General features: G+C 37.7%; 1 protein-coding gene across 1 annotated transcript; it reads right to left on the reverse strand.

Annotated features, from left to right (window-relative positions):
- Nucleotides 1-24,920: 24,920 nt before the first annotated feature.
- On the reverse strand, nt 24,921-57,998 carry dsc3.L (desmocollin 3 L homeolog). Its single transcript, XM_018267957.2, has 16 exons — nt 57,423-57,998; nt 51,801-51,885; nt 50,099-50,298; nt 48,266-48,382; nt 46,161-46,316; nt 42,756-42,900; nt 39,626-39,792; nt 37,651-37,785; nt 36,290-36,475; nt 34,616-34,875; nt 33,791-33,924; nt 33,465-33,692; nt 33,135-33,368; nt 31,712-31,833; nt 31,240-31,506; nt 24,921-29,091 (listed from the first exon to the last, which is right to left on the reverse strand). Exons 1-16 carry the CDS (start codon nt 57,483-57,485, stop codon nt 28,894-28,896), a joined length of 2,697 nt encoding a protein of 898 aa, XP_018123446.1. The 5' UTR covers nt 57,486-57,998; the 3' UTR covers nt 24,921-28,893.
- Between the last annotated feature and the right edge of the window lie 14,091 nt (nt 57,999-72,089).

Raw genomic sequence — 72,089 nt, forward strand, 5'->3', positions numbered from 1 at the left:
AATACTGAATGGCAATATTCAAAATTGCCCAGGAGTGTGTCCTTGCGGCACAGAAGTGTTTAGCATTGGAGTTTGCTTGTATTTTTGAAATTCTATAACTACGCTTCATCCATTTTGTTCCTGACAATAATGTCAACTGAGTTTTCATGCACAGTGGAAAGAAATAGCGTGTCTTGATGAAAAATAAGGTTGCTTTAGTGTTTTTTGAAAGTCCTGGCTCTCGTAGCAAGACCCATGAAAACCATGTTTTTTTTTTTAAAAAAAGCTCATATTCTACTGAATTCAAAAATGGGAAGTGATGTCTTTTTACTCCCTGAAAATCAAATGAAAATTTTATTCATCTCACAAGTGTCCTTAGGTAGAAATATACCAAACTGTATTTTGCCTTTTATTAAATATTAAATAGTGGATAACAGATAACACCATTATGTTCTACAGAGCTTATCTGCTGTCTGCTGTGTAACCTGAGACTTTTCTCCTTTGAATGGCTGACCCCATTGCTACACAGCAGCTTGTTTATATGAACTATAGTAGTGTTTCTGAAGCAAACACAGCAGTTTTACCAGTGCAGGGCAACACTGCATTATATTTGTACTACTTTAAAACACTTTAATTTTTTGATGTTTCTGTTCCATTAACTACATATTATCTGCCACATATCTTTAGGGGCAAAATTACAAAGCCATGTACAGACTTCAAAATATAATTGGGCATACAATATTTTCAGAACAGACACAAAATGGGTAAATCTATATTTTCTACTTCAAACCACCTAACTGCAAAAGTTTGGAACTATTGCGAAAATGAACATTTAATATAAGAAACTTCCTAAAAACAATCAATTAAAAAATCAGCATTATTTCTAAAAATAATCAAGGTTATATTCACTATTCCTCTCTCAGCATCTGTTTCTCTTGATTCTCTCTTCACGCAGCAGTTGGTTGCTCCAATATATCTTATAGGGGGGCTCCCTTTCCCAGCAGATGTATTAGAGCTCACTTAAATAACTGATTCCAGTACAAACAAAATCTAATGAAATAACTGCCTTTTGCACAAATTCTGCATGTAGAGAGACAGGATTTCTGCCTGAGTGAGCTCTAATACATCTTCAAGGCAAAAGGAGCCACCCCTATAAGATATATTGGAACATCCATCTGACACCCAACTGCCGAATGAAGACAGAATGAGGAGAAACAGATGCTCAGAGAGGGATAGTGAATATAAACTTAATTATTTCCAAAACAATGCAGAATATTTAATTGATTGTATTTAGAAAGTTTCTTATTTCAGTATGATGAAGATAATATGCAATTTTCACGATAGTTCCCCTTTAACGATTTTCATAAAACTACTGCAAATCGCCTTAGTTCTTTTATTACTTTTACCCAATCCCACAGGGCATAGGTTACATTTGAGCCTTCTTTAACCGTAGGAGAACTTAACAATTTCACATCTTGTACATTTATAACAAACCTTTGTGGGTTACAAGATATAAGATATTTGGCCAGATTCAATTCAGTGAGAGAAAGGATTGTCACCTGAAAATTCATAGACGGGATTCAATTTGAAATGCTATTCAATTCAGAAAAACTTCTCACTATTTATCACGTGAAAACTCTTTTGAAGTCTATGGGGAAAAATGGGAACTGAATTTGGAGAAAAGTTTTTTCCCCTTTGAATTGAATCTTGTCCATGTGTTTTCACGTGATAAAACAAGAGATAACTTTTTCTCACTGAATTGAATCTGGGCCATTGTCTGAAACTCAATAATTACATCACTACAGATTTTTGAGACTTTAACAAAATCATGTAGCAGAGCGACCAAGACAAGAAAGCTTAGTAAGGATCAGGACTCAACTCCACAGGTCTAAAAACATGTAATTTTCTGAAACAAAATATATATTGCCATATATTATAGGTCTGCACATGTCTAATTATATGGACAATCACCCTACACATAACCACAACCTGTAGGTTACCTTCTAGATGGATCCCCTCCAAACCACTACTCACCACCAGGTCCAGACTGAGAATTAAAATAGGCCCTGGCATTTCAGATAAATAGAGGCCCAATCAGCCCACACAGAGGCCCAAACCAGCCCCACCAGCCCAATAAATAGTGACTTTCATGGCACCTTATAGCAGTCCCTCTGGCATTTGCCAGAACCCACAGATTGCCAGTCCAATCCTGCTCACCACCAGCCAAAGACCAGAAACAAACATTATGGGGCTTAAGAATGGAAGGAGCAGTACTGCATTTAAGAAAACACAGCACAATATTGTGAAAGACAAAATCAGTACCCATAATTAATGTCCAGTACATGTATCCTACTTGCGACAACTGTCAGCCACGTACCCGAAACGTATTCTGCACGGATTTTCCCTTGGGGGCAGATTCACTAACTTCGAGTGAAGGATTCGAATGAAAAAAATTCGAATTTCGAAGTATTTTTTGGGTACTTCGACCATCGAATTGGTTAAATTCGTTCGAAATCGAACGATTCGAAGTAAAAATCGTTCGACTATTCGACCATTCGATAGTCGAAGTACTTTCCCTTTAAAAAAAACTTCGACCCCCTACTTCGGCAGATAAAACCTACCGAAGTCAATGTTAGCCTATGGGGAAGGTCCCCATAGGTTTGCTAACCTTTTTTTGATCGAAGGATTTTCCTTCGATCGTTGGATTAAAATCGTTCGAATCGTTCGATTCGAAGGATTTTAAAAATCCTTCGATCGATCGATCGCAGGATTAGCGCTAAATCCTTCGACTTCGATATTCGAAGTCGAAGGATTTCAATTCGAGGGTCGAATTTCGAAGTATTTTTAACTTCGAAATTCGACCCTTAGTGAATCTGCCCCTAGTGTCATCCATGAGTATCCACCCCTGCACAATGATTATCATATAAAACTGTCCAGGATTTTAAAGTAAATAAATGAATAAAGCTGTAATATTGTGAAAGGGACATTTTGGGATGATAATATACTGCCGGTTTCATTTGGTTGTGGTTTTTTTACATCTTGTAATTTATGTTAAAATTTATTAGTATATACTGCAATACACTATTCAATCGGAAAAGCAGTCGCCAATTAAAATGACTACAATTCTTTAAGGCTTTTTTGCCTTCAGATTTACAATGTAAAATGGACGCTCTTAAAAATAAATACATTTTACAATCGTTATTTAGCTGTCTGGAACAATATTTTCAGAGGCTGTGAGTTCATCATTTAATAAGCGTTGTTTTGCCAGACTATTTCTTCCCAAAGCTTAACCAAACGAACGTACGTTTCTCGATCCTTTGCACCCGACCCAGTTTCCTGGCAATATCCTGTGAACAGAATGTGGCTTTAATAAATAACCTTAGCTTAGAGGAGAAGGGGAAGCTAGACCTTTCTACTGTACATTTCTAATAAAAAAAGTAGAAAATTATCAGTCTAAATCTCAGACTGCCTGCTTTGAGAAATTAAAGGGTTTTACTTTTTTTTTTTTGGTCCATTAAAAATATATTGCAATGAATAATATAGCAGAGCTGTGTATAAAACCAACCCTTTCTGCCGACTTTTTAAATGTTTGTTCTCGAGCAGGGAATCCTCAGTGGAAAACTTATTGAAAGGATGAACAGTAATTTAATTTTTTATCATAAGCATTAACAAAAAAATAAAGAACAAAAGTGCTTTGCTAGGCTGAAGAAATGATAAGAGTTATTCATCAAGGGAGCATATTACATCCAGATTGAGTCTCTGGCAGCCGGTATTCTTTCTGTATTCAGAGCTAAGAGAAGGAGGAGATTAATAAGAAGGTACTAAGAAAATCCCCACTGATGCCATAAGTAGCACACATTGAAATAACTCACAGTGACAAGGTGCTTGCGGAGAGCCGCAGTATTACAGCACACTGATAGTTTATACGGCTACACGAGGAGAATCCTTTTAAAAAACCAACACCTGAGAATATTCAGATAGCAAGAGCTGAAAAGAGATGTTAGTGACACTCACAATTGTTAAACTGTTCTTTATAGAAATATAAAATTAGGAGATAAAATCTGTCAAAGCAAAATGCATGTAAGGGGTTTGGGAATCCTGTATACTAGCACTTGCTATCATTTTGGTGTCATCATCAAACATAGGGAGAATACTATGAAATTTTGGCATTGGAGGACCTGCTTGCAGTAAGGTGGCTTCCGGTCCTGATGCTGCTCCATCCCTGATGTTCTTGGCTTATGGATCCCAGCTTCATAGAAGAAGGAAAATCAAATTTCCTGGTGAGAGCTAATTTGTTAATCACCCCAGTGGGTAACTCAAATGCAAACAGCACTTCTTCTGTAAAAAAAGATGCACCAGCTGTCCATCAGGTAGTCATGCTACCATGTTCCCTTCTATCATTCTCCCATGGATAACTTTGAGTTTATTTCTCTTTTAACAGTAATAATAATGTTTGAAGTATGCTTGGAGTTGTATTGAAAAACATTTTGTTGGAACTATGCCTTTATAGAAGGCTTACTTCCCAGGTAAAACCAAGTACTGACGTACAAGTAGAAAGTAGATTGACGGGAGGCTTTACAACCACGGGTGAAAATCAATGGAAAAACTTTATTACCAAGTAATAATTAAAAAACAAAAACAGGTATCACTCTAGAGACCTTTAACTAAACCATGCTGTGTCTAGTCACCTGACGCGTTTCATGCCTCACTTTGGCACTTCATCAGAGGTGGAGTCTTGTCAAGGTTTACATCCTTTTATAGTATCCTCAATTAAAAACCTGTGTCAATTAAAAGAATAGCAATTTTACACTTATGGTTCATGACAGGTTAACATATATCAATTATAAATATTTTTAAATGTTTTAATAAAGGGATTTTTTATATAAAGGGATTTTTTATACATATAAATGTTTCTGCAGTTCTACACTGTCTCAGCTAACACCTTTATTTTCATTTATTTTTTGCAGTCTTTGTTGCCATGGAATTTTAATACACATTTGGTTAAAAGAAACAGGAGACCTCCCAATTGCTATTTAACCCTTGTGGATATCGGGTTTTTAAAGTATATATCCAATATACCCCTCTCTGGTCGACTGCAAGTCAACAAGTTCCCTCCCCTCACTTCCAATTTGACATGCTCAATACCTTGGAATTTAATTTTGCTAAAGTCACCATTATGTTTTGACATGATGTGTTTACCTATAGCTGAAACTTTTCTATGAATTTGACCTTGTTCAAGGCTATCAATATCTATGGGTATGAGATGGTTTAGTTAAAGGTCTCTAGAGTGATACCTGTTCTTGTTTTTTAATTATTACTTGGTAATAAAGTTTTTTCATTGATTTTCACCCGTGGTTGTAAAGGCTCCCGTCAATCTACTTTTGGGACACGGCAGACTTTGGCTGAAATGGAGTCCAGCCGACGGGTAGCCACCACGAGGGTGGCTCGTCCAGACGCTGCTGTCGCGAGATGTCGGCCACTCCACACTGATACTGAACCATTAACACAAAGAATTCCCGCATACACCAGCATTGTTCCAGACCTTCTTTGAGAACCAATATTACTTAATAAAAGCTGCTTTATTACAACACACTAAGTGGTACAAATATTTTGCAGTGGGTGCGCAGGACTTATGTGTTTCTTGCCTAAATACTCTGCACTTCCTCGGTGTCAGAGTTATTGATTGGGTGCGGTGGGTAACTGCACTGGTGCAATTTAGCATCTGTGTAAGTAAATCAGCCACGTTATCTGTATGCAGCCCTATCTAATGAGCAGGGTAAAGGCAGAAGCGTCTCTCAGCAGAGAAAGAAGTCAGGTATTATTATCTAAGCAAACAAAACATATACATAAATCTCAGCTGGCAAACCTGCAAACCTCTAGCTATTTTCAACTGCATCACTCCCCACTTCTGCATTTCAACCAAAGCCTTCAGCTGTCAGTGAGAGGCTGGAGTTGCAGTTTAACAAGAGCTTCAGGGCAGGAGGTTGGACATGGCTGACATACAGATAGAGCACACTTCCATGGTGCAATCTCACTCTGTGTTAGAGAGGAACATAGTTGACTAACATAAAATCCATAATACTTGTACTCTATGTTCTGAAATCATCTATGAAGTCTTAAACTATATAATTGAATCCTTTGTTCTTTGCTGCTGTCTTCTTTGCCTGCCCCAGGACCCCTCATACGTTTGAAGTTCGGGGCAAATTAATTTTTTGCCTTTCCTAAAATCCGCCTCTGATCTACCTTTGCTATCCTCATGAATATTCTCCCTGCTGTAAAAGGTTTAGCTGTATAAAATTCATGGTCGTAGCCTCGTAATAGTTATGTTCCCACATATTCATTTCAGATATTTTCATGAGTGCTATGGAGCAACGTGTTTATGCCACAAACTCATAAGAATTTACTAGCACTTTTTGGAAGCAGCTGCACGTGTAAAATATGCTCTTTAATTAATGCAATATTTCCAGGGCCATCCTTTATATGATGTGCCACTCCATAAAACATGGCTTCATAAAAACTAGGAATCGCAGTCCAGTCAATTAAAAGGGTAATATGATATTTTCCTTCATGAAAGATATATCACTGGGAGCAGAAGCATTTCATAGCATGTTAGGTGCAAGGTTTGGGCTGTTTCCAAGCTCTTTTATTGCCATGTAGAATGTTTAGATAACATGTTCTCACTAGATAGCCACATCCCAAATTAATTGTATAATAAAAAAATGCTGTATATGTTACTGAAATCCTCAGACAAAGATAAATTAGCAGAGCAGCATTCTTGATCCAAAACAACAGAATTATTTGCTGCTACTGGAGAGCTGCATTATTTTTCAATTACACTACCACAATGGATGAATCTAATATTAAACACCGAAAAAAGATAGTAAATTGATAGAAAAGAGAAAAATCACAGGCATTCATCTTCCCGTTCAGTCTTATCAATTAAGATAGCAACAGCACCCCCTGGGGGAACATAGTAAAATAGTTTCAAGTTTCCCTGCTTAAATGATACAAAACACTAAAGTTCAACTCATGGATTATTAGGTCATTAAGGAGGGCTTATATCACATGGAATAAGGCGCAGATCTTAGCAGAAGTATACAATAAATAAGGCATTAGGAATCCTTTAGACTGCTAATCAGAGGATATTTTCTTGCTTACAGTGAGTTATAGTATATAGTAGTCACTATTTAAGTTCAACCTGTGCTCAAGTAGCATCTGCTTAACTTCTATCTGATGAAAAGGAAGGTAATAAAATATCCAATCTGTCACCTGACATGGGAAGAAAAGTGATGGATGGGTACAAAACACTATTTATAAATGCACCATTCTTCTTCATTGCACCAAAGCGTAGTTGCATGCAATTGCTAAGTACAGGGGTGTCAATAAGAGTAAGTCATGGACACATTTCTTGTGTCCCTAATTGTTGCACCTACACACACAACTGACTTTCACCTAGTGAATCGCATGCTAACACCATGTGCAGAATGTGACACTATGGGGCCCATTTACTTAGTTCGAGTGAAGGAATAGAATAAAAAAAACTTGATGCATTTTTTTGGCTACTTCGACCATTGAATTGGCTACTTTGACCTTCGACTACGACTTCGAATCTAACGATTCGAACTAAAAATCGTTCGACTATTCAACCATTTCATAGTCGAAGTACTGTCTCTTTAAAAAAAAAACTTCGACCCCCTAGTTTGCCACCTAAAAACCTACCGAATTCAATGTTAACCTATGGGGAAGGTCCCCATAGGCTTTGCAATCTTTTTTAGGTCGAAGAAAAACCGTTTGATTGATGGATTAATACAGGCTCTTCTCGGGGCTGTATTTTGGGCACCAGACCTTAGGCCTCGCTCAGTGTATCCACAGAAGGACCTGCTGTACTTGCACATGCACCGGCCGTGGAAATTCAGTTAGCCCACACCCTTCTAGCTCAGGAGAGATTTTATTTCCCTGCAGATATTAATTTAACATACACAGTAGATACCTGAGGGCCACCCCTCTAAAGCCGTCATCCTATGCATGGGCCTTGAATTGCTACATGTAAAACACAGCCCTGGCCTTTGTGTCAGAGCTCAGCAGTTCCATGTTGCCCCATTGGCTGGCAACTTCCTCTTACCTTTATAGAGGGATCAGTGGCCTCTTGTAAAAAGTGTTCTGTGGCTGGTGCTTGTAAATAGTTTCTTATTAGGGATGAGCAAAATATTTTGCCATGTTTTGCCAAGAAAAAAACACCCACAGACTCATAGAAAATACACAGTACAAAAATACAAAAAAAATGATGCACAATTTAAAAAAAGTTGAGCGAAAAAAACGCCCATTGACCTTAATGCGTTTAATTTTCTGCAGTTTCGTGGATTTTTGGTGAAGCAGAACGGGTCAGATTTGCCCATCACTATTTATTTTACTTTATTCCATAGATATAGATTTAGGCAGGGTTGGGACCATGGGAAACACAAACACTGATTCTGGAAGGACTGGGATTAGGATTGCCCCCTCACCCCTTCAAAACCGTACACATATGGAATAAACAGCCTGCATGGCTTTGTAGCAATTCCTTTAGCTGCATGCTGCAGACTGAACTGATTTCTGTGCAGCCATGCAGGCGAGAGCCCTTTAAGTATTTGAATTTCGCGCCAGTGTGCGATAACGTCATATACAGCCCCGCATCAAAAACCAGGAAAGGCCTGAGAGCGGCGCTGAAGATGAAACAACGCACGGAAGAGGATGGGCAGTCATTCCTGCAGGCCCCCTAGACCACCAGGTGTCCACACACCATAAAACTGACTATATCAAGATAAACAAATTCAGTGGGATTAATGCAGTGGCTACACCTCTGTAGCATGTAAAGGAGTAAAATAGTCCAGCAGTTTACTCCTGCCAGAGCATCTGAATGCCCCTCCCACATGACCTAAAATTGTCATGGGTGCATATTGTATAGAATCGAGCCAAAACTGTCCAGTGTAAAATTTTGGCCCAGTTATGCAGCAGTTGCAATTACGCCAAATTTCCTGGGAGAAATTTGCACTTTAGTAAATGAGACTATATAGGGGGTTGTTTAAGATATCGAAATAAAGATTTCCATTGAGTTAAGCTATTTTGCATTCGCCTTGCCTACTTTGCTGTATTTGCGCACTTCATAATTAGTGATGGGCGAATTGCGAATGTCACAAAAATTGGCGAAACGGCGAAAATTTTTCGAAAAGTCGTGAAATTGGAAAGTTCACGGAAAAATCGTGAAATGCAGACATTTTCATGAAAAAATCGTGAAATTCTGATGTTTTCACGAAAAAAATTGCGCAATTGAACCCTCGAGATTTTTTGGCCTCCTGAACCACGCCGCTGTAGCCTTAGAACGCGCGATCCTCAAGCTGTCAGTGGAAGTGAGGCGGACATTCTGTGTAGGAGACGGAGATCTTCCCCAGAGACACTTTTTTCTTTCTTGTAATCTTGCGGACCCTGTGTGGACTTGCACAAAACCTTGGTGCAGCTAAAAGACTATGTGCGGTTTGGACCGAGCGCAGCGCTCACACCTATCTGACAACTCCCTGTGTGCTGTAGTAATGTTGGAATTTTGGATAAATGTTGCATTGTGGGCAAAAAAAAAATATGGCAATTTTGATCTAAATAAAAATCTACATTGTACTGCCTTTGTTTATGACCCTTTATATCTGCAGAATAATACTACAAATAACATCTGTGATTTTCTATCAATAGTAATGCTCCTCGCATCACACTTGTAAGTAGATCAAGTCAAGCATTATAATATTTTCCAAATGAATGAATCTTTAAAGTTCAACCAAGAATAGTGAAGTGATAATGCATTGATCACAAGTTTATTGCACAAATGTAAACACCAATCTGTGTCCTTATCCAACAGCACCACCTACTGCCTTCAGAGAAGTATGATGCTCAACATCCTAACTAAAACTATAAAAGTACTGCAGTATAGACTACATATAAGTGATATTATATATTTAACTAGGGAAGGAAAGGCCCCAGAAAATTAAATTCCAACCACAAATAGTAGATCAAATGATGAAGATAAGGCTTCATTTTAGTATCCTTGGGAACCCCCTGCTAGAAAATCATGTAAACATTAATTACACCCAATAGGATTGTTTTGCTTCCACTAAGGATCAAGTATAAGGTACTGTTTTATTATTACAGAGAAAAAGGAAAAAAAAATTAGAAATTTGGATTATTTGGATAAAATAAAGTCTATGGGAGACAGCCTTTCCGTAATTCGGAGCTTTTTGGATAATGGGTTTCCGGATAACGCATCCCATACCTGTATATGGCTTTAATTATTGAATTGGGAAAGAAGCATTATAAAAAAAGGCTATTTATTGTGCACCGACTTTTAAACCAGCTCAGTATGAAAGGGTAATGAGAACATTCTACTTAAAGGTGAACTCCACAAAAACATAACTTAAGCTTTTTGAAAAGTAAACATAATTTCAAGCAACTTTGCAATATACATCAATTAAAACATAAGGAGACTTTTCATGATTTTTAATGGTTTTTGACAGTTTCCTAAGCCTAGCCCCCTGCTCTCCTGCTGATTTCTCTGACTTTGCTGAGCTGGCTGACTACTGTTACTTTCTATCAACTGTATCCTCCAAATCCCACAATTCCCTGCACATGTGATTTCAATAAGAAACCGAACATCACAGTGCAATGCATTGTGGGATGTGTAGTTACTGCATGCTGTCTGTAAACTGTGGATCTCAGCATAGAAAATGGCATTTATTCATACTTTTTTGGTATCTGGGATGATATATTCAGGCTAGACAATCTGTGAGTTCTGGCAAATGCCAGAGGGGCTGCTATAAGATGCCATAGACAGTCACTGTGGAGTGGGCTGGTGGGAGACTGGTTGGGCCTCTGTGTACTTGAAATGGCAGGGCTTATTTTTAGGAATGGGCGAATTTTTTTCGCCTTGTTTCACCAAAAAAATGACGCCCATAGACTTGAATGTTGTCGTGCGTCAAAACAAAAAGACGCGTGTCAAAAAAATTTCGCCTTGCGACAAAATCTTTTGGACGCCCATAGACTTTAATGGGCGTCGGCGACATTTCGCCGGCGGCGAATTTTCGGCAAAACGAAACGGGTCAAATTTGCCCATCCCTACTTATTTTGTCTTAGTCCAGGCCTGGGTATATTAGGGGTTCCTATGTTAATGTGGGTCTCTTTATCAAATTTTGGTTTGGAAGCTGGAGTTTTTTTTAAATTTACAAATAAACAAACACAACACTGAATTTTGTCTAAGGTGTCAATTTTCTATCTAGTAAGGTCAATCTTGTGAGTACTTATCATAAGTTGCACAACTTGTGGCTAGAACAACGAGACATGATTTTTGACTATAGGGCAAAGCGTTTCACCTACACTATAAATCCAAGAAAAGAATCAATGCCTTGAATGTAGATTACTTATGAACTTGCAGTGAAAATGCATTTTGGAAATGAGTTGAAGCAAAGTCTAAGGAAGACAGTGTAGTTCTCCTACCAAACAGCCAGTGGCCAGAGATTGCCCATTGTGTCCATTTGCATGTTGACATTTCAGCTAAAATTACAAATGAGGAGGTTTGAATTAAAAGTACAGCAAAATGCTGCAAAAAATTAATATATGACCTATAAGTCACAAGCTGCAAAATATATATTGCCATTTTGGGCACTTACCTGTGGCTTTGCTCCCACAAGGCACTTTATTTAGTGTAAGGCCGGTGCTTGTTCTTCAGAGCTATACTTGGGTTGTAGCTGACCATTAGCATTGTACATTAAAGTCAATTGGAATCAATGTGATGGCATATAGAACACATTTCAATTGCCCTAAGTTGTGCAGCAATATATTATGGCTGTAAATTTGCCCTTTAATAAGAATGCCCCTAATTACTGTACAATCTGTTCAGTGTTGTTCTCTATGTAGAATTTTAATCATCTCCACTGCTCATTAGATAACCATCTTTTATTCACTTCTCTATTGCAAGATCAATATATTTACTAAATAAACAAGCTACAAAGTAAAACAAGAGGAAATCCTGCCAGCTCCTTCAATTAGCTATGAATAATTAAAGAGCATCTGCAAACTTTAAAGTCAACTTGTTTCCTTATGTAAATAAGGCGTGAAAATACATTCGAACGATATAAGCTTTCTACATCAGGCAGCAGAAGTCCATCTTTTTCCAGTCTATGGATGAAATCTGCTATGAATCTCAATAAGCTTATTTTGTAAATACTTTAGAAATCAAGCAAACAATGATCTAAAGAGAGAGTTGCATTCTGTTCTGAATTCAGTTGTAGGTTTCAAGTTGAAACGAGGCCTGCACCCCTTATTGTAAAATATAAGAATATTATAAGTAACTGGTGATGATTTTCATGACCAAATAAAAGTACAAGGTCAAAGGGCAAGTGCTTTTATGCAGGTGATGGAACTCCGAGGTCTGACTTGTTACTATGACCCGCTTTTGATTTGGAAAGGAGATGTGGAATCTCTCGCAGCCTTTCATAATTACCTCAATCATCTTGACAACAAATGGACTTAGGGGTCCATTTATTAAACCTCGATTTTTTTTGGGGTGTTGTTTTTTTCAGGGTGTTGTTTTTTTCATGGAAAAATAAAAACTTACATTTTAGAGCTTTATCATACCCCAATCAAGAAGTCAAGGCAGATGTCCCTGAAGTTGTTTCTTCTTGATCTACTCTAGATAATATGATAAAGTTGGGATTTTCTTCCAATCATCCGATAAAGTCGAGTTTTTGATTTTGTTGCAGCATTTTTTTGCTCCAACTTTTTCTAGAAAAATGATTGATAAACAAATTCAATTCGTGAAAGGTCAACTTTGTTTTAAGACTATTGGAGGCCTATTTACTAAAACGTAAAGCTCAAAAGTTCAAAGCTCAGATTTTTAGAATCTTTGGTGTATAATAAATCTCTAATATACAAGGCAATTACAATGCTAAAAAATCATATTGGGAACAAGTGACCAGCGATCAGTAAGGCTCAGAGGGAAAGAATGGCAGAGCAACCTGTTGCCAGGCACTTTTTATCTGCCTCATTCTAAATGCATGGGCCTCAACAACAAAACCTTCACACAAGTTGATCCCATGCCAGATATTTCAGCATTTCAATCATATTAGCAATATACATATGTACATACTGTAATATACATTAGTTACAAAGAATATTACTGGTCCCAAAATATTTATTTATAAAAGTAGCGCTGTACTGTATCCTCAGATCCTCTCCCTTCTAAACCAGTGTCAGCCAGTAACGCTTACATTATATCACATGCATCTTTACTGCACATGCTCATTCCATACCAGGTAAATAATGGGGGGGGGTTGCAGGTGAAATGCACCACACCCACGATTTTGCGAGTGGGACCCCAAAACACAATTTTTTGGGGGGGTTGACTTGATAATGCTACTGTTAATAATGATTCTGTCCAAAAGTATGCACAGAATGGGAATAAAGAACAGGCACTATTTACCCTAGCAATGGTTATGACCGACAATATAATCTACAGCAAACTGACCAATGAAATACATTATTACATTAGTTATGCCCAATCAGAAAAAAGGGCAGAAACAAAGGAGTCAGCTTGTTTGCTTGAGCTCTGTTTTTAGGTTCCATCCACATCTGGACTTTCGGATCTGAAACTCAGGGAATATGAAAAGAGGTAGGATTGTGCAATTTTTATTAACAAGTGCTATAGGAAGTGTCAGGAACAATAAGGAGACTGCATGTTGTACATTTATGATCTAAAGCACCCCTTAATGTATCCAGCTTGATCAGCCAGTTATAGCAAACCTCCATACAAAATCATATTTAAATCATATTTAAAGTGGTTGTTCACCTTCAAACAACTAGTTGTTTTCAGATAGATCTGCAGAAATAACACATTTTTCCAATTACTTTCTATTTTCTATGTGTCACTGTTTTTCTAATATTAAAGTGGAAAGTATAATTTTTCACCTTCTAAAGCAGATCTGGGAGGGGGGGTAGTCGACCCTGTAAACGTCTCTAAATTGATACATTTAGATGATACATTTCTTATCTTTGTCCCTGCTCAGCAGAATCTCTGGGTTTCATTACAGGCAGTTGTTAGAATTGATACAATAGTTGCTAATACTCCAGAGATGCTGCTGAGAAATGTATCAACTAAATGTTGCAGAATTGTAACAGTTTAGACTGCACCTGAATTACTGAGCTGTCTGACTCAAACACCAGAGACAGGGACATTCAACTTTAAACTTAGATTTCGGAAAAACAATAAAAAAATAAATAATGAAAAGTAATTGAAAAAAGTATTTATTTCTGGGGCACAATCTGAAAACAATCGAACTAAAAAAAGTGTTTGGAAGGTGAACAACCCCTTTAAGGACATAGCAGAGAACAGAACGTATTACATTATTACAAGGAAAGGCTTTTATTTATCTCCCTTCATTTCAACATACGGTGATTCATCTGTAGAGAAACACACGTTATTAAACTATACAAAAAAAAAAATAAGGACAATATAGAAATACAAGGTGTAAATGAAATAAACATAACATGTCTCACAGATATTAAGTCATTGCTACCATGAAGCTGCATGTTTATGTATATTTATGGAGGCATATATTTCATGGCTAGAAAGAGAGCATCAATAATACATCAGTATGCTCCTGTATCAACCAAACCACACCAATAGCATTGATCTGCCAGTCATTTTATTTCATTAAAATGTTAATTTCTTGGCCTTTTCGGTAATCAAGGAAATACAGAACAGTATAAAACTAGGGAGTAACCCAGGCAACCAATCAAATGTTTTGCTTTTATAGTTCTTCGTGCAGCTGGCTGAAAAAAAAGCAAACCACTAAAATAAGTTACTGACCCATTGGACCAGTATTTACAAATGCATGCTAAACAGTGTTTACAAAAAAGCTGATATTTCATACAATAGTTGTTATGTACACATACAGATATCCTTCATAGATTTTACTAAATAGTTCTCTTGATAAATAGACATCAAGATGAGAAACAAAAGGAAGACAATTATGAAGATAAGTACAGAGCTTTACATAATGCTTTTGAGCTGGGTTAGTCAGTTGTGCTCATTTAATAACAATCGTATTCAGACATAACAACCAATTGGGTATATTGAAATGTATACACCCGTGGTATTGATTTTCTTCAGTTAAACAAGAGTAGTGTCATGTCTGAGAGATATCAAGTTCAATAGGTATTGATAAACCGAGCAATCATTTCCTTCATGTCATGATGAAATAGACGACAGCTGAATCTTGATACTGAATGAAAAACAACACCATTTTTATTTTGGATTAAAATAATCCCTGTTGTAAATCATAAACATATTAGAAGTCACAGAAGAGTTTGCCGACTTTATAAAGGCCAGAAGAACAGGGTGACTGCTTTTATACAGGTCAAAGAACTCCATGATTCCAAGCACTTATCCTAACTGAGGACTAAGTACCCTTTGTATAATGAATAAAGTACCCCCCTTGTAAGTTACCGAGGAGTTCCTTGACCATATAAAAGCACAAGTGTTTTTATACAGGTCATGGAACTCCGAGGTGACCTATTTTACAACAGGGGGTACCTTATTAATTATAATACACAAGTTTCAGTGAGTCATGTGAGAAAAATGACATCACTAAGCACTGATTATAACCAATGACATCACTAAGCACCGTTTATAAGGATATACTGTAATTTACAGGATATTCATGGTAAATATCCTGTAAATAATATCTTTATAATACACAAAAGCCATGAATATCTTGTAAATGATATCCTTATAAACGGTGAGTACTGAGTACAGTTATAAAGGTGAGTAGTGATGTCATTTCTGTCACATGACTCACAGAAACTTGTGTATTATAATAAATAAAGAACCCCTGTTGCAAAATATGAGGATATTAGAAGTCACCTCGGAGTTCCATGACCTGTATATGGTCATGAATCTCCTCAGTAACTTATAATATCCTTATAATTTACAAGAGGGGGTACTTTATTCACTATATAAACAGTGCTTAGTGATGTATTTTCTGTGACATGACTCCCCGAAATTGGTGAATTTTAATAAAAAATATACCCCTGTTTTAAAATATAAGTTTATTGAAATCACCTCCATGGCTTGTATAAAAGCATGAGACCTATGGCTTGTTCTTTTACATGGTTATGGAACTCTGAAGTGACTTATAATAGCTAGTGATGGGCGAATTTGTCCAGTTTTGCCGAAAAATTCACGAACCGCATTGAAGTCAATGGGCGTTAAAATTATTTTTACGTGCGTCAATTACGACACTCGTGACAATTGTTATCCGTGCCTATTTTGGCCAAATGCATTATTCTGATGCGCACCCAAATATTTTCGATGCACCAGATTTTTCACCTGTAGATTTTTGCTGCAGTTTTATTCACCGGCAACAGGAATTTCTCTGTGAATTTGCGCCCGCCAAATTAATTTGCCCATCATTTATAATAGCCTTATATTGTATTTTACAGTATGGGATACATTATTCAGTATATATTTTAAAGGCTATTTGTGGTTGTTGATGTACAGGTATTGAAATTCTTATCTGGATCCAAATGAATGGAAATCCATCTCCCATAGAGAACATTTCAAGCAAATGATTCTAATTTTTAACTTGATGGTAACTAAGCTGCATAAATCCATATTGGTGGTAAAACAATCCTTTTGTTTTTAACTAATGTATAAATGATTTTTAGAAGGCTTAAGGTACGGTGATGAAAATTACAGAAAGTCCCCTTATCTGGGAATCCCCAGCTCCTGATAATAGATCCCATACTTATACTTTGAACAGAAAACACACCCATTACAGTATCACATTCACCACTAAAATAAACATTCTAGCAAAACTAAAAAGAACATAGCCTCAGAATATACATAAGAATTAATAGCTTTACATATCAAAGGATTTCCTTTTGTATTTTCCAAGCTGAGAGTTGGTACACAGCCAGACAGATACTGCTTGGACTTTTTGGCATTGGCTGTGCTTTTTATGGCCACAGAACTCCTTTTCTGACTTCTAGTATCCTTATATGTTACAGCAGGGGGGGAATTATACCAGGGGCTTTCAAGCTGTGAGGTGTGGCTCACATGTGAGACATCTTTAAATATTTGTTGTGAGCCAGTTGGAATTCTTGAACAAGCAGGGATTTCATCTGGCATCCAGATCATCCCTATTCACTGAAATGGAAACCAATGCTTGGTCTGTATCCCCTCCCCCTTCTTAAAGGAACAGTTCAGTGTAAAAACAAAAACTGGGTAAATAGATGGGCTGTGCAAAATAAAAAATGTTTCTAATATAGTTAGTTAGCCAGAAATGTAATGTATAAAGGCTGGAGTGAGCAGATGGCTGAACAGAACAGAACACAACTTCCTGCTTTTCAGCTCTCTAACTCTGAGTTAGTCAGCGACTTTAAGGGGGGCCATATGGGACATAACTGTTCAGTTTGCAATTGATCCTTAGCATGCAGGTCAGACTCAAAAGCAAACAACTATGACCCATATGTCCCCCCCTAAAGTCATTGATTGGTTACTGCCTGGTAACCAATAAGGGCTCTTACTGACGAGCGGTTGAAGCTGCGCTCCCCTGCGTTCCGTTTTTTTGCGTTCAGCCGCAGGGGAGCACAGGAATAGACGCATTTAGCTTTTTTCAATTGGGCGTACTCACACAGGCGCGTGTAGGCGCCGAACGCAGGTTGAGACGCAACATGCTGCATTTTTCCTGCGTTCGGCGCAGGGGAGCACAGGAATAGACGCATTTAGCTTTTTTCAATGGGGCTGTACTCACACAGGCGTATGTAAGCGCCAAACGCAGGAAAAATGCAGCATGTTGCGTCTCAACCTGCGTTCGGCGCCTATACGCGCCTGTGTGAGTACAGCCCCATTGAAAAAAGCTAAATGCGTCTATTCCTGCGCCCCCTGCGGCTGAACGCATAAAAACGGAACGCAGGGGAGCGCAGCTTCAACCGATCATCAGTAAGAGCCCTAAGAGAGCTACAAAGCAGGATGTAGTCTTATGGCAATAATGTTAGACATTCAGTGACTCCAGCCTTTATTCATTACGTTTTTGGCTAACCAAATATATTATACACATTTTCTATTTTGCACATACTATCTATTTACCCAGTTTTCCACTGAACAGTCCTTTTAAAGGGGTTGTTCACCTTTCAATTAACTTTTAGTATAATGTAGAGAGTGATATTCTGAGACAATTTGCCATTGGTTTTCATTTTTTATTATTTGTGGTTTTTAAGTTATTTAGCTTTTTATTCAGCAGCTCTCCAATTTGCAATTTCAGCAATCTGGTTTGTAAGGTCTGAACTCTAGCAACCATGCACTGATTTGGACAAGAGACTGGAATATGAATAGAGGCCTGAATAGAAGTATTAAAAAGTAGCAATAGCAATACATTTGTGGCCTTACAGAGCATTTGGGGTCAGTGAACCGCATTTGAAAGCTGGAGTCAGAAGAAGAAGTAAAAATGATTTTAAAAAACTATAAAATAAAAAAGAGCAAACTAAAAGTTGCTTAGAACTGGCCATTTTATAACATATTAAAAGTGAACTTAAAGGTGAACCACCCCTTGAATATTATTTTATTTCTTTAGATGTAGGAGATCCTAATGGTTAACAGAGATGAAAATTCTCTTTTGGAGGCCTAGAGAGAGAAGCAATTAAGAGATGCAGTTAACAAGGTCAGATTTTAAAAAATACTTGGTCTAGAGAATGTCTGTACATGTTAAAAACATGTGTTTTCTTATAGTAGTGAGCAATTTAGCCCCCAGGTAAGGCTCATCAACCCAACGATCAGTTTACAAGCCCCAGACCCCTCTCTTCTAAACACTTGTCTCGGGTCAAATGTCAAGTTTGTTGCCCATTGGCTATTGCAGAGTGTAAATGATAATGACCTTAAAAGATATTACTGTGAGAAATGCTTGACCTTGAAAGTGGACATGCTTTAACTGGACAACGGTCACAAAATATACCATTTTAGACTGCCCCGTTCATAAAGACATATTAAGGGGCACATTTAATTAGCTCGAGTGAAGGAATAGAATAAAAAATACTTCAAATTTCGAAGTATTTTTTTGGCTACTTCGACCATCGAATTGGCTACCTCGACCTTCGACTATGACTTTGAATCGAACGATGCAAACTAAAAATCGTTCGACTATTCGACCATTCGATAGTCGGAGTACTGTCTCTTTAAAAAAAACTTCGACCACCTACTTCGCCACCTAAAACCTATCGAGCATCAATGTTAGCCTATGGGAAAGGTCCCCATAGGCTTTCCTAGCTTTTTTTGATCGAAGGAAAATCGTTCGATCGATGGATTCAAATCCTTCAAATCATTCGATTCGAAATGAGAAAAAAAAAAGAAAGTAGTAAATCCTAGATGCTATTATCAGCTCAGAGTCAGGAATGCCTATTTATCAAAGTTCAAATTTGTCTAATGTTATAGGTTTTTTTATACTTTGAACAAACCGTAATTTTTAAAAGCTTTGAAAGTTTGCTCATTTATTTAAAAAATCTGTATATAAATGTTGTAATTGAATAAAATCGTGAAAAATAACTTGAAGACCTCACATCTGTGCTCTATTATTCTTATTATTCATTTCAATGGTTCAAAAAATTTGAACAATTTGCATTGAAAAACCTGCATTAAATTTGCCCCAGACAGCTCTCTTTAACATTAACTTGGCAGCTTTTACATGCCAAAGTTTTACATTAGAATTCTTTGCCCTTAATAAATATCATTCAAGTATTGAAAGCATAATCTGAATTGCAGAAAAATCGCGCATTAGTGTTTCGCTACCCTCAACCCAATCAGAACCTGGTGCCTTTAGGGCTTCTCTTAAGTTGCTCTAACATACTGAACAAAGTGAGGAGAAAAGAGGAGGGAGAGGCTACACCTACCAAGCTACTGTTGGGAATATATATACTTAAAATACATTTTAAAATGTACAAAAAAATTAAATACCATCTTTAAAAAAATATATTTCTGGAATCACACACATAAATATACAGTATAGATTTATTATGCCCCAGTAATAATTCTAAAGTGACTATAAAGTGCAACAACTTCCCATCTAAAATCCAAAAAACACAAGGCTAAATAACAAATGTTTACCTTCATATGAAAGTGCACAAAGCTGCTGAACAAATTTCCTGTCAGGAAAGGTTTTGATAGATGGGGGAAAATTTTAACTTCTGGGAATCCTTCACAATTCCCCAGTTTGATAAATCTTCGTGTTAACTGAGGCGCTCTTGAGGAGGGCAATAGCGGGTTGATCTGATTGTGGGCCCTAGGGCCCAACGATCGAAACTCAACTAAGAGAATACAGGCGATCGGACCGAGGACCAAAACAAAGAATCGATGCAGTACTTAATCAGACAGGATTTTTAAGCCTGGCTGATCTGGGGAAGCCTGTTAAAGGGCCCCATACACTGCCCAGTAAGCTGTTGACTTAGTCTGTTGGCAGCTTATATCTGCCTGTGTATGGCTACTTTTAGGGTTGCTACCTGTCTGGCTTTGCGTCCGTCTGCCTGTTTTTTTAAGGGACTGTCTGGTATGGTATCAGCCCTGTGAAACCTGGACTAAAATCAGACCAATCACTGCTTCCCTGAACTCATATCTCCACCCTGACATTATGAGCCTGTCCCCAAATGTCATAGATTTCCTCCCTGGATGTCAAGACACCATCAACGGCCCACCCATGCCAGGTACAGTCTTTCAATGGTTAAAAGCAGTTTCAGTCTTGCTATGTATTTGTTCTGCTGGTTCTGACTCCTCAAAGTAACAATCAGCTGATTAAAGGGGATGTAAAGGCAAAAAAATAAAATCCCATTTTTACTTTCATTAATGAAAAAGAAATATATCTCCAATATACGTTAATTAAAAAATCGGTACCGTTTTTATAATAAACCTGACTGTATGCAGTGAAATTCCCCCTTTGTTTTACTTGCTCTGACAGCTACAGATAGAAAACTTTGGTCCCTAACCGCTCTGCAGGGAAATGATCATACTTTCAAACAGCAGGGGAGAGCCCTCCCATCTTACTTCCCAGAACTCGAACAGCTTTATTTGTTTCCCTGTAGAGCAGCCGCGACTGTCTCCAGATTTGTATCCATAGACCCAGTGCAGTCTGTATATTCCGATTATTAATCAGTCTTGCTGTATCAGCTTCTATGGCAGATAATATTTGACTTGTGCTGTTTTGATAAATTATGACGATCCCTAAGCTTAACCTCCCAACTGAAGCCCAGACCACACTGAGCATGTGCGTAGTCTTAGTCTTGCAAAGAAGGTGACTCCCTGCGGCCAACTTTGAAAATATAAATCACTTGTTTAATTAGGCTTCTGGTACAGTAAGTTCATGTTTAGTATACAAAATACAGCATTTCTAGCATTATTTTTATCATAGACTTTAGTTCCCTTTAACAGACCTGGAGCACTGACTTCTGCTACATGGTTTCGAGAGACAGAACCAGATAACAGAAAGCACTAAACATTTACTGTTTTCAACTATAATTATATGTTCTAATAACTTTAAAATTGCTGAAAAACTTTAATGTATGTTGCATGCATTTTGGAAAGTCACGTTAAATTCCATTTTTATTGATTGACAAAGTGTTCACAGAAGGGCATTGTGTTACATTTAGGGGCCTATTTACTAACATTCAAATTTCTATTTTTTTTCACAAATCAATTTTTTTTCTCTAGAAATATGTTTTTCAAATTTCTCTAAAATTTTCTAGATTTATAAAGTGTAAAAACCACAAAAACTCTAATACAAAACTTTGGCAAGTAAAAAGCAGTCAGTGTCCTCTAGAAGTCAATGGGAACTGGACGAATTTTAACTATTCCCTAGTCAAATTACACTAAAATAAACTCTAAAATTCTAATTTTTAAATTCAAAATTCTAATTCAAATTTTCACTTCAACCCTTGATAAATCTGTCCCTTAATGTTCATTCTTTTCCTGGAACTTAGTACATGACTGAACTAAAGGTAAAAATATCACATTGCATTGTTTGACAAACTGACACATTGATCGGCTTTGAGGAATATGTCTGTTTTTGTCATGTCTGTGTAAAATAGACACAGGTTGCTTTAAAGGGAAACTCCAAAGTTACTGGAATGATGAAGATACACTCATTGACTTGTATAGTAACTCAGCAGGTTTCAGGTGTTCTAGAGTTTTTAAGTAGAATATTTAAGATTTATATATATTTTCAAGATTGAGAGTCTGAATTTTCATAAAGCTTTATTATAAAAATAAAGGTTAGTGATTTGGATTGGAAAGCCTGTGCCTTTCAGTAAGTATATTTAAGTGACAGGTGGCTATATTTTCCTTTAAGATATGGAAAACTATATACAGCTAACCCTGTGGAGAAACACTGATTTTCTGCCTTGTATGTGTGTTCATTGACAGGCACGGAATCATCCTGTTAGCAAACACCCAGAGTGAATTTCATCTCTAAAGTACGAGTTTATGCACCCAGATTTATTGTGTGTGTCAGTGAACACACATATAAGGTGCAGAAACATTGGCTTTTCGCTGCTTCCATATATATATATATATATATATATATATATATATATATATATATATATATATATATATATATATATATATATATATATATATATAGTGTAGAAGGCTTTGGCACACACTTCAGGAGTTAGGGACCTGGGTGCAATCCAGAAATAGAATATCCACGACAAAAAAGCTGAAGCACACCAGGATTTTCTTCAAGAAATATATGATGGAATAAATACTTTTATATTTCTTGAAGAAAATCCTGGTGTGCTTCAGCTTTTTTGTCGTATATATATATATATATATATATATATATATATATATATATATATATATATATATATATATATATATACACCAGAGGGGTAAAAGACTTGAGTTCCAGTAATTTAATGCCACATGGGGTCAATTCTCTATGATTAACACAGGACGAGAATCAGCCCGTCCACTGGTATCAGCCTTCTCCTATGACTGCACCCAAAGCCACTATGTTGTGCCTGGTACAGGCACATTGAGTTTATTTTGGTGCTCAAATGCATATGTAGGGAATCAGACAAATCCTTCCCCTGTTTTTCTGTCTGTGACTCATCCAGCCCAGTTACAGGCTGGAGAGCCATCCTATTGGCCAGGTGCCCCAGTGCATCCTTGGGAGAGGGGGGTGCCTGACTTTGGAGCCAAATCTGCAGGGTTTCCCACAGAGCTTATAAAGGGATCCCTGCTACAGCAGCCAGAGAGATCCAGGTCTGTGGAATGTGACAGTGCTGCTTGAAAAGAATTTTCAGGGAGAAGGAAAAGGAAAGGGTTGTGGTTTGCTCTGCTTTGAGGAAGTACTTGAGCATCAGGAGGAGCCAGTTTCTATCTCCTGTCTGTGGATACTTTGGCCACTGTGTTTCCCCAGGGTGAGGACAGGTCTTGCTCGTGTACCTGCCACATGGGAGCGGCTACTACTTTCAAAGGGAAAGGTACCTTGGGGCAGGTAGCGCTACCTGGGGACATTGAACTGACCAGATTTATTCTACATTTATCCACTCAGTGTGGAGTGTGGGACTGTATCATTGAGAGACTATGTCAGGGGTTTATTGCCCACACAGGTCCTCCAGAGTAAAGTTATATTGTGTGATTTGTATTTACAGTTATTGCATTCAGTTTTACATAAAGTTTATATTTGTTTTACTGCAAACTGTTTTATTTTTCCTAGTGGAAATCCCCTGAGGTGTGCTCTTCAGTGTTCCCTAGGTGGAGGCACTGCGCTGTAAATCCCAGTTCCCAGTACTTTTCATATGCAAAAGGGACTCAGGGCCCTGGATTGCCATGGGTTAATTGCTATTTAAAGAGACAGCAACCAAATTAGGGATATACATACTTCAGCACTTTAATGCCAAAATCATCTGTGGGCGCGTGCACCCAGGCCAACGCTGTGGCTCCAGGTGCAGTCACAGGAGAAGGTGAATGCCAGTAGAGGGTCATTGCAGAGAATTAGCCCCATGTGGCAGTAGCCTTACCCCATTGATTTTAGGCAGACATACAAATTTCTAAGAATTACTGTATTCCTATAAAAAGTCTTTACTCTTTTTGATAGGGCTTTCTGGCTCTAGACATGAATAGTTTTTTATGTAACAATCCAATCACCAAAAAAGGGTGGACTTTTGCTTAAAGGGGTTGTTCACGTTCCAAAACTTTTTTCAGTTAAGTTGTTTTCAGATTATTCACCAGAAATACAGACTTTTCCAAATTGCTTTCCATCTTTTATTTTTTTAAATTTTTCCCAAAATTTAAGTATAAAGTAGAATGGTTTACAGAGTTGGTGATCCCCCTGCCAGAGCTGCTTTAGAAAGGCATAAAAAGGTGAAAAATGAAACTTCAGACATCAATATTAAAAAAACAGTGACAAACAGAAGGCAAGTGAGAAAAATCTATTTTTCTGGTGAACTGAAAACAACTGAACTTATAAAGCTTTGGAAGGTGAACAACCCCACAAAGGATAAAATAACTCTCCACACATCTGAACATATAGCAAAACCCTGCACTAAATAAAAAGCACTTCAACTTGTTTTTTTAAGCGTTGGATATAATTTTGTATAGTTTCAAATGAATTATTTTCAGAGGTTTTCCTTGATTGAACATAATCAGACTGTTTATATAATATAAACTGTAACCAGACACAATGTTGTTTGCTCCAAAGCCTTTAAAACCAGTCATTTAAGACACAATTACTGAAATGCTGAGCAAATAATCGGAATTTATAATGCTAGGCATCAGCTAAAATCCTGTTGGGTTCTGATCAAAAATGATTATTTGCAATTCAAAAATAATAAGAACGGCATCAATGAAAAGGAGAAGACAAAAAGGACAACCAGGATTACACAACCCTTGAGTCTTTATTATTTAAAAATACTGCAGTGCAATTCTACATAGAAACATTCATTTATTCTTTCATTATCAATTTTCTCTCTATCATGTTTGTCTTTGGCAACCTTTAAAATAAAAATAAAGACACCTACAGTTAACGATATATTCAGAACAGCTTCTATAAGTGTAAATGCACACAAGACTTATGATGGGTAAGAATGACCTGCTGCTTGGGCCAAAGTTTTAGATTGATTTGGTTTTAAAGAAAGTGATCACATTGGATAATGGAAGCCCAGATATGTTTTTTTTAAGAACTTGTCTTAATAAATGGATTAAAAACGGGGGCATTCATGTGTCTGGTCACTGATCCTTTACATGCGACATTGTGATCATCACCTGAATAGGTTTGCCAATGTTTTCAATACAAAATGTGGACGTTTTTACAACAAAGGCAAATATTGCACGCTATGGTTAAAACTGGCCCGACAATTTGCCCTTTAAAATGCTCTACAAAAAGATATGACATAAAAAAAAAGTAATTGAGATAATTAAAGCATTTTGCAATAAATAGGTCTTTATAAACCGACTTTTCAGGAGGAAATTCTTTCATGTTTAAACAGTTAATGAGACCTTTCAACATTTGTTGATGTTGAAGTGTGATTCCCAGCACCTAAATTCTAGCAGATGAATTTTCTCCCCTCCTCCAAAAACACCGGATTTTGAGTGAAACAGCTTCTTGTAATTACGCACCTGATTTGCAAAGGAGCTAATAGAAAGAGACAGCAAATTACAACAAGGTAGAAAATGTTAATATTGAGGTGCTTGCCTGCTGTATTTCATGCAATCTATGGCACTGGCTCTCAAGCACCTGAATGCTGGCGCCATAGATTTTAGGTTTCCATTGTGCTTGCAGTGTGGCAAGATCAGAGGGCAGGGAATTGGTATAGGCTGCTAAAGAACCACAATAAGATCTATATTTATAGCATATAGGGTAATTGCAGATCTAAAGGAAATTGGATCACTTCTAAATCTGACCCAATTTGCACTTGTGTCTTTAAGCTGTAGAAGCTACGTTTGTATATGTTAATAGGAAGGAGGTGGGGAAAGTTTTTGGTTCACTTGTTAGGAGACTATGGCAAATATAAATATTGTTTCTAGAAAAAAGTTTTTTTTTTATTTAAAATACTGTTAAAATGTTGCATATGTTGGCTTAGTATTTTTGCAGATGGAGAATTAATGCAGGTAATACAACTATTTCCACTTGCTAATGTTGTTCGAATTTGCCGTCATCACTGAACTTAGATGGCAATAGCTTTTTTAATTTAGAAAGCCTAGAAAAGAATGTGGTTTTGATGCTGTTTTAATTGTAGAATAATAATTAAATGTCTAATTAAACATGGTTAAATACAAATCCAGCATTTTATAAAACATGGCTGGAGATGTCACAAATTCAGTTTTAATAAGAACAAAATACAAGCTCACCCACCACCCAAAAGCGTTTACAGAAAAAACAATGGCATGGAGTTGTAGAACTATTCTTGGAGGGGGGTATCCTAAAAATTCATGATCACAAAGCAATCCTGTAACTGATCAGTCACCGGGGTATGTTTATTTGAGCATTACTGGAAAGGGATCAGAGTTAACTACACAAATATTTTAAGCTTTAGTAAATATTTTATTTCTAGACTCCCTGTCAACACTATGTGGGGTGTGGGTTTCAATCTGAAAGTGCACAGTATAGCTTATAGCAGCTGCAGGTCGTGTTGAGACAGCTTGGGCTACACTGGTCCTCCTCCATAATGTCCAGTTAAATCAGACTAACCTCCAGACTATAACAAACCTTACCCATGCCACATTTTGTCTTCCCGGTCTGCAAATGGGGACTGTTAGGCACCAAATGTTAGGCACCCCCAAGTGATCGTATTGACTTACCTGAAATCCCGGGCTAATGCTCCTATTAGCAGAAAACTGCACCAGCCTGGGGTTATACCAGTCAGCACCACGGATCGACCTTCTTCCGTCTTCTTCTTTCTTCAAATTTCCAGGGGCAGATGCATGTGCAGTTGAACAAAATAGGCGACTTTTTAGTTAAAGTTCGGCTCTTCGTTCTACTGCACATGCCCAGCCCCGAAGAAAGAGCAAGACGGAAGATGATCGATCCGTGGTGCTTGCTGGAATAACCACAAGCTGGAGCTTATAGGAGCACCGGCCCAGGGTTTCAGGTAAGTCAATACAATCAGTTTGGGTGCCTAACATATGCCATCCCAAAGTGCATGAAGCCTTTCCTTTGAATGGCTCTGACAAAGCACGAGCAGTATTGACACAAGAATAAACATTAAGAAGTTAGACCTTTAAGCATTTTAGAACATTGGGAAGAAAACAAAAGACAAGCAGATGCAAAGACAGATGAGACTCCGTAAATAAACTAAACTGAAGAACAAGCGAGCTGCGAAACATCAGTAAAGCACTGCAATATTTAAAACCTAAGACAATGTACATCAATACTCTATAACTTAACCAACTATGTAAAGCTCACCAACAGAAAAGGGCATGTACAGAAAAGAGTTACCTGAAATTCTTCCAAATATTTTACATTGAACAAATTTTAAACACTGCAAATCAGCACATCATGCCAACACGAGGAAGGATGGTTACAAAACGTTATTTACACTTTTACAAAGAAGACGTGCCGGTTTCAAGAAATAAAGAGAATACGCACCATAAAAGGACGTTCTTTTTAACCAGCCCCTGCTAACAATGTGCTCAGTGCCAGTTTAGCAGGGACATTGTGAAACATGCAAGCAGTGTAGAGTGATTTACTAACAGTATATACAGTTAGATGTGAGCTGTAAAGGTCTGAGTATGTACCATAGTACAGGAGCTAAGGTACAATAGGCACTTTGGTGGCTGCTACTAGCAGCTGCAGAGGACTAAAAGTAAAGTTTGCAGTAAATGTGATGAATGGTTTACTTAATGATAGTCTAGAACAATTTGCAATTGGTCATTTCTGTGGTTTCCAATTATCTTTGGCTTCTGCAGCTTGCGATTTCAAATGCTATCAGGATCGGATCACTGTCAGCAGAGCAGTAGTGGGTCAATAACACCAAAAACCGAAAATACTTTATGTACATTTAGAAAATGTAGCGCAGTAAATTCAAATAAAAATCTTAATGGCAGCAACAGTCTAATATAATATAACGATGTTTGTCACTATGCAAGTGTAGACAGCCATGAATGACACCTGATTGCCATTTATCAGTACTTAAATAACAAAAAACAACTGTATTCTAAACAAATTATGTGGAACGTGCTTATAGTAAAACCTGTACAGCAGATTTAACTGCTATAAAAAGAGAGGAAAGAGAGGGTCTAGGAGGGACACGTTTTAGGCACCCCCAAATGATTTGAGATGCTCATCTCTGGCACCGCACACCTCTACCTTTCCCTTTCATTTACATGATATCATTTTTACTAGAGCAGGTAACCCTATGTGTATTTTAATATTAATTATTTTTCATCTATATTAAACTGATACCATCATTGAAAAAGTGTTTGGTTTTGCCCGATTCTGTGAATGTGGGTAGCACTGGATAAAACTAACGTACATGTTGTGCTTGCCGTGGACAAGGAATAGCCTGAATAAAAAGGTGAATAAAAATCTAGCTGTGCATTCTGCTTCCTAACATCATTGTCACTTCCCTCCATAAACCAGATAACAGTTTTTTTTTTAGTTTCTTGTTAAGAGAAGTAGAAAAGGAAAGCAAAGGGTTTACTATGTGTTTGGTTAACTTCCCCTTTAATCTCTAAAATGCAGTTCTGGGAAATAAGATTGGTCAGACTTGATAAAATGCTGAATTCCCCTTTAATTCAGCTGAATCTTTTTTTCGTGGATGGTAAACTAAAGAAACCACATACTTTTTAGGTTACTGTATGTACAGGAATTAAATGATGTATAGTTGTTTCCTCAATATTTGGCAAAACGTTTACTTTTTTGCACAGACTTCTGCTAATGTCCTGAACTTTGGCTCTAAATGATTTAAAAAGTCCATTTTGTCCTCATCTCGAAAATCACTGCAGCAGCCAACAGATCCTCCCGCTGACCCTTTTCCTTCAAAGTTGTAGGACAGAACATAATCGTCTCCACGTTGTTGCTCCTCACTCTGTCCACACATGTATAATTTCTGTGCGGAAAAACATACAGAGGTCAGTGGAACCAAACTTAGTTAAATCTAAAAGCAAGTCATGATTCTGACACACTAGTAGCTGTGAATTGAAAAGAGAAATAGATCATACTAAATATATGTATACAGGTATTGGACCCGTTATCCAGAATGCTCGGGACCTGGGACTTTCCGGATAACGAATCCTTCTGTAATTCGGATCTCCATACCTTAAGTCTACAAGAAAATCATATAAACATTAAATAAACCCAATAGGCTGGGTTTGCCTCCAATAAGGATTAATTGTATCTTAGTTTGGATCAAGTACAAAGTACTGTTTTATTATTACAGAGAAAAAATAATTTTTAAATAATTTTGTCATTTAAAATTTGGATAAAATGGAGTCTATAGGAGACATCCTGTAATTCAGAGCTTTCTGGATAATGGGTTTGGATAACGGATCCCATACCTGTACTATATATGTATCACATTGTTATGGGGATTAGGGATGGGCGAATTTGACCCGTTCCGTTTTGCCAAAAATTCGCTGCCGGCAAAATGTCGCAGACGCCCATTAAAGTCTATGGGCCTCAAAAAAATTGTTGCGCGTCGAAATTATTTTGATGCGCATTTTTTTTTTGACGCACAACGCCATACAAGTCTATGGGCGTTATTTTTGCAGCGAAACTAGGCGAAAAAATTCGCCCATCCTTAATGCCAGTATTTTTAAATAAATAATGCCCAGTCCCACCCCCCACTTTTATTTTTTAGGTGTGGCGGTCTTGAAAAAGAGAAAATAGTGTACAGGTATGGGACCTGTTCTCCAGAATGCTCGGGACCTGGGGTTTTCCGAATAATGGATCTTTCTGTAATTAGGATTTTCATACCTTAGAATCATGTAAACGTATAAATAAACCCAATAGGCTGGCTTTGCTTTCAATAAGGATTAATTATATCTTAGTTTGGATCAAGTACAAGGTATGGTTTTATTACAAAAGATAAAGTAAATCATTTATAAAAATTTAGATTAATTTGTTACTGGAGTGCTGTTCTTATATCTACCAGGGAGCTGCTATCTGGTTACCTTCCCATTGTTTTGCTGATGGACTGCTGGGGTGGGGGGAAGGAAGGGGGTGATATCACTCAAACTTGCAGTAAAGCAGTAAAGAGTGACAAGTTTATCAGAGCACGAGTCACACGACTGGGGGCTCCCGGGAAACTAACAATATGTCTAGCCCCATGTCAGATTCAAAATTTAAAAAAAAATCAGTTTGCGCTTTTGAAAAATGGATTTCAGTGCAGAAGTATGCTGGAGGAGCACTATTCACTGATGCGTTTTGAAAAAAAAGTTTTCCCATGACAGTATACCTTTAATAATAAGCATCAACATATTTATAATCCACATTGAATGTAGAACATTAATGAGAAATAGAATGACATAGGAAAAAAAGGTTACAATCTGTCGGTTGAAGAAAGTGTATTTATCACACTCAACCCACTCCAAATGCATTCCTCTGACTGCAGGGAGGTGAGTGGAGGTGGCTTCAGGTCTTCCCTTCCCTGAGACTGCCATCATGGAAGCTAAAGCCAAACAATCTCAGAGAAGAAGACCAGAAGATGAGTCAACCCCTATGCGCTACTCTGCATTTTTAACCAGGTACAGCAATCAGTGACGTGAGTCCCCTGTGGTGTAGTTTGGGAGGGAGGCCTTTGGAGATTGCCAAGTGTTACACACACACACTTTTGAATACCTTTAAGGGCTTGTTTTCTTTTAAATTAAGTTTAAGTATGATATTCCGAGTGATTTTTATGTATGGGTGATTATTATTTGTGGGTTTTGCATTATTTAGCTTTTTATTCAGTAGCTCTCCAGTTTCCAATTTCAGCAATCTGGTCGCTAGGGCCCAAATTACCCTAGCAACCATGCACTGATTTGAATGAGAGACTGGAATATGAAAGGCCTGAATAGAAAGAGGAGTAAGCAATAACAATACATTTGTAACCTTACAGATCATATGTTTTTTCGATGGGGTCGGTGACCCTCATTTGAAAGCTGGAAAGCAAATAATTCCAAAACTATTAGCCATTCAGTAACATACTAAGCGTTAACTTAAAGGTGAACAATCCCCTTTAAAAGGAACCGCCTAAAATGTGCCAGAAATGACTTACATCATCAAGATGGTTGTTCATGAAACTGTGCCATTCTGTATAGTTTACTCTGTTTGCATCAAGGAACTGCTGCCCTCCTCCCATAGAATTAAGGCCACCTCGGCTATCCTCTGGAGTGATGAGCTGCCCTGTGCTTTTCCTATAGATAGTTTGTTTTGTAACCTGGCTTCCACTTTGTCCTCCTTGGCCTTTGCCACCTGAGATAGACGGAGCATTTCCACTGACATGAGCATTTGTCACATGAACAGGAACTTTGAAATTTGAATCCTAAGGAGAAAGATAAAAAATAAGTAAAAAAAAATAAAAAAATCAAACACTATAATAGGTGGGATAGAACTAATAAAGGTTTTTGGAAACATAAAATAAACCATACAAATGACATGCTAGGATTTTTTAGGGCAAATCAAAATGCTAACAGACCTCCTATATCTACTAATATCCACTGGACATGACAAATACACAGTTTATTTACCATCACATCTGCTCCTGGTGCCTCACTGTTGGTTACAATTAGATTCTGTTGAGCTAAATCATCAGGAAAACTTTTTTTCCCCTTGGTAGCTGCAGCACCGCACAGGCAAGCACACAAACCACCTATGAATAGACAGAAGGAAAAAAGAAAAAGATGTCATTCTGTCCATACATAAATTGTCTCCACTATTCTAGCTTACAGCAGATCTGACAGTCAGATTTCGTGACTTTTTGTCACAAAACAAGGAAATAAAAAACATTTCCCCCCTTCCCCCCCAATTTGCATATGCAAATTAGGATTCAGTTCGGTATTCAGGCCGAATCTTTCACAAAGTATTCGGGGGTTCGGCCGAATCCAAAATAATGGATTCCGTGCATCCCTAAATGATTTTGAGTGTATTTAGCGGGGTGTCAAGTTCTGGCATAGAAATTAACTTTGAAAATGGGTTTACAGTACTGGGTTACACCAAGTAAATGTGTAAATTAGGGGTGCACTATTTTGGATTCAGCCGAACCCCGAATCCTGCGAAACATTCGGCTGAATACTGAACCAAATCAAAATAGGGGTGGAAAGGGGGAAACATTTTTTACTTCCTTGTTTTGTGACAAAAAGTCATGCAATTTCCCTCCCCTCCCCTAATTTCGGCCAGGCAGAAGGATTCAGCCGAATCCAAATCCTGCTGAAAAAGGGCGAATCCTGGCCGAATCCCGAACCGAATCCTGTGCATCCCTAGTGTAAATTCACAGTAAGTATGGCACGGTGGAGTGGTCAGTCCATATAGTCAAATCAGGTTGAAAAAAAAATAAATTTAAAAAAACATCCTTCATATCACTGGAGAAAGGAACCAACTTAAACTGTGTTTGAGTATAATTATAACGTTTGTAATTTACAGTTCTAGATCCCCTTTTGACTACAGCATTATAATGTATTTTGGGGCATATATATCAAGCTATGTTAAAACACAAAGAAAGTGTAAACATTGGTGTAAAATGTTATTTATCAAGCTGTGTTATTTTTCTAACTCAATTTAATACACAGCTTGCTAAATACACATGATTTTACAGTGTAGCACAGAGGTAAAAGTGGTGAGAAGTGGTGCATCCTTACACCACTTTTTGTTTGTTTGTTTTTTACACAGTTTAATAATTACACAGTATGATAAATAGGCCGTGTTAGTCATCTTTATGAGCTTACTGTTTGGGCCAAAAAAGGCCTAGTATAGTTATAGTTTAATGCAAGCAAAATGTAATACTGTCTTTGCTTCACAGTGTATGTTTTTTTGCCTAGCAGGGGAATCAAAATATTTAACACTAATATAAAATAAATAAGTTCACCCTATTCTTATTTGCAGTCACATCGGTTATTGAATAGATTATCTAAAAGAACTCAAGCTGACAGAACACGGACATATCTGTATACTTACATAAGAACAGAGCAAAGAGTAATGCAGCCAGAACTATCACTAGAATAGCCCATCCACCAAGAGCGGCAAAGTTGGGAAATCTGGATCCACCAGAACAGTTAATATTATCAGCGCAAGTGCATTTTCTAATATTAACTATCTGTGTTTGGCCATAGCCTTGTTGATCTGAAATGATTATTGGAATTTGGTAATTTCCCTCTGGAACACCATCGGCTCTTATATTAACGGATGTATCTGTTACAGGACAAAAAGAAAAGAGAGATCTATTTAAATACATTATAGAAAGTTACGTGCAATCTTCTCAGTGCTTTAGAAGTGCTTTTGGCTTACCATTAACTCTTTCTATTTGAAACTGATTTTGCAGAGTGGGGTCATTGGTAGAATCAATTCTGAATATGAAAGGTGCAGTATTAGGGGCTCCATCTCGGTCTTCAGCCACGAGCAGATTATAGGTCTTGCCATTTTGGCAAATAGTTCCATCCCTGTTTATAATACTTGGATAGTTATCGTTAACATCTTCCAGGTTTATTATAAGTGTTCCAGTGCCCGTCTTGCCACCTATAGGCAGAAACAGAAAATGCTTAAAAGTCCAGATGCAATGCTGGACATTAAAATCTACTTTCCAATTTAACCCAAAAGACGAAATTGGCACTTACTCTGATCTACCGCAACGATAATCACAGTATTCTGGTGATTATCTGATTCATAATCCAGGACTTTTGCCATTGTTATCCGACAGGTTGCTGCATCAATATTCACCCAGTTAAGAGTATCGGACTGTTTTGTAAACCTGTTGACAATAAGTTGATGTAAGGTACACTGTATTTTCAGTCTATTCCAGATATTTCTGAAGATTTGTGCTTATGTTGGGAGGTTATATAGAAGGAGGAGACAATGGCTGCCCAAGGCATACCCCTAGATGTAGTAAAAGACAAAGTTTGCCTAGGTGTAGTAACTAACAGCAATCAGTTTGCTTGTAATTAAGGAACCAGTAAATGCTACCTGTTGAATTGTTCCTGTAAATGATGAGACCTGTACCAAAACTTGCACCTTTTATTACATGAGACTTACAAGGCATTTGTCATGCTGGCTGGTAAAGCCACTGGGGGTGCCAGTTCATGACCTTATGTAATGGCTATGTTTAACCTTGGTCATAGGTTAGTATCTGGCACGGTTTGCAATCACACAAATCGTTTGTATAGCACTGCAGAACATGTTGGTGTTTCATCAATAAGATATACTAATCACAATAATAATACTAGATGTATAAAAAAAAAAAGTTAAATCTAGGTTTTTAGAATCAAACACAAGTTTTACAAATACTTCTTGGCACCACTGAACTCCCAAATATCAGACAATTACAGTGCAATGCCGAACCCATAAAGATGTCCACTAACATAAGAAACACTCTACGACTACTATGATCATTTGATATTAAATCATAAGCAAGTATGTGCACTAAATGGCTCCACTGTACTTACTGTATGCCATCGCTGTTCTTTGTTTCTGGGTCTCTTGCTTGACATCTATATATTTCCGTTCCTACCGGTGTGTTTTCTTTAACTCTTATTTCTCTGATATTTGGTATGAACTCGGGTCCTTCATCTACATCTTTAACAGTTATGATGACAGGGATGGTGCTCATGCCAGTACTTTTTACTCCTGAATAGTTTATAACATCAACTTCGTTAGTGACTCCGACCAGTATTTGAATCCTTTTTGTTTCCTCATAATTTAGTCCCTAAAAAAAACATAATGCAGTCTGTAATCCTTGGGGAAAACATACATTTATGGATAGATGTATATTTTAACATGACGCTTTTGTGCAAAACTAAAGAGCTTATTTGGTCAAGTGTACATTTTGGCTTAAAGAAGTCCTCATTTTAGCATGGAACAGAACTGCAAGGCCACAATGCTTTGGATCCACATGAATATTCCTAGTAGTCCATTCCAGAGTTCTCATAGAACTGCAGACCCTGCAGTCACAAAAGCAATTTTTGGAAAAACAATCCCTGCCTCATCAAACTGAAATGTAGACTAATAATTATTAATGATGTATTGTATCTAATTTATCCTTAGCTGTGCACCCACCAACCCCCCTTTTTTGTATTTTAGCCGGAAGCTGTGGCTGAAGCTTCATGTGGTTTGTTGCACCCGCATACCCACCCCTTTAGACTAATGGTGGTCCTAGGTTTTAAAAAAAATGGGTCTTGGTTTGTGCAATCTCTCTTAAAAGCCGCAAAAGGTAGTGGCGGGGGAGGATCCGGCCCAGTTTGAAACCAACACTCATGAGACACTTATCACATTTACTGCACCTGCCATTAGGTAACACTTTTGCACAAACTTACACATATTACACCTATCACACTCCTCATATAGCTTTTCTTTTAATTTCTTGCTCACATTTATACACACACTTACACTCACATCTACAAACACACACATACATACAAAACTATACTTGCCTTTAATTTCTTTCCACTATCACATTTTATTCTAAAATGGGAGTTGGTTCGGCAGTCTCTACCTTTTAAAATCCGCATAAGCAGGTGGCAGGGGAGGCTTTAGCCAACATGTTGAAACCAAGGCACAGGAGATATTTACTCTAAGTAATACTATTTAGCAGAGAGGTAAAAGACCTTTTATACTATGAGGTAAACAAGTTAGGGACCACCATGTGGGGTTTACCTTGACGTGGTATGGTGGCTTATCAATTTTATGATCATACCTTTGTAACAAAAAACCCTGTTTTTAAAATACATGCACTTGAATATTTATTCAATTACTCAGACAGAGCATCAGGGAATGTGCATTGATTGACTGGCCGGATCAGTAGCACTTCCATTGTATCTAAATGTATTAAAATGTAACCTTAGGTGTGCACCCCCCTTTTTTGTACCAATAATTATTAATGAATCTATAAAAATGTAATTAACTTTTTTGGGCTTTTTTTTAACAGCCCTATAAAAAGGTAACAGAAGATAGGTTTATTTATGTGCATAAGATATTTTCATCACCTACTGATCTAAGGTTCATTTCAGAATGTTCCATTTAAAAAACAAAAAATCTATGCAGTGGTTCTTAGCATACAAATCAGACAGCGGTTAAATGTGTACATTATATGACTGGTTTAGGAACCTCTCATTAATATGTACCTTTTCAACCATGAGACATCCCTCGTTGGTTTCTGGATTTGTACTTATACTGAAATATTCTCGTTCATTTCCCTGAGTGATGTAATACTTTGCCCTCGAGCTGGGAGAGTCGGGAAGGTCATTGTCATTTATGGGTATACATAAGATGATCATTCCACTTTCATTTTCATTAACTTCTACCTGGTACTGTGAGGAAAAAATAAACATAAAATAAATGGAAACACAGTAAGTAAGTACTTAGGCAATTTATGTCAAAAGACACAAGGGGCAAATTTACTTACCTGGTATAATTCGCCAGCGCTGGCTTCGCAAATATCGCAACACTTCATCAGGCATAAAGTCGCCTGGACAACGCTAATTCACGAAGATCCGGAGTTGCATTGGTACTGAACGCTTGCAAAGTTGTGCTAGCGAAAATACGGTCAGCAGTTCGAAGTTACGCTAGCGTTGGCTAATTTGCATATGCCATGCAGTTAAAGTACAATGGCCGTATATGCTGCAGCAAATACATTACACTACACAAGCCCAGGGAACCTTAATAAAATGATATAGAGTTGTTATATTGCCCTACACATGAGCCCACAGTATAGTTTATGTGCCATATGTTATCAAATGTAGGGGGGAAGGAGGGTTCCCCAAAAAATTTTTGATCTTTTTCAGCCTATACCCTGTAAAAAGGAAAAGACGCTAGCATTTTTTCAAGTAAGTCCTATCTACTCCATTGCACTTCACTTGGTCTGAGGTGGCGAAGGCAAGTCTGGCAGTAGAGAGAACGGTCAGTAAAATCAAAAACTTAGTGAATTTGCGTAGTAACGCTCTTTCGACAGAACGAAAATTCACCTGACGTTAGAGTGCGAAGTTGCGCCAGAGCCTATCTCCTTCTCTAGCGAAATAACGCCAGCGTTAGCCACTTCGCCCTTTAGTAAATTTGCCCCTAAGTTTTTACAAGTAAAGAGCACAAGGCTATTAAAATTGAATCAGTGGGCTGAAAGTGGCCCACAAGCTGGCAACTGAATGCCACTTTTTTTCTCATTTAGTCTACTTATTATTTAGGACATGTTGAGGTGACAAACAATGGATTCCAGTCTGGAACTTAGACCACTGTGGTCTAAATATACAGTTACAAAAACAGCAAGAATCCTAGCTGTAAAGCATTTTTTTACAACTTAAACAGAATATTTATACAGTACTTTGTTGTGCAAGCACAAAATGGGACTTGTGCATTCAAAATAGTTTTACCAATAGTTTGAATAGTTATACTGCCCCTTTTCAGTTATACTGTATCAGACGGTTCTAGAGAGTCAAACACAGGGTTTTATTATGGAACAGTAGATAGGAAAAGGACTATTAACACAACTTACAGACTTTTGTACAAAAATTGGTGGATTGTCATTGACATCAGTAATGGTTATGGATACTGTTCCAGTCGAAGACAAATATGAACGCTGTCCAGGCATATCCCGAACGTCAATGAGAAGGACGTAAGAATCTGAGAGCTTAATGGGAATAAAGAAGTGAAAATATTCTTAAAAATAGGTGCGCTAATCCATACATCTATAAAACAATAACACATGAATCATCAAAATACAGTATTCGGATTACAATACATTTTCAGACTTTTCATAGTCATGTTACAGTGACCATTAATAATGGTCACTGAATTTGCTGCTGAAGAATGCAAAGTTAGTCTAATTGTACTGGGCACAATTTTATATAAACTGGGGGAGGAGGCTGTTAAAATGAGGTTACGTTATGGCAATAAATGGAACTGTTGGAAATGGTCCTCTAAATGCCATATTAAATATAGGGAAAACACTCTTATGAGCCACTACCACTTTTATTACTTAAAGGGGTGGTTCACCTTCAAACAACTAGTTGTTTTCAGATAGATCACCAGAAATAACGACTTTTTCCAATGACTTTTTATTTTCTATGTCTCGCCGTTTTTCTAATATTGAAGTGTAAAGTGTCATTTTTCACCTTCTGTAGCAGCCCTGGGAGGAGGGGTCGTCGGCCCTGTAAACTGTTCTAAATGGATACATTTATTAAGTTGATACATTTATCTTCGTCCCTGCTAAGCAGAATCTCTGAGTTTCATTACAGGCAGCTTTTGGAATTGATACAATAGTTGCTAATATTCCAGAGATGCTGCTGAGAAATGTATCAACTAAATGTTGCAAAATTGCAACAGTTTAGAATCTGCACCTGAATTACTGAGCTGCCAGACTCAAACACCAGAGACACGAACATTCAACTTTAAACTAAAACAGTAAAAAATAAATAATGGAAAGTAATTGAAAAAAATCTTTATTTTTGGGGAACAATCTAGAAACAACTGAATTGTGTTTGGAAGATGAACAACCACTTTCATTTATATTTGTTTCATGACTTGCTGTAATGTGGCTGCTCCCTCACTGCCCTCAAAATACTATGGATAATGCTACTCTAAAAAGTCGACCCACTAAGTTCCCCAAGCACTGATTACTTAATACTATTGTTTAAGAACACCCACTGTGTCCATTCAAACCATTCATTATTGAGGGTTGGCCCTCTGGTTTTTCAGGATAGACAGATGAGAAAGGAGACAACTCCCTGCTGATGCAGGGCAAGTAGACTACAAAGTTCTTTAAGAAAAGTTGCTGCTAATCATACAGTAGGTAGCATGCAGCTTGGTGTTTGCAAAAATGAAAAATGTACTAAACTTTCTAAATATAATCAATGAAAACTTCTGTACCATTTATGAAATATCAAGTTACTCTTCACTCTACTACTCTGAGCAACCTGTCTCTCTTCATTCTGTCTTTGTGCAGTAGGTTGGGTATTGGAGATATTCTGCTAAGAAAGGTTAAGGCTGTCACATTAGCTATAGTCTGGAATACTAGAGGCAGCTCTTTGGAAACATGGTTCATGACAGGAGAACTAGCTGACTCAACAAGACTGTGGAAGCCTATGGCATTCAGACTGGCTAAACTCAGGATAAATGGCAGGCACTCACTGATCCTGGAGTATGCATATCCAGCTTTACCTCCAGAAACTGGTGGTCTGAGGCATGTGCACCTGGAGCGCACATTTCTACGGATGACTTTAAACTATTAAAGCCTTAGAACCAAAACATATATTATATATGTTTAGTAAGACTGACTAGCCAGACTGAAAACCAGACAAACAAGATTATACAGTTGTTGCAAGTAATCCTTGCTTGTTTCCTTATGGGAAGCATGTCTTCTGGCAGAAATTAGAGACCCAATTTAACAGATGGGAAAAAGATACAAATTAATTTTCTATACCGCAGATAGAAAAATATGTTTATACTGCCTGATGAAAAGAAGAGTTTACCTCTCTATCAAGTCTGTTTGAGGTTGTAGTGATAATCCCGGTTTCTGGATGAAGAGCAAACATCACAGGCGATGGAGGAGTCTGAGAAATAATAGAGTATCTGAGGATACTGTGCAGGGTTTTGGGTTCATCCTTGTCATTGGCCTTGACTCTTCCTACTATTACACCTGAAGAAGATACAGAAATGCCACAGTTGAGATATGTTTAAAGAAAAATAATTGATCCCAACGAAGATACAATTAATTCTTATTGGAGGCAAAACAATCCTCAGGTTTTTTTTTTTTAATGTTTCAATGATTTTAAGTAGATTTAAGGTATGTAGATCCAAATTGTGTAAATACTCTTTATCTAACAACCTCCATGTCCCAAGCATTCTGCATACCAGGTTCCATACCTGTTCTCCAAAAACAAAACCATTCGTATAAGAGATATCAGTATTTTGCCCTTCAGACATTAATATATATATATTCATAATAGACAGTGTCATTCCTCAACCCTCCATGACACCATTCAGGTATGCTGTAATGTTTCTAAACATAGTATACATATTTTTGACAGTACACCTGGTTTTCATTCAATCAAAATTTGCCTCCAAACCAGGAATCCAAAAATAAGCATCTGCTTTGAGGACACTGGGAGTAACATCCAAGGGGTTGGTGAGCAACAAGTTGCTCATTAGCTACTAGTTGGGGATCACTGCTCTACATCCATCATACTAAAAGTTAACTCAATAACACTTTAAGATTCCTTTAACCCACTCAATGCAAACAGATTTTTAAAAGGGTTTTCAAATGCACAAAACCCCCATAAACATGCATTGCATTAAAATGTATTCTAAAGCTGGCCATAAACGCAAAGATCCGATCGTACGAATCAACGTACGATCGGACTTTCCCATCTCCCGACCCTCCACTAACCATTCAGATCAAAGTCTTTACCATTCCGATCAAATAAGAACAGATCACCCAATGTTCTGCCCCTGACAGCAATCGTACGATACTTATGTCTGACAACACTAGTGACAGTCTCCCTCTGAAAATCGTACGATCGGCAATACACGCAGAGATATTATCGGCAGGCGACAGAAATTTTCTAACCTGTCCGATCGACCAAACGACCGATCTCCGACGGACGAAAAATGTCGGGACTCTCCACACACGGTCCGAAAATCGTACGAATCCACGATTCGTACGATCGGATCTTTGCGTCTATGGCCAGCTTAATTGTGAATTTCACATGACTCCTGTGGTTATAGATGCACCACAGTCATAGAGGTCCCAAAGTATGCAATTTCTCTAGTTCCTAAAATGTAAATTGGAAAGTTTACCCTACAGCCATCACACAAATAAATATATATATATATATATATTTATTTCAAAACCAGATATCCTGGGGAATGTAACATATCCACATATACCTTTGTACTGTACTAGCAAACCCCAAATCTCTTCCAACCTTGTGATTTCACAAAATTTACTCAAAAGTGGCTATTCGGCAAAGTTTGCGACCAATTCAAATAGGTCCACGTATGTGAATAGATTAAACTGCAAAATAAACTGCTCTAGTTTTTAAATTAGATTTTCACTGTTACAAATTTTTAAAAAAATTGCTTCAGTATCTGCATTAAACAGCATCTCGTCCATGTCATCTATTTCACATAAATAAAACTGCATTACACACTTGCCGTAGATACCACTTCAGCCCCAACAAGCAGCACACAGTCAATTTGTTATATAAAACCCTACCACCCATGGGTGCCATATACAGTGAAAGTTCAATTTTACATCTGATTTAAGTTTTCCCTTATTATACGTGGTTTTTTTGTGGTCCCACCAGTATAAAATGCATAATGCACTGCCTTGATGTTACATCATTTCTAGTCCCCTGGAGGTTCTATATTGTATATATATGAAAATAATTCAAGATTGTGAAGAACTAGCAAAACAGTAATTATTTGTTAAACAAAAGATATTAGGAATACACGTAACACAAACCTATACGTGAATATATCAAATCCATGGGTAATAATCCAATTGGGGTTTTCAGCATTTTAGCTACAGCAAAACACAAATATATAATGTGGAAAAATAAAACGAAATGAGATTTTTTGCTGCTGTAAGCAGCCATTTTCTGCTGTTTGAGGCATGTGACCCACTTAGGACTGCAAGAACTGCTTAAACTTGAAAAGACAAGCAACTTGTATCTAAACTTTTAGCTGGCTATTTTTGAAATAATCCTTGTACTTGGTGAAGTTGCCAAACATACAGATCTTTCTCTCCACAGGTTGGTTCAAATACTTGGCCCCCTGGCCAAAGATGGGATCATAATAAAAGGAAGACACTAACGCTAGGGCCAGACAGGGCAGAAATCCATAGGTTGATTTCAGCCCCTCACCGCTAGCAAAATGGTCTTCTCTATTCATGTCTGAAAGCATTGTGTTGGTTCCGGTGCTAACACACGTGGCGGATTTTGGCTTAAAATGCAAAATCAAAGAAGGTTCTTCATCACAAAATCCGTGTGTGTTCTTGCTAGAGCCGACACAAGAGAAGAGGACTCTGCTAGCGGTGAGGGGCTGAAATCGGCTGATTTCTGCCCCGGCTGACCCTAGCCGAATTCAAAGCACTGTCTATGAGCATATATCTTAGAGAACAAACTCTTGGGGGAATATTTAGCAAAGAGTGAAGTTAGAGATCACCACAGTTCACTAGAATGAAATTCTGCCACTCTCCATTCATTTCTATGGGATTTTTAAAAGAGCATTTATCAATGGGTGAAAGTTCACCCTTTGATAAATATGCCTTTAAAAATCCCATAGAAATGAATAGAGAGTGGCAGAATTTCATTCTAGTGAACTGTGGTGATCTCTAACTTCACTCTTTGATAATTATACCCCAATGGTTTCTTTTCTTCCAATATAAATGTGCAAGCTGGACTGCTCGGTTTCTAAAACAGCAATTATGTGCCCCTCACAGCCCAAGCTAGATTGTTCTAGAAAAGTAAAACAAATATACAAACATAAAAAATATACACCTAGTACAATGCAAAGACATTGATGACTATTTTGATACAAATGTGACGCCACACCAAATAACCACATTTCCTGCTAATCAGTATATCAAAAAGTACTAACCTTGTTTTGTGTGTTCAGGAACTTCAATACAAAATGCTTCTTCTACAAATATGGGTGGATTATCATTGCTGTCTTCAACTTTGATTACTATATTTAAAGGAGCTTCTGGGGAATAGCCATCCACAGTTTTTGCAAAGCCAGTTAACTGGAAATTAAGGACAAAAGAGAAATCATAAACAAACTGAACAGAACAAATGGACACAATAAACCAAAAATGCAGACGAGTTCATTATTCTAATCGGGATTAATGGTGCTCGCTATTTCAAGTTGCTGTCCATACAACTATAGCTCTAGAGTTATTTCAAAGTGAACTATATGGTTAAGATAGTTATATAAATTCCAATACCATGATAAATATAATAGAATATCTGTAAAATATTGGCATGATAAATATTATAATATATTTGTAAAATATTAGCAAAACAGTAAGGGGCCGATTCACTAAATTCGAGTGAAGGATTCGAAGTAAAAAAACTTCGAATTTCAAAGTATTTTTTGGGCTACTTCGACCATCGAATGGGCTACTTCGACTACGACTTCGAATCGAAGGATTCAAACTAAAAATCGTTCGACTATTCGACCGTTCGATAGTGGAAGTACTGTCTCTTTAAAAAAAACTTCGACCCCCTACTTCGGCAGCTAAAAGCTACTGAAGTCAATGTTAGCCTATGGGGGAGGTCCCCATAGGCTTTCATAAGTTTTTTTGATCAAAGGATATTCCTTCGATCGTTGGATTAAAATCCTTCGAATCGTTCAATTCAAAGGATTTAATCGTTCGATCGAAGGAATAATCCTTCGATCGTACGATCGCAGTATTTGCGCTAAATCCTTCGACTTCGATATTCGAAGTCGAAGGATTTTAATTCCTAGTCGAATATCGAGGGTTAATTAACCCTCGATATTCGACCCTTAGTGAATCAGCCCCTTAGTATTAAAGATAAACACATTTCAAAGATAACTTAAAGGCACAATAACAGTAGGAGTTTTTATTAACACAATGCCTTCTGAGCCCTTCTATTAATCAGTGTGTCCTGCAGCAACCTCATTGTTTGAATTAGCACTGCGTATCTTGTCTGTGCTATATAAATAAGTGATGATGATAATTGATGATGAATTGTTTTCTAGTTCTATAGAACATTGCCAAATATGGTGATTGGGTACCATCCACTATAAAGAGCTTTGCATGCTTGCTCCTGTTGTAAAGTTTTCTTAGGTCTTTATCTGGCCACTATTTAGGTTGGAGTGAGGAGGGGTGTGGGAAGCAGGATTTACTTCAGCCCATTGATTTACGGCTGTCTGTCATGGGTGCTAATGTGGGAAATGAGAGGGGTGCTGGCTGACTTTGAATTAGCTGGGGGACGTTTGTGGCTCTTGAAGCAGCAATAAAAATTTCTAATAGACAATAGACTGACTTAAGCTGTTGCCGATGATGTAACCTGAATTGGGAAAGTTGTGTGACGGTGGTTGACGTCACATAGGAAGTGAACAACAGGAGTGTGCATGTTAATCGGGACCCAGGCAATGTAAATATGATAAAGACACCTTGAGCAAACCAGAAACTGAAAAGTTTCTCCTCACTCCCCACCCAATCAATGGAAACCAGTGTTAAGCACCATATATTGGAGATAAAGGATATGCAAATGTTATGGGCAGGGGGTTTTGAAAGGTGTTAATGGAACATTAACACAAACACAAAGTGTTTTAAGTATTTAAAATATAATGTACGGTTGCCCTGAACTGGTAAAACTGATGTGTTTGCTTTTGAAACACTACTATAGTTTATATAAATAAGATATTATGTACAATACAATTGGATTGCAGTGTAGAAACGAATTCCATTGTATTGTACAGCCACCACGCTCCCCCCAACATGTGGGTGCACTGAGAGGAGACCGGCAGAGGGGAGGACAGGAGGGAGGGAAGGGCGACAGAGGGGAGAGAACACAGAGTAGGCAGAAAATCCCATTATCAAGTACCTGCCCAGCGCCTCCCTATCATTGCGTCTTCTGCCTACCCCTAGTTCCAGCCCTGGATGCAGCAAATCCAGACCAAATATCAGCAATTTTTTTCTGATTATATTTTATGCTAAATTATTTGGTTTTTAGCAGACTTTAAAGCTCTGTACAACTGAATGCAACATTTTCTTGTTCACAGACGATGCTTTCCTTTGTTTATCTCTAATCAGAATATGCAAATTAAGATTTAAAATCGGTGCAGTATTTGCCCAAATCTCTTGTTCAGTATTTTACCTAATTCAAAAAATGATTGATTAAGGGCAGTCTTGACAGCTGGTGCTGTCCAACATTACCTTAAAGGGATGGTTCCTGCCCACAATTTTGCAAAAAGTTGCTGTGGTGCGAAAGCTCCCAATATGCCTTGTAGGGCATCAAATGTACAATTAAAAAAAAAAAAAAAAAAAACACACAGGAGCCACACACCTTAACAGTATAAAACTGGTGCCCTCAAAAGAAAGGTTTGTGCACCTGAAACACTGTTTCCCCACTCTGTGGCAGGTAGGTAAAGCACTGCATTTTCAATTTATATTGTAGGTTTGGCTATTGTTTTCTTCATGTTCATGGGGAGGGAAGGACGGACAGGGGAGGGAAGGAGAGACGGACAGGGGAGGGAAGGAGAGACGGACAGGGGAGGGAAGACAGGGGAGGGAAGGAGGGACAGATGAAGAGGGAAGGACAGGGGAGGGAGGGACAGAAGAGCGAGTGACAGAGGGGGTAGGAGATACCTGCAGAGGGGAGCGAATCTGGGCTAGGGGTAGGAAAAAGAATCTTGAACAGGTATCTGCCCAGTGCCCCCACAGAGTTGCTCCCTTGGCAGGTGCCTCTTCTGCCTATCCCTAGTTCTGGCTCTGTTAACTGGAACTAGTGTTTATTAAAAGATATTTTAAGAGTCCATTACCATATAATCCCCAGCAATATTATACACCCTATGTGCTGGAACTGGCCCTTACAACAAATATCTCACCCTAGATTCTATCACAACTATTCTATCAGATGGATTAGTGGCCCTATACTTTTACTAAATTTTCCTTTGTGTGCCCCCAGCTAGACCATGCACCCTGGCAAATAAGAGGACTTTTATTACCATGTGTGTCACAGGGCCAAAGTATGGAATACTTGAAGAGACTAGGCTGCCTCATGCAACAGCTCATTTACATTTCTAAAGTTAGTGACTCATTTACATATTAAAGATTTACCTAATTAGCATTTTTAGGTGAGCGTTCTATTTACATTTTAAAGCAAGCAGCCCATCGGGCATTTGCGCAAACCCACAGATTGCCAGTCCATGCCTGGTGGGGGGGGGTTTATTCTATTTTAAAAAAAACTGAATCCCCGTCCCTTTATATATGACATGTAATATGTCGTAGTTACACACAAGACAACAACTTACTCTAAAAACTGGATACCTCTCACGATCAATTTGTCTGGTATAAAATATATTTCCAGTTTGGGGCTCAACGTAGAACAAGCCAACTGGTTCTTCATTTACTCCAGGTCCGGATATGGAGTATTTGACAGTATAGTTCTCCTGTGTGTCAGACTGGATCTACAAAATTATATAAAATATAAATGCAAGCATTCGAATATATAGTCCATATAAGTACATACAAATTGAAGAAAAATGCATTGAAAATTGAAGGGTTGTTCACCTTCCAACACATTTTTAAGTTCAGTTGGTTTCAGATAGTTCACCAGAAATAAAGACGTTTTCCAATTACTTTCTATTTTCTATGTGTGACAGTTTTTCTAATATTGAAGTGTAAAGTGTCATTGTCCCCTTCTAAAGCAGCTCTGAGAGAGGAGGGACCCCCAACCCTGTAATCTGTTCTTAAACTGATACATTTACTTGATACTTTTCTCTTACCTGCTGAGAAGAATCCCTGGATTTCATTACAGGCAGCGGATAGAATTGATACAATAGTTGCTAATACTTCAGAGATGCTGCTGAGAAATGTATCAACTAAATGTTGCAGAATTGTAACAGTTTAGAGTCTGCACCTGAATAATTGAGCTGCCGGACTCAAACACCAGAGACACGAACATTAAGCTTTAAACTTAGATTACAGAAAAACTGTCTATTTCTGGTGAACAATCTGAAAACAATTGAACTGAAAAAAGTGTTTAGGTGAACAACCCATTTAAAGGAATCTGTACACAAAAGGAATTTTACTAAAATATTTAGTAAAATTGTTACTAAAATGTCACATTTCACATGAAAACATCACCTAAAAATGTTTTTGTTTATATCATTTCTCATTGTTAGCTTGGGACGATAATAAATACCAATTTATTTAAAAAAAAAAACTGGCCTATACATTTGATCGATCATTTGACGCAGTTCCCTCAAATCTAAAATGACTGGAATCTTGTTTCATTCCCTGAATAAACTTTGATAAATCTGTCCCTACATGCCCAAAAATACCTCAAAACCCCTGCTGGAATTAGCCAATACTATTGCTCTTTAATTAAGGAATTCAATCAGCTGCAAACTAGCAACAGAAGGGATGTGATATTCAGTTTGACATCAACATATCAGTCAAATTTATGCCCATCTTAAGCTGCCTTGGACAAATGTATACAAAGTCTGGGAGAAGCAATAGTTCACAAGGAAATGACAGGGCATACATTTTTCTTTTGGAGCTTTGCCCTGCCCAAATAATCGCCTGAAGTTTCCTTCGTAAGGCAATTCCTTCGGGCGACTTCAGAAAGCAAAGCTAACCGAGTGCCATCACATTCTAGCCGACGGGAAGGCATTTCGTGTTGATTGGTCGCCCGAAGAAGAGAAGATTTATCGCTGAGCGACTAATCTCCCCAGAAAGCTACGTGTGCCACCATCCTTAGATCTACAGGCAGCCTTTATCTTGTGATAGGGAGCTGCTATCTGGTTACCTTCTGTCTGTTGTTAGGCTGCTTGGGGGAAAGGGAGGGGGTGATATGACTTCAACTTGCAGTGCAGCAGTAAAGAGCGACTGAAGTTTATCAGAGCACAAGTCAAATGACTGGGGGCAGCTGGGAAACGGACAATATGTATAGCCCCATGTCATATTTCAAAATTAAATATAAAAAAAATCTGTTGGCTCTTTTGAGAAATTAATTTCATTGCAGAATTCTGCTGGAGCAGCACTATTAACTGATGCATTTTGGGGAAAAAAAATTTCCCATGACAGTATCCCTTTAAGGGAAGCGAGTGGCTCGCCATATCAAAGAATGTACATTACAGTACAGCAATTATCTAAACACTCCCGGGATTTTGGAAGATTTTCAATAACTGTAGTAACCAGGGCAAATAAAGCAGATGACCGTGGCCTAAGAACAAGAGTAAGATGGGTAAACCTTTGAAAGCTTCCCTGGTTATTATTGCAACGTCTTTTGAATTCTTGAGTAATAATGGTAAACATTTTGTCAGGGAAAGTGATTCCTAAAAAAGAATTATTAGAGCACACATTGATCACATTGCTCTCTTTTGGAAAGAGTTCTCGATTTTCGGAATATTACCTGTTGTACAAAACATGGGAATGGTCCAATATAGCCTTCCATGATAGAAAATGGTAGAGGGGCCCATCTCCGTTTGGAACGTCTCAGTACCTCTCTTGCATATCTTGTTTTAGCAGTCTGAAAAAAAAATTCAGAAATACCCCATTGTAATTGAAGTATAAAAAAAGTGATGTCTGATGTAGAGATAGCAGCAGCGATTAAAAGTTTGACCTATTGTTGAAGCATAAGTATCACTCACATCCAGTTTTGTGAATGTATTTTACAAAGCTTATGTTCCCTTGTTGCATTAGAGCTTTGGTCCAAACAGTAACCTCACCATGTTTTTCTTCCTAAAAAAAAAAAATCCTTAAGATTGCCCTGCCTTGTCCTCAGTGAGAATCGTTTTAAAGCCCCTACACATTCGACTGTTAGGCAACTCTTGCCTGCAAAAGTGCCTACATTTAGATAATTGCCTGGCAAGCAACTCTGTTAGCACTTTTACACTAAAAATAGCCCTAAGCATGTCTTGACAGTGATGGCAAATACTGTTTTTTATTTTAAATTATTTCTCATACTCATGTATATATGTCTAGGCATGCAAGTCCTGCTGGGCTCCACCCATTTTTTTACATCCTGAGCAATTTAAGAAGGGTGTGGTGGGTGCAAATAAAAACTTGCTAAGAGGAGGCTATGTCACAGCAGGAAAAGCCAAACAGCAGAGTAGCTGAAGCCCCAGTTTATTGTGATACTGTACAAGGTAAATATTGTAGCAACTTTCATTTGAAGCAACGTAGGGGGTTCTTCACAGTCAGGACAGTGAGGTTGTGGAATGCACTGCCGGGTGATGTTGTGATGGCTGATTCAGTTAATGCCTTTAAGAGTGACTTGGATGATTTTTTGGACAGACATAATATCAAAAGCTATTGTGATACTAAACTCTATAGTTAGTATTGGTATGGGTATATATAATTTATGTGAAAGTAGGGTGGGTGTGTTTATGGATGCTGAGTTTTCATTTGGAGGGATTGAACTTGATGGACGTTGTCTTTTTTCAACCCGATTTAACTATGTAACTCTTGAGCTCTAAAATTGCTTTTAGCGATGTCTTGAACAAATGAATATTCTACTGTGTTTCCTTTGCCTTGCTTCCATATCTCATATTTCATATCTCAACCACTGTGCTAATGGCATAGCAGAATTAAACTGGCAGTATACCCCCTAGTTCAATGAATAGGGCTTGCGCTGGACATACTTTCTAAGTAAAACAATAGACAAAGTGTCTATGTGTTTAATTCTTGCACTTAACAGGGCAAGCCCTGAAAACGTACACATTCTGCTTCCAGTTCCTACAAAGAAGGTAAAACAAATTTGCAGTCAACTAAGAAGCCCCTGTATAACAAGCTGCTCTTATCTCCTAGAGCAGTGATCCCCAACCAGTAGCTCGTGAGCAACATGTTGCTCTCCAACCCCTTGTATGTTGCTCTCAGGGTCCTCAAAGAAGGGGCTTATTTTTGAATTTCAAGCTTGAAATTAAGTTTTAATTGTATAAAAACTAATTATAGTCCCAAGGTAGAGCCTCTTGTAGGCTGCCAGTCCACATAGGGCTACCAAATAGCCAATCATAGCCATTATTTGGCACCCCAAGGGACTTTTTCATGCTTTTGTTGCTCCCCAACTCTTTTTACATTTGAATGTGGCTCACGGGTTAAAAAGGTTGGGGACCCCTGTCCTAGAGGGAAAGGAGTGGTTTGTTTATACAGTGGCTTATCAGTGCTGTCAAAACACTGCCATTGTGGTTTTGGTCATTCCAGTAAAGCTGGCCACTTGAAGACTCACTCCTTTGGCGAGGTTTACCTTTGCTTTGGTGATCAGTTTAACTCTAATTTTTTTCTCATTCGAAGTCACGGTGTCCACGAGTCGAATTGTAAACCACGTTTTGCCAGCCAATGAAATACGTTTTTCTGCATAAATCGACCCATTTTCCAAAATGAAGTAATCAGGATTACTTGACTGAACGATAAATGTATCTGAATTCAAACAATGCCGAAGATTTACTAAAAGGGAAAAAAAACAGAAGATGTTTAGCTTGACATGATATCATTATAAGTGGCAAGGCCCATGGTCCATAATGTTATTTATATTTACAGTGTATACTACTTATATGCCTTGAGTAGAATATACCTTAAGTAGACAAATTAAATCAATTCTGGAAAAAACAGGTATCATACAAAAAAAAAAATGAAGGGTCTAGGCCCAAGGTTAAAGGTGAAGTATTTAATGAGTGTCACTTATCATTACAACTAAAATGTTGACCTCCAATTAGGAATAGCATAACAACACACTAGTGTCTTGTTTTACATCTACATGCAGAAGTGCACCTCCATTATCTGCCTTGTGTTCAGCAAACAAAACAATCCTATTTCTCTTGCATTTTCTGTCAAACCAACATAAAGTATAAATCTCCATTTTATATGTATTTTTAATAATGTTTTGTGTAATAAGCATTACGAAAGTAAGATTAACAGATCTTATTAAGCAATAGCTGGACTGCTTGAAAATGAACTCCGATTAGTATCTGAATGGGCCCAATAAGATACTAACTGGAAAACAGGATCATTTGGCCCCATTGTCGGATCAATCGGATTCAAATTGTGTGTAGGATTCCTTTAAGGGTCACCTTTTCACACCTGTAAATCTCAGTAAATACAGATTTTAAAGCTAATGGCAGTTTTTCTACTGGAGTGTGTGCGCTGACAGAGACGAATCAGAACACACACATAGCTGATTTAGTCACAGAAACACTGATGCTAGGGCCACATAATACAGATGTGTTTCTCTGCAGGCCAAGAATCTGCAGCCCTGCTGCACTGCCTGGACCCAGAATCATTATCTCTGCTGGGATGCAGGCAGACACAGTGGATTTGGCCGCTGAAAAGCGAGATGGAGCAGTATTTTTTCAACCTGCGTTTCTCCAGAGGCTGAGATCCATGTAGCATGGCCCTCATGTGCTACGATACAAAATCTGCCCTGCGTGTGTGCCAACGGGCTGATCCTATGCCTGGTAGCAAACACAAATTCACAGACAAGAAGGCAACATATCAGCTTTTCTCCACTGGTGTGTAAATGGTATTGTGTACCATTAGCCTAAAGATGGCCATACACGGGCTGATAAAAGCTGCCGACAGACCAAGTCGCCAACTAATTGGCCCATGTATGGGTCCTCAGACGGTCGATATCTGGGCAAGAGTCAGCCAGATGTTGATCGGGCAGGGGTAAATATCCAATCGGATCGCAGACCACATATGTTCATTGATGTGGTCCTGTGATCCGACCGCCCGTATAAAAACTTTCATTATGATCCGATTGTTGGGCCCTTGATAGGTTCAGCCTGATATCGGACACTTCAAGGCATATCGGGGAGAGATCTATTAATTTGGCGACATTGACAATCGAGTGGATCTCTCTGTGTATGGCTACCTTAAATCCTGGTACCTGCAAAACCCAAGATTCACTGCTCAAATAAGCAAGCCAATAATAAAAAGCAGTCTCTTCTCACCTTTGCCGATCAGATGTCCAGAATAGATTACAGAAGGTACATGCAGTTTCACTTTCTCACAGGTGTCTGTAAACACAGCAACTGGCTATAAAAAAAAATAAAAATATAAATGTATTCAATTTTGGTATGAAACATTTTGCTACATGAACACTGAAGCAAATGTCACCATGCCCTAGTGAAGAGGCGTTATATCATATTTGATTTAAAGGGGTTACTTGTTACCCTTCCAGAAAATGTTTCTGTTCAGTTGTTTTCAGATTGTTCACCAGAAATACTTTTTTCAGTGTATTTCCATCTTTTATTTTTTACTGTTTCCCCAAAATTAAAGTTGAATGTTTCTGTCCGGCAGTCAGTAATCCAGGTGCAGATTCTGAACTGTTACAGTTTTTTACATTCGTCGATACATTTCTCAGCAGCATCTGTAGAATATTAGCAACTATTGTATCAATTATAACAGCAGCCTGTAATGAAACTCAGGGACTGGGATTCTGCTCAACAGGAACCAAAGAGAAGAAATGTATCAATTTAGAAAAGTTACAGATCCCCCCCAAACTGCTTTAAAAAGATAAAATGTGAAAAATTAAGCTTTCCATTTCAAAATAAGAAAAACAGTCACAAATAGAAAATAAAAAATTAATTGTAAAAAGTCTTTTGTTTCTGGTAAACTAGCTGAAACCAATTGAACTGAAAAAAGTCTTGGAATTTGAACAACCCCATTAAGAGCTGCATCATCTGATATGCAGGAATAAACAATAGAATTCTACCTCTATCTGAAGATTCAGCATTCATCTTTTGCTGACATTCAATATTTTTTTGGGCCGATAAATATGTTCCTTCCTGTCCGATCGTCTAGACTACGGCATTAGTTGATATCGGCCGCTTCTTCTCTCACCATACATGCACCCAATATCGTTCAAAAGTTTTGTATATCGGTGCGTGAATGGCCACCTTGAAAGATACATTTTTACCAATAAAAAGCAGATCTAGAGCTCTGCAACATGTGGGGGCAGATTAATCAAACAATTAGGGGCAGATTTATCAAAGGGCGAGGTGAAGTTCAAGCTATTTGTTGTGTACTTCGACTAGGCAATAGTCTAAATTCAATTCGAATATGAAAATTCAAATACCGAAATTTATCATGTACGGTATCTTTTTATTCATTCGCCATCTAAAACCTGCCAAATATCTGTTTTAACCTATGGGGACCTACTTGGAGTCAATTGGAGGACTTTGAAAAATCAGAGGTTTTTTGGGAAAAACGTTGAATCAAACTCGATCAAATGCACTATTACTAGGATTCAAATTCAGCCAAAAAAAAAAAAACCTTCGACTTTTTTTCAATTCGAAATTCGACCCTTGATAAATATGCCCCTTAGAGTTCAATACAACAACTCACCCACTTTCTATTCATTCCTATGGGTTTATTAGAATCATATTTATCAGTGGGTTCACAATTTGATAAATACACTTCTAAAAATCCACTAAAAATTAATAGAAAGTGGATGGGAGTGGGCGTTTTTCTGTGGTGAGCTCTAATCTTACACTTTGATAAATCTGCCCCCAAACGTTGCAGAGCTCTAGATCTGCTTTTTATATTATGAGGCCTGGTGCCTCATACCTATATAGTTGTCACACAATGAATAAGTCACTAAAATTCTACATTTTCACTTTCAAAAATTATTATAATACCCCAACTAAAAATCATCTGCATATACCAAAAAGGAAAAAAGTTTCAATAGTTTTATACCAGGACTATTCCATCTCCAAATTAATACACATCATACTGTATATGATTCTGGTTTCAGAATGTTTAAAATTAACTGCTAAATTCAAATATGTCAAATTATTGTACTGGAATTCTGGGTTCTAGTGTTTTATTTCCCATTATCCACTTGCGGCCTTTCACAACAAATGAACAGGTGCAAAAGGCACCTAAAATGCATTGTAGAATTTAAAAAAAAAAAAAAAAATTCATACTGGGAGTGTAGTTCATATAAATAATAGCAAGTTTATCTTTTGTGTTATATTATTTATCATTGGCCCTTATAATAATAATAATAACAAGTACTGTAACAACAATCAAAATGCCATTCTCGGCTGGCAGCCACTTCCATTTCAGATGAATAAGTATGAGTAATATATTTTGTACAACAGTTGGGCCAGTAGGATATACGGTATCCATAGAAGGAAGAGTACTGGGGTAACACCCAGCTGTTGGTACAATTGAGTGCAACTAGCAGTTATGGGAGGCCACGTTTTGTGGCATCTGCTCCCTGAAAAAACCACAGCCATTAAAATATGCCCATGTGACCATTTAGGTGTTACCCGCCAGTTGTGTTTTTGGCAACCAAATATGGTTCAATGATTAAACATGTTTCAGAGCTGCACATCTGAACACCCATTTAATTCAGGTGCCAAAAACAAAACTGGATGATCTGGTTGTTAAGATTTATTTACGAAGCTTTTAAGGAGCTTTAAATAAATCAAAATCTGTATCTGCTCTTGTGCAAATACATGTTTTCTAAAGACTTTATTTGGCATTAAAGCCAAATACCTGCCTGTCCAAAACCAAGGGCATTAATTGTAGTTCCAATTCATGGCACAGGTGTTCAGAAGGGTTCAGGTGAAGCCCAAACTATGAAAAATCTTTTCAGTTGATTTTACACATTGAGGACGGTAGTATTCTGCTCGAATCCACCAAACATTTCTGTTGGACTACCAGATGATAAAGTGCAACCTTTACACCACTTTAGCCGATGCTCATAGATGTGCACAGTGATGTTCTGAGGGTGAATTCAGCTATTCGCTCATGGAAAGGGCAGATGTTGCTTCAAGGACAGTCTGCCACTGAGCAGTGAGTGTTCCAAAGACACACAATTTTGGAAGAGGAACCCAGATACTTCTGACCATTGAGCATAATGAAAATTTGAGGGATTGCAAAGGATTTAGGCTGTTGCTGAGGAGATGTGCACAAGCATGCATATAATGAGAGAGTGCCCCAACTTGCACATTATCAGCATGTGTATGAGATAGGATTTGTGCCAGTGAAGGGGGCACAAAACTTCAGTGGGCAGTTTTCTTGAAAGATACTAGTGTTTCCCCCATCTGGAGAGCAGACTCTATTAGCAATGGAGAGGGAAACAATCTTTTTACTGTATGAAAGGTGTCCTTTATGCAAACAAATACTCCCAGGTACACAATATTCCTTTCAGACTTCAGTTGGTAAGTGACTAAAGTATGATGGCACAGTGCTCCTGGATTATTTCAACCAATCTTTTTCATTGGCTGTGAAAGTTGAATGGGCTGGGGCAGACGTTCAGAAAGGCACCACACAAGGCTGTCTGGTCCTAGAACACCCATCCACTGACTTAAAGGAGAGCTACAAACTAAAAACAGAGTATGGTAGCCCAGAGCATTAGCAGCTCTAGAACAGTAATGTTCATGATCATGCTCTCCAATTTGGAGCTTGTTAGAGCATACCAGTGGCACTGCACATGCTCAGATTTGAAATGTTTATTTGCTGATTTGTTATTTCTCTGTAATAATAAAACAGTTCCTTTTAAACTAATAATAATGGTATCTAAGCTCCATTAATCCATATTGGTGGCAAAAAAATTTTTTTTTAATTTTTACTGTAAATATTTCTTAGTAGCCTTAAGGTATGGTGATCCAAATTATGGAAAGATGCCTTATCTGGGGGGAAAAAAACCACCCCAGGTTGCAAGCATTCCAGATATTGCATATTGTTAATAAAATATTTTAAGATCACATGAAAATATCAGTAGTTTATACAACATCATTATACTTATTGTCTTACAGTTTTCCTGAAAAGGGGTTTGGGAAAATAATGATTATAGATAATGGCAAAGCATCTGGTAGAAACTATTTTCTATCCCCCTCATGCATTCTCCTTGAAGATGCCTGAATCCATATTGGTGGCAAAACAATCCTATAGGGTTTATTTAATGTTAAAAGATATTTAACAGGTTTAAGGTATGGAGATCTAAATTACAAATCCATAAAAGCCCAAGTATTCTGGATAACAGATCCTATGCCTGTGGTTATAGTAAATTAGCAAACAAATGTTTGTCGACTATTGCTCACCATGCTACACTTTAAAAGGAGAAGTTCACCTTTAAGTTATAAGTTAGAATGTTAGCAACTTTTCAGTTGGTCATTTATTATAATCATTCGCCACCTTCTTCTACCTATTTCCAGCTTTCAAACGGGAGTCACTGACCCTGGCAATAAAAAATACTATTGCTCTGTGAGGCTACCGTTGTATTGTTATTATATTGCTTCTTTCTATCCACATTCATCATCCAGAATAGGATCTCAATTAAACCTTGGTTGCTTGGGTAAACTGGACCCTAGCAACCAAATAGCTGCTAAAATTCCAAATGGTAGTGTCACCAAACAAAAAGCTAAGTAGTTCCAAAGCACACACAAAAAATATAGAAAATGAAGGTCAACTGCAAATTGTCTCAAAATATCACTGTCTATTATACATATGGGCAGATTTGTCAAAATCCGAGTTCATGGAAAAAAAAAAACACCCATGAGGAAAACAAATGGTGACAAAACTCGTGTGACTTTTTATTCATGAAGCTAGATTAAGAAAAAAAAACGCGACAAAATATTCCTGCATGGGTTTTCTCACAGAAAAGTCGCATTCCAGTGAGAATCTCATTGTCCCATTCATTTTCAACGAGGTGGAAAATTTTGAATGCTCTAATAAACAAGGTCCTTCTATACAACCTCGGCAGCTTTTTACTTGTTTTCTGGTGACTTTTCGTGAATGTATTCTTTAATAAATGGCGACTATTCGAGGTTACAAAGAATATTCTCAAGTATATTCGTACTCGTGTTTTTACTGCATTATTTTTTTTTCTCGAAAAAACAAAAATACCAACACGATTTTTTATAAATCAGCACCTAAAAGTCACTTTAATGCAATTCACATTATTAAATCACAATTATTATTAAATCAGAATTGAATCTTCCACCTTGAACCCAGTATATATGGACCCCAAACTAATGAGAATAAGAAACTATGCTGAAGACCCTCTGTATTATATGGAACTGTAACCAGTTTTACAGCATGCCAGAGCAACCATTTATCCAAACTAGTCAGCTGTGAATAGGAGGAGAAGATAGAAACTCCTGTTAATAGAACTGAAGACAGAAATTCAAATATTACAATTATTGGAGATACAAAGTATTAGAGATAATGAGGATTATCAGAGATCCCTGCAATAAGTCTGATTAACCAGCAGGCTGTAGGCTTGAACTTTTTCCCCAGAAACTCCTCAATACACTTTGTCACTTAGCTCAGAGGAATTGGGAATAATAAATAGATGGTTCTGGCTGGGACAGACACACACAGATACATTACTATATGTGAGCAGTGCAATTTCCTGGCTCAAGGAAAGCATTAAGAGATCTGGGATATACAGCCTTCCAGCTGGACTACAGTTCCCAGCATTCCAATCAAGCCAATATTGTGTGCACTATTTAAGAACTAAAATAGGACAGAAATAAAGCTGTCATACTTAGGGCTCTACAAGTAGCTGCGACCCTCATTGGTGCCAGGCGAGAGTATAAAGATTAGAGATCACTTACCAGGGTGAGAAATAGGCAGAAGGTGAGAAGGGAAGTCCCTGTGGATGTCAGTGTCAGCCCCATGATGAGTGAGACCCCCAGGCTGAGTCCCAGCTGATCACAAGACAAAGGCAGTGCACGGGAGCAAGGCAGGAGGTGCGGGTCTCTTAGCGTGTGAACTGGTGGTTCCTACTCCAAACTAGTTCCACTGTATCCCTGCCCCAGCCCTGGCTGCTCTGCCTGTCTTTCCTGTTGGAATGGCTGCCAGCAATGGGCACAGCTCCTGATGCTACACCAGTAACACAAGCCTGGCTTCCTTGCTTCCCTCATTTCACTCTGCACCTGTCCCCTCCCATGTAGCAGCAGGAAGGTGGGGCGGAGGCGGATACTTCTCTCACAGACATCAATGTCTTTATTATGAATTCTCACAGCTCCTAGAGAGAGAGAGACATGGACAGGCGCGGTTCATGGTTCTGCTCTCGGTTTATTGTGATTGGAACAGGCAGGGTCCAAAGTTGTCCCGCCATTTGTCAGCTGTAAATCTGTGTCATTATAGTGTGCGCTCACTCTGCTGAGGTGACATGTTCATAGCTAATAAATGAACCCAAGTGAAAACATGGGGCCCTGCTAAAGTTCCCACAGGGATATTGGACACAGTATATGTGCAATGGCTTTCAAATTCGTTGCACTTCTTTTCTATTTAAGGGGGCGGGTAGGGGTGGTAACCTGACAGTTTGGGAATCCCGGCTCTAAGCAAAGGAAGTTTTCTCACAATGTCTATACATCAGCCTTGTGGGGGAGGAGAGGGGGAGAGCTGCATGCTTTTCCCTTCCACCAAGATAATAGGGATTTTCTGTTATGTCACACAAGTGAGTGATTGGGGAGAGTATACTTCACACAATGCACCAGACCAGATGCCCAACAAAAGGACTGTATATAGGAGAAACTGGTCAAAGTCTGAGAAAGAGAAATACACACCACCACTTCACCATAACCAATAATAAACTGGCTAAAGGTAGCCATACACGGGCCGATAAAAGCTGCCGGCAGACCAAGTGTATGTGGCCCCCCGACGGGCTTCCCTGATCGAGATCTAATCTCGATCGAATGGGACAAAAAATCCCGTTGGATTGCGGCCGCATCTGTTCGTTCATGCGGTCCCGTGATCCGACCCCCATTCCCATTCGTTAGGATCCGCTCATTGGGCCCTAGGGCCCACGATCGGATCAACCCGATATTGCCCACCTCAAGGTGGGCATATGGGAGAGAGATCCGCTCATTTTGCGACATCGCCAAACAAACGGATCTCTCCGTGTATAGCCACCTTAAACCAGTAGGAAACCATTTTACCAGCTCTCACCACTCCATGAATGATTTAAGAATCTTGGTTCTTAAGGGGAATTCTGAAACAGAAAACAAATGGAAAGTATGGGAATACAAATTAATGAAAACTTCCAACTCTCTGGAGAATGGACCTGAACCTGGGCCTTGGATTTATGGTTAATTACGTGGATTTCGGGTAAGGGCACACCTGGAGATTCAGGGAGATTTAGTCACCCGGCGACTAATCGATTCTTTTTGGAGCGACTAATCTCCCCGAACTGCTTCCAAAGTCGCCCGACGTTTCCTCACGAGTTAACTTTGTGCGACTTCGTAAATTGAAGCGCCGCAAGTGCATTGGCGCAGGCGTTTTTTCAATGAAGCGGATGGAAGACACAGGGAAGCAGTTTGGGGAGATTAGTCGTCCCAAAGAAGAGGCGATTAGTTGCCAGGTGACTAAATCTCCCCGAATCTCCAGCTGTGCCCTTACCCTAAGAACTGACTGCACCAAGTCAGAAACACAAACAGTTGTTGGGACACTAAAGCTAACTGCTCCTATGGAATTCCTATTATTTCACACTCCATTAATTTAGCCCTAAATTATATTTAGCCACTTTGAGCCACATTGTAGTTTATGTGGCTGTCCCTTGCATGTCTCAGTGTATATGACTTTGTTAACACCTCACACACTGATGGACATGTTGGTCATTTTGTATACATGAGAACACCACAGCTTCATTATATTCAAAAATGGAACTAAAATGTTGTGAAAGCTTGCTATGATTATCTTAGTTAGCCAATAACCTTTATACCATGTTTTATTTTTTTTAGCCCTGGAGAGAGTATAAAAAGCTCCAGCGCCTTACAGTATTACAGCCAGAATCAAAACATTACAAGTTCCATAAAAGAAAATTTAGGCCCCTGCACTCAGTTGCTGAAGGGTGTAGTCTTATCATTTCCCTGCCTTGGGTTTACAAATACTGTTAGTAAGTCAACTGGGCTGGTAGTCCTCTGTTCTGCCTCCATTCCATGACTGAGATTTGCTCTGCTGGGCATTGTGCAGGACTCTGCCATGTAAGTAAATGTTAAAAGTAACAAAGAATACACATTCGAAAATGGAATGAAAAAGGATTGAAGACACTATTATACATCACTATAAACAGCAATTAATGGCAGGTCATTTTCTAACCAAGGTCCACAAACAGTGCTAGCAATTTAGTTAGATAATTGTATCTAATTGTAATCATAATAATAGTGCAAGATTCTTTTAAATACATCATACACATACAACTCTCTGTAATAATAAAACAGAACCTTGTACTTGTTCGTAACTAAGCAACAGGAATCCATATTGGTCGACAACATGATCCTATTGGGTTTATTTGATATTATATGATTTTTAGCAGACTGTAGGTATAGAGAGCCAAATTAAAGAAAGAACCCTTACCTTTATCCAGAAAACGCCAGGTCCCAGTAATCATGCTGCAGCATTCACCATTAACAATCTAGGCCTTCCTTATTGTTGCAGGTCAATTTACAATAAAGCAACTACATAAAAGGGTAAATAAATGGAAGGTTAAAATAGACTTGAAACATTGAGGTGTGTGTGTGTGGTCTGTGCCAAGTTGTAAAAATGAGGACCAGTAACATCAAAAAAAAATTTAAAAAATAATTCGTTATTATACATTGAAAAAAAACACCAAGACATATTAAACTTTAAAATTGCAAAGCCTTTATTAGGAAATAACTTTCTGAAACTCCACTTCCGCTCGTCTTCAGAAAAGGTGACGATCCATCGTGCAGCGATCGATTTCTCCTCCCTGGCTATCTCCTATAAGGAAGGCAGGGAGGCGAAATCATGCACCGATTTCTGAAGAGGAGCACAAGCAGAGTTTCGGTATGTTATTTCTTAATAAAGACTTTGCGATTTTAAAGTTTAATTTTTCTTGGTGGGTTTTTTTTCAATGTATACTAATAAAATTTTTTTTTTTGAAAAAATGTTGATGTTACTGGTCCTTTAAGTTCTTAAAGATATGGTGGAATGCTGGGCAGAGTTGTGGAAGCAAATATATAAGGGGTCTGTAGAGGACATAGGTGTCTTGATTGCCTAATATTTCTTTATTTCTTTATCTGCCATTCAGACTAGGCATTTTTTCACAGGTATACCTTAATTTGTGGGCTTTACTGCTCATTTACACATTAGCACATACTGTTGCTGGAGGATTATTCATTTTAAATGCATTATAAGATTTAGATTTTAGGCTCCAAAACATTGGCTGCCTTTTCTAAAAACTATTCTTTGTGGACTATGCATATACAGGTATAGGATCCATTATCTGGAAATCGGTTATCCAACAGCTCCAAATTACGGGAAATAATTCACATTTTTAAAATGATTTCCATTTTCTCTGTAATAATAAAACAGTACCTTGTACTTGATCAAAGCTATGAAACATGTATTCCTGTATTGGAAGCAAAACAAATATTTTGATTTATCTATAATTTTTTTGTAGACTTAAATTATTATTTAAAATATTAATGTACATCAAAAGTTACCTATAGCTCATGTTGATCATTTTTCACTGGGAGAGCTGCTTTTGTAAACCTGACTGACCCTTCTCAACATGTCAGTTTCTAATGCGAACAGACTACTGAAGCTCAAATATGACAGCCCCCTCACAGAGGAACATGGGGGATTAGATGGGTAATGTAAAAGCATCTGAAATTTATACATAGCATTTGATAATGATAGCATTATAGATGTAAAAAAAAAGGTTTAATTTCTAGTGTCAGTATCTCTTAAAGGTTTGGAGATTCAAGTTACTGAAAGTTTATCCTGAAAACCGAGGTCCCGAGCATTCTAGATACCATGTCCTTTACCTGTATATATTTATATTTACACATTTACACATATTATTATTTTAACCTTGATTGTCATAAACTAATTTGGCACACCAGAATGATGAACTTCTTAAGTGAGCATCTATATAATTATATAATACACAAGAACCATGAACATCCTGTAAATTATATCCGTGTAAACCATGCTTAGTGATGTCTTCGGTTATAATCTAAGATTAATATAAGAGGCTTGCTGTTCTGGATACAGTTACAGTATATTTAGTTTCTATTGAAAAAAACTACATAAATCCTCAAACTTTTTGTCAATTCATGAGTGGAATAAGCAAGAAGGACCTGGAAGTAGAAACATCAGAGGAAACTCATTGTACTAAGTACAAGGTCAGATAATATATATGCACTAAAACTAAATTGCTCCACCAAAAGGGCCTGAAAGATAGAACTAGGATGTCTTGTAATTTGCTGAGAAGTAACATGCAATTAACTGAAAGCATTCCCAACAAGGGACAAAAACACTATATAAGAAAAAAAACTTTATATATGAAAAATACATCAATATATGCAAGCCAGCTCTCTGGCAGTGATGTCAGTTCAAAATCCCAAGAGGCTTGATATTCTGGATGTCTGCAGATCAATACAGTTACTGTTTATTTTGTTTCTTTTAAAAGAAAACGACATAAACCCTCAAACCTTTTGTCAATGCATGAGCTGCATCAGTAAAAAGGACCTGGAAGAAGAAATATCAGAGGAAACTCATTGTACTAAGTACAAGGTCAGATAATATATATCCACGAAAACTAAATTGCTCCACCAAAAGGGCCTGGAAGGTAGAACTAGGATAGCTTGTCATTTGATAAGAAGTAACATGCAATTAACCCAAAACATTCCTAACAAGGGACAAAAACATTATTTAAATATACGTGAAAGGCTGATTTTGCACAATATCTTATGGGGGGGGTTAGTATTTAAATAAATATACCTAAACCTAATATACATCTCTTATATTCACATCAACATTTCTCAAACTGAAAGGTCTACCAGATTTGCGAGGCTCAATTAAACATTTACATACGGAAGTAGACTTCTACACAAATCCAAAATATTGCACAAACAATTCCATTTTGTCCTCTGTGATATTTTTATCTCAGAGCAGTTGAACTTTTTTAAATTGTTTGAAGAAAAATGTAAAATTGGAAAAAAAAATTCCGTTTGCAATTATTTAATCCCTGCACAGTAAAATTTAATTATTTTTATAATGATTTTGATGCCAGCAATATAAGTTTGCACCCTTACAAATACCATATAGCAGTGGCAGTATAAGCTAATATAGTGGTGCATATTGAAACTAGGCCTTTAGTGTCTATCATTTATTAGGTTTATTGTGAAGCATTGTGGTCACAAGGGAACCTTGTAGTTAACACCTGTCTTTTGCCAGGAGTTAAGTACAGGGTTCCCCTGCAAGTTGTGACTGCAAGAATTTTTTTTTTTGCTTCAATTGAATCAGGGCGTGTGATTCTATGACACCCATAATAACACAGATACAGCTTGCATGAGAAATACAATTAGTTACAAAAAATCAGTTATATTGGTGCACCACTTGCACACTTTTGAGGTGAATGCACTAATGGCATTCTGAAGAAAAATGCTTTCCTGGAAAAAAATTATATATTATGGCAATTGTGTGCACTTGGCCCCTTGCCTACTCATGGAAAATAAAGTCCCACATCTTAAAGAAATATGTGAGTGAATGGGTGGTGGTACAGATATAGGCTCTATTATCCAGAATGCTTGGGACCTAAGGTTTTCCGGCAACAGGATCTTTCTGTAATCTGGATCTCCATACCTTCAGTCTGCTCAAAATCATTTAAACAAATAAAAACAATAGGATTGTTTTGTCACCAATATGGATTTATGCAGCTTAGTTACCAGTACTGTTTTATTATTACAGAGTTAAAGAAAATCAATATTAAAATGTAGAATCATTTGCTTAAAATGGAGAATGTGGTAGATGTGGGAGTCTTCCCATAATTACAAAGCAAGTTTCTGGATAAGGAATCTCATATGTGTACCCTGTAGAGCTCCAGTCTTTAGACTGTTAGCCCTTGCAGTCAGGTTCCGCATGTCTTGCTCTATCAGATATGCCAGTTGTTATGTAACTTTATGTACAAGTAGGCAGAATATTTTGTCTCTTTATAGGTGCATAGAACAGTGATCCCCAACCAGTAGCTCGTGAGCAACATGTTTCTCTCCAACCCCTTGGATGTTGCTCTCAGTGTCCTCAAAGCAGGTGATTATTTTTGAATTCCAGGCTTGAAAGCAAGTTTTAATTGCATAAAAACCAAGTATAGTGCCAAGTAGAGCCTCTTGTAGGCTGCCGGTCCACATAGGGGCTACCAAATAGCCAATCACAGCCCTTATTTGGCAACCCAAGGGACTTTTCCATCCTTGTGTTGCTCTCCAAATCTTTTTATATTTGAATGTGGCTCACGGGTTAAAAAAGGTTGGGGACCCCCGGCATAGAACAATAATAATGTCAATCTGAAAGACAGATAAATAATTCCAAGCATGTGGAGCAGCCTTAAGAAATAGTTCTCATTTTAGCTTTGGGTAAAAATGAGTCTCCCATCAACTTGTAGGGGAACTACCAAGGTGATCTGTGATTAGTGCACTTATAATTGTGTAAAAAAAAAAAAACCTTTGATGAGAATGAGTTTGGAGCTAGATGCTTTTGACCAGCTTTTGTGGAAGCCCTTAGTAATTTTGGACAGCATCTGAACTGTGTGTGTGTGCATTTACAGTATGTACTAAATAAAGCTAATTGAACTGTAGATAAACATTATTTAATCCTTTAAGTGGGAAAAGGCTAGGCGTTGGTCTTAGGTCTAAATTTGTCAGATGTAACATAATTTATCTAACCTAGATTAAACCATGGTAGGGTTGACCATTCACTTATCAAGGATTTTTATTAATGGTAATGGTATTTATACATTTGGGATATACAGTAGCTTGACAGCATTATGTTCATTTAAAGCTTTCTCCAGTAATGTAATTACAGGGAGGGGCTTGCTACACCCTTTTTTTGACAAGCATCACATTGTACATTTGTCTGTGGGTGTGGTGTATGGCTCACTACAGGCCAAGCAAAGCAACTAAACTTCAAGGCATAAAACAAAATGGCACGTGTGTTATACAGAAGAATCTGATACATGAAGTGCAAGCAAATACAGTTGTAGCCAAGACAGCAGTAGCCCCAAATGTCCCTGACAACTACCAACTGATTTAAAAAAAGCTGGCCACTGTTAGGTTTGGTTACAGTTAGCGAGCGAAAAACAAATTTCTTCATGTTGTAGTTATTCAAAGCTATATTCCATCTTTATCCCTTTTTAATTCTAACAGGACCCAATCAGAATATGTACCTGTATATGTGTAATATTTATGGGCCCACGATTTTCCCTGATCAAGGTTTTTAGGGAAGAAACACAATTTTTTTGTGGAAAAATAAAAACTGGAAGTTTTTGAGATTTATTATACCCTAAAGCTGCTAAAAATTTTAATAAGAAAATACGCCATCTTAAACCTGTCGAGGTAATTTAGAATTCAACGGCAGATGTCCCTTTTGCAAGTTGATGATTTTACGTTAGGTTTCCTCTGATAAGCCAAAAAATCCAGGCCAACACTTGAAAAATTCGAGCAATTTGGGCGTCAAATCTAGAAAAAATCAAGTGATCCAGATTTTCAGTCAACTTTGTCAAAAGCTTTTTCCAACCCCACTTTTTCAAGCTGATTATTTGATAAATTAGTTAAAATCTATGAGTTGATGGGAATTTGTCAGATTTGTTTTCTTAAAAAAATTGCATTAATTCGAGTTTTAGTAAATCAGCCCCTTAATGTGGGGCACTAAATACAGAATAAGCAACATTATGGTCAATGGAAACCCATTTTGATGCTGTTGATAGAAAATAGTAATAAAAAATATCATTATAAGCAACTTGGCTGATAAGGAATTAAGCCATCTCTTTTCCAGTTCCTCACAAGTCTGCTTATCAGTTGGCTTCTGGTACATTGTTTCAAAAGTCAGAACCAGCAGGTACAGAGAATAGAAGGGGACAGATCAATGCTTATTTAAGTAGCAACTACATTTAGAATTAACTCAAAATTTGTTGAAACATTTTTGTGTATTAGAAAATTACTTAGAATAACATTTTCTTATTCTGGTAAAATAAATAATGGGGAGGGTGAAGTTGACCAATAAACAAGTTCCATCATGACGAGCATTGCCCTCCTCCTATAATGAGTAGTGTTATTTTAATTACAGAAAATCTCTGTATAATAATTTTCTTATTTCGCTCATTGCTACCAGTGATTCAGGCAGAATAACTAAGGGGGAGTTCATTATGCAAGGGGGGTATCTATGAAGGTGGATCTGGTTAAGTGGCTTCTTATTTTCTGCAAGGTTTGTAATCAAGTGTAAATTTAACTTCATTGCTCTGTACTGTCTAGTGTGGTTCTCATCCCAGTGGTCTTGCGCAATTGAAGCCAATCTAGCTCGAGGTCAATGATTGCTGTGAAAGTTTAGGAGGAGGGAGAAATGCATCTTCAAGAGGCCTAAATGCTTTAGTTCTCTCTTTAATGGAAAGTTGCTTAGAATTGTTTGGGTGGATATACTTTATAATATTTACATCATAGGCTAGTAGATTGATTCATTATTGCCCCAGGCTTTTAATCATAGTTGGAGTCTATAACTATACAGCCAATTTAGTAGGTGGATTTGTATAAAAAAAACGCTTCGGTACACACCCTTGCTGCTAGAGATAGGACTACTCACACACACCGTGAGACAAATGTCTGAAGTTTGTCTGGAACATGTCACACCCTTTCACACTCCCACAAATCAAGTGCAGATATGCAGAATTTAAGAAAAATGTATTTCTACTGTATGTGACAGGTATTACACAGTCATGTTAGGGCAGGGGCACACGGGCAGATTCAGGGAGATTTAGTCCTCTGGCGACTAATCGCCTCTTCTTCAAGGCGACAATCTCCCCAAACTGCCTTTCCCCTGCTATAATGAGAAAACGCCTCACAAGGCAGCTTCGGGCAACTTCGGAAATCGAATCGCCACGAGTGCCATTGCGCTGGCGTTTTCTCATTATAGCAGGCAGAAGGTAAAGGGAAGGCAGTTCGGGGATATTGTCACCCCGAAGAAGAGGCGATTAGGCGCCAGGCGACTAAATCTCCCCAAATCTGCCCGTGTGCCCCTGCCCTTAAGGGTGAAGACACACACAGAGCTACTAGTAGCAACTACTTGCCATGGCTACAAAATAGACAGCACTGGAAGTTCTAGTAGGAGATTTCAAGTGTTAAATCTGCCTCTTTGGTGAACAGTTACATGAATTTTTATTGAACAGTGCAGTCGTGCAACACCTAGCTCAGGCTTTATCTTTCCTCCATCCACTTCCAGTGGTATCTACAGATCTAATGTACAGGTGCAGACTCCCTTTAGTCTCGAAGAAGTAAAATGAAAAAAGAGAACTTTTTATATCACAAAAATACAGTGGTTAGATTTTTTCATACTGTATATTTCGTCATTCATTCTGACTTGAACTCAAGCAGCAAAATTAATTAGGGTTAAATAGATTAAAAAAGATTGCATCTGGTGGTCATTTTTTCTTTGTTTGTGTGATTTATTTCACAAATCAAGTTATACATACAGTTGCATAAGTCAGTTGTCCTTAGTTTTTTTTTCATCAAGGCCTCACAGGCTTATCATAGTCAACACCCAAACCTCACCTATAGGAAACATCAGTACTATAATTATAAACTAGGTTACAAGCTTTGCTATTATGTAACAATGTACAGCACCTCAGAAGAAAAAGACACGGGTTCATTTACGACCTCCAAAGCAGTGTGTAAGGGGCACAAAACAGACTCTTACTACCTACCTTGTTGTAGAACTGGGCAGAGACCAAGTCCTAATGAATACAAGACTACCTGTGTTTATCAGCATTGTATTCATGAGGGTCAAGCACAGGGAAGCATGTAGGCATACCCCTCCTGCATCCTAACTTTCCTTTAACTTGTGCATCATTCAGACATGTAAGTTAGGAAATGGCAGATGCTGCAATAAGGCCCTGTCCTTTCCTACCCTATGGTAGGTGATAAGCACAGGGCTGGCCTGCAACCCCTGACATTCAGTCTGCATTTGTGCCAATTTATTACATGTATAGAGAAGTGGTTGAAAGATGGATTAAAAAAGGGATGCGAAATTAGGATACTAAATTGTTCAAAATAATAGATTTCTTGCAAATTTGGGGACTGAGCAGAAATTAACTAAATTAGGTTCATTTTTGCCAAAAGCAAGGTTTTGCAATTGGAAAAAACAACAGGAATGCTGATTCTACATAATGTAATGGTGTTCAGGGCCTCCTTAATTGAGAAGGATTTGTTTTGTTTTGTTTTTTTGTGGATAACAGACTTTGCAGCTCTTGATAGTGCCAGACTGTCTCTGTTAAAGGTAATTCATGTGAGGGGTGAAAGGATGATTATGCAGCTATAAAGACCCCAGGTAAGACCTAACCGTTAGTGTGCAGGGCAGTTTTGGGCATTTGGGAAGAGTATTTGGCATTTTTGAGGAGGCATGATAACTCTTTACAAAAACATTAGAGGGTATTTATAGATACGTATCTGGAGATTACCTAGCAATGCAAATGGTTGTTTACTTTGAGGATGGTGAGACTATGGAATGCTCTGTCTGGTGCAGATTTCTTTAATACAGTGCCTCCCAAACACTGAGACTGGGTCCCTGGCTTGTATAGAGCACAGGTTATAAGAGCTCTGCAGCAAAGCCAATTTGGGTAAAATACAACTGGAAGCTAAGAATGAAGGTCAAATTTGAAGGGATTTGGTGGTATATAGAGTGTTTTATGGATCTGTAACCTTCTTATGAACAATTGGAGGCCCTGAATTTGCCTAAACATTTTTAAAACGGCTTTCATGCTTTTAAGAGGGGCTTGGCTGTCTTCTTGGACTATAACAGTATTCAGGACTATGATGAAATCAAGGGTTACAGTTATATGTATGTATCTACAGTATGTGTGTGTGTGTTTTCTGCCTATTTTTGTCATTGATTGTAAATACACAAAATAGCTCAACTTGATGGACAGTTGCTTATGTATGTACAAGAGAAAACCAACCTCTCATTCTTTTTTTGTTGTAATCTTTTTTATTGCTTTTACAACCAAACAACAACAAATAAAAAGTAGAAAACATATTCCAAATGTAAAATCATAAAGAAACGGCACAACCTCTCATTAGTGAAGGGGCGAATTTATTCGCCAGGCTCGAATTCTCCATCGGCGAATAAATTCACGAAACCACTGAGACAAGTGGACACCGTTGCCCAAAAACAGATGCTGCCATCAAAAATGAGACATCGACGTCCTTTTTCGAGAATTTTTCACCGTTTTGCGAATCTCGCTGCAAATTATTCTGCAAAGCGAAACGCCACAGATTTGCCCATCACTACCTCTCATTCTTGCATATTTTTTTGTCAGAAGCACTTACTGTGCCCTAGTTAAAGAGATAAGCTGAGGGTTCCCCATGGGTGTCACTAGACTTGCAAGCAAGTCTCACTGGTAGTAAGAGAAACACAATGATATAAATATTCAATTTGCCCTGGGGATCCATAAGTGATACTATATAGCAATGGTTTAGCTGCAATTTCCCTGTTCAGTTTCCCTAAAGAATACACACACCTCTGCCCAATTCTGCATCAACATAAATGGTGCCATATAATTAGCCACTGTGCTTTTTATGGTTTAAATGTAAGTAATTTTTGAGTGTTGAGATATATAAATAAGCAACAGTTTGACATGTTTCAAGAGTAAATCCTGCTTAGTAATTACAGGTATGTGATCTGTTATCTGGAAACCTGTTATCCGCGAAGCTTCCGAATTACAGAAAGGCCATAGACTCCATTTTATTTAAATGATTAAAAAAGTAAAAACATTTCCTTTTTCTCTGTAATAATAAAACAGTGCCTTGTACTTGATCCCAATAAAGACACTGTATAATTAATACTTATTGGAGGCAAAAAGTAATCCTATTGGGTTTCATAAATGTTTAAAGTATTTGTATGGAGATCCAAATTACAGAAAGATCCCTTACCTAGAAAAGGCCAGGTCCTGAGGATTCTAGATAACAGGTCCCTTACCTGTATACTTGGTATGATGGATATAGGTTGCATTTTTTTTCTATATATTGCAAAGACCATTCACACCAAAATGTTTTTTAAATGGCATCCTAAAAGGAAAACATAATATCAGTGAGAAATTTAAGAATTGTTAAAAAAGTTAAATAAAATGTGAGAGCGTAAAAATCTGTATTTATATGTATGACACGTCATTGCTGCTGCAATCACTAAATAAGTAGATACATGCCTCAATTACCTGATGCAGAAACTGCAAAATAATGTAACATCTTCCACCCCCCTTCTTGCCTGTGTTAGTTTCAACTTTGTAAATTACAATGAGAATTTTCTCTCCTACCTGTATGTCAGCAATAAACTCATCGAATGAAAACTGTTGTAAACCTGAGTCATATTTAACCTACTGGGAAGTGTTGGGTTTATGGATGACAATATGCTAGATAAATTAGGTTAATACAAGCATCCGTTATTATATCCCCATATAGGAGTACTGTGGCATTTATCAGTGTTACAAAATCTGTTGAAAGCAAGATTATGTTTGGGCGTTGTTGATCTATACATCTGGTCCTATCTGTGTTATTAAACTGAAATTTCTAGAAGCAAGTTCATTTTAAAGGAATACCATATAAAGAGTGATTTGCATGTTTCATTTCACAGTACCTTGGAGTTTACATTCTTAATTTTTATTTGTGGAAGGAACACTATTTTTATGGCATGGTGTATGTGTAACATCTTTACTGATCACACTATATGCAATATTAAATTGAAATTATTTTGGAGTTTTCTTAAATTAAAAATCTAAATATATTTATTGTTTAAGAATGTGTGTGTGTGTGTGTGTGTGTGTGTGTGTATATATATATATATATATATATATATATATATATATATATATATATATATATATATATATATATATATATATAGACAAATACAAGAGTCCTCTGCACTGAACCCATTATCATAGTTACATAGTTAGTTACATTGTTAAATTGGGTTGAAAAAAGACAAAGTCCATCAAGTTCAACCCCTCCAAATGAAAACCCAGCATCCATACATACACCCCTCCCTACTTTTAATTAAATTCTATATACCCATACCTATACTAACTATAGAGCTTAGTATCACAATAGCCTTTGATATTATGTCTGTCCAAAAAATCATCCAAGCCATTCTTAAAGGCATTAACTGAATCAGCCATCACAACATCACCCGGCAGTGCATTCCACAACCTCACTGTCCTGACTGTGAAGAACCCCCTACGTTGCTTCAAATGAAAGTTCTTTTCTTCTAGTCTAAAGGGGTGGCCTCTGGTACGGTGATCCACTTTATGGGTAAAAAGGTCCCCTGCTATTTGTCTATAATGTCCTCTAATGTACTTGCAAAGTGTAATTATGTCCCCTCGCAAGTGCCTTTTTTCCAGAGAAAACAACCCCAACCTTGACAGTCTACCCTCATAATTTAAGTCTTCCGTCTCTCCAACCAGTTTAGTTGCACGTCTCTGCACTCTCTCCAGCTCATTTATATCCCTCTTAAGGACTGGAGTCCAAAACTGAACTGCATACTCCAGATGAGGCCTTACCAGGGACCTATAAAGAGGCATAATTATGTTTTCATCCCTTGAGTTAATGCCCTTTTTTATGCAAGACAGAACTTTATTTGCTTTAGTAGCCACAGAAGGACACTGCCCAGAACGTGTTATCTACAAAAAACCCCTAGATCCTTCTCATTTAAGGAAACTCCCAACACACTGCCATTTAGTGTATAACTTGCATTTATATTATTTTTGCCAAAGTGCATAACCTTGCATTTATCAACATTGAACCTCATTTTCCAGTTTGCTGCCCAGTTTTCCAGTTTAGACAAATCACTCTGCAAAGTGGCAGCATCCTGCATGGAACCTATAGTTCTGCATAATTTAGTATCATCTGCAAAAATAGAAACAGTACTTTCAATGCCCACCTCCAGGTCATTAATAAACAAGTTGAAAAGCAAGGGACCTAGTACAGAGCCCTGCGGTACTCCACTAACAACACTGGTCCAATTAGAAAATGTTCCATTTACCACCACTCTTTGTAGTCTATCTTTTAGCCAGTTCTCTATCCAGGTACAAATACTATGTTCCAGGCCAACATTCCTTAATTTAACCAGTAACCTTTTGTGAGGCACTGTATCAAATGCTTTAGCAAAGTCTAAGTAAATCACATCAACTGCCATCCCAGAATCGAGGTCTCTACTTACAGTCTCATAAAAAGAAATTAAGTTAGTCTGGCAAGATCTATTACGCATAAAACCATGCTGGC

The sequence above is a fragment of the Xenopus laevis genome, chromosome 6L (assembly GCF_017654675.1).
Source record: "Xenopus laevis strain J_2021 chromosome 6L, Xenopus_laevis_v10.1, whole genome shotgun sequence".
NCBI classification, from domain to species: Eukaryota; Metazoa; Chordata; class Amphibia; order Anura; family Pipidae; genus Xenopus; species Xenopus laevis.

Excerpts from the sequence above, each read along its gene's own strand:
- dsc3.L (XM_018267957.2), bottom strand. The coding sequence starts at position 57,485 with ATGGGGCTGACACTGACATCCACAGGGACTTCCCTTCTCACCTTCTGC. Across the intron at positions 48,383-50,098 it reads AACTGATCACCAAAGCAAAG|ACTGCTAAAACAAGATATGC; the intron begins GTAAACCTCGCC and ends TTTTTTTTTCAG. Across the intron at positions 31,507-31,711 it reads CACCAGGAGCAGATGTGATG|GATTCAAATTTCAAAGTTCC; the intron begins GTAAATAAACTG and ends CTTTCTCCTTAG.